Raw genomic sequence first — 72,089 nt, forward strand, 5'->3', positions numbered from 1 at the left:
TACATAGACATCAAAAGAAGAGAATGCACCAGTGTATACCATACACATTAAATAGATGCTTATTTCATTTTAATGCTAGTTTTTAGGAAAGAAAAGCCCACTTAAGGACATCTCACTTTAAAAAAACAACTAATTATTTTTTTTAGTTCTAGTAGTAATGCTCATCTGCTGGCTTATGTATTTTAAGTATTTTTCTTGTGCTTAATACATTTATTTATTTTTCTATTTCAAAGCAGTTTACAAAAGTAGAAGAACTCTTGTTCCAAAAGCAGTAAAAAAAAACAAAAAACAGCAACCCCAAAACAAATGGAAACATATCAGCATAAAAATCCAAGGAGAGAACCATACACAACAAAGAAATGGGGATACTGGTGCCCTTGTAATAATTATATTTGTTCAATAGAGTGTGGTTTTGTCCTGAAATAGTTATGGGAATTGGTGTTGTGCCTGCTCTTTTGTTTGCAGAACTCTTCCTTTACTTCCCCCCTTACTTTTGCAAAATTCTACCTTTACAAGCTTCTTTGGCAAGAGGAGGATAATTTTGCAGAAATTTCTATCTGGGGAGTGGGAAATCAAAGATTCTGTTTACCTTATTACATTTACAAGGTGTCTGAGAGTTCTTCTGTTTGTCTATTTGTTTATTCAGTAATACTTTTAAAACATGCTGCACACACTCACAACAGTACAAGGCTCCCAGCAGACACACTTTTCTCTTGACAGAAGTACCTGGAGTGCCCATCTGATCACCATGTGGATTTGACATTGAGCATTTCAAAGGTTGCCTTGTTTGACTGAGTGGTTCATTTAGTTATTTGATGTATCCTGCCCACCCCAAAATGCCTCACAATATAATTTACAACAAAATAGCTAAAAGTCTATGTGACAGAAAAATTTCAGAAAGCATTAAAAAATCCAATCCAATTAAAGCATTGGACTAGACCCTACATCAGGAGGCATATGTCTGTCACACAGCTATGTCTTTGTGCCTACACTGCCAAATGCTAGCCCTCCAGAACTCACCTTCTAAGCAGCTTCACCCCAACCATCCAAAACAGCCATTTCCCTGTTGTTGGAAAGCAGGGAGATGAATGAGAATGCATCCAGCCATTTTCTTGTAGCTGTAAGTGTTGCCATAGATATCTACAGAGACCTCTGAAGGTGCTCAGGATATCCCTACAGATAACATGCTTGCAGCATGTTAATTTATCAGAAACTAGCAGGAGGCACCCCTGTTCATCTTCCCCCTTTCCAACAACAATGAAATGGCCATGTGAGGTGCAGGAGGCTGTGCAGCTTACAAAGTAGATTTTGGGGGTGAGCTTAATCATTGTTTGGAAGAGAAGTCTGACCTTTTCAAAGAACAACCAAACAAACAAACAAACAAGTTGTGATGGCATTAAATCTAATTTTTTCCTTTGTAATTCATGAACAAGATGCCAGCCATTAATTTTAAAAAATTAGTTTAAAACAATTAAAATGCATGAATCATATCTTGTGTATTTTTTAAAAACTGGATGAGCTTTCCAATAATATAAGACCTTAGGAAGATGTTTCCCAAATTTCGGGCACATTGGTGCATGGCTTTTGTTCCACTCGTCTTTAAATTTTGATTTAAAAAAAGATAATCACTTTTTCATTTCTTGGTAGAACTGGATAAAATTTGCTTGGTTAGCTGCTCTTTAGAAGGCAATTACTGTACGTTCCATGCCACCAAGCTTTAGATGGAGTACAGCAGATTGTGTGCAAAAATAGTTTTTACAGTTGGGAGTTCCTACAAAAGGAAATGTTATGCCACTACATTCTTTGTGGACAATTGCTATGGAAATGCATATACCATAAAAAGAGTATAGTTAAGAAACCTAAAAAAATTCAGAAGGATACATGCAGGTGTTTTGTTTTGTTTTTAAACAGAAAGTGAGTAAAGTGGATGGAGGTTCACCTCTTCTTCTTTTTCATTTTCATTTTATTTTATAGTCTGTATGAAAATAGCATGTGTCATACAGATGTCCTTACATACACTTACAGAAGGACAGGTACACAGGCTATGAAATTAAAATGCAGTTATGCCATAAATATGCATGTGCACGTGTGTGTGTGTGTGCGCGCGCACACACACACACGCACACACACACAGAGTATTATATTTATTTGTTTGGAGTTTTTTCCCCAGAAGTTTCCAAACTTAGCATATACTGCATATTTCAAAGTTTATGAACTGAAAGTTTCAAAGTTTCTCTGTTTAAAATAGTAGTTTTATGTGTTTTCCCTCATCAGTAACTTTTGCCCTCTTGTTGCCTGACTATGCTGTTTTGACAACACTCTGATGTTGCTCTGCTACACATCCAACTTCTTGTATGAAGCCATGTGCTGGGATTTTTCTTTTTCACTAGGAAAAACTGCAGTTGTGCTTTTAATAAATGTTATTTATTTATTTATTTAATTTTTATCCTGCCTTTCTCCCAAAGTGGGACCCAAGGTGGTTAACAACATATATAAAACACATTAAAACAATTAAAATTTACAATTAAAATTGTAAAAAATATATAAAAATTACAGAAATAAAAATTAAAACACATAAAGTTAAAAATAACAATCTAAAACCAACCCCCTCATCCCCCAGTAAAACCAAGTTTGCAAGCTCTTAAAAGGCCTGTTTAAATAAACCTCAGGTATGGGATTTCCTAATCTGTAAGAGACCCCCACAAAAAGGAATGGACATGGATGGAAGAGGAGTGCAGACAGAATTCCAGGAAAGATGTGGAGTGGCAGGTTAGCCGTGGAGAAGGTGCACCTTCTTGATAATATTTCACTGATGAAACAGCATAACATAAAACCAGCCATGCTTTTTCCTCCAGTAATGAATCTGTTAATAACAAACCTGGTTGTCAACAATAGCAATAGCAATAGCAATAGCAAGTACATTTCTATATTGCTTATCAATGCACTTAAGCACTCCTGAAGCAGTTTACAAGGTGTAAGCGAATTGCCTCAACAATCTGGGTACTCATTTTAGCGACCTCAGAAGGATGCAAGCCTGAGTCGAGCTTGAGCCCTTTCTCTGAACTCACAACCTTATGGTTTGTGAGTGAGTGGCTACAGTAAAGGCATTTAACCACTGTGCCACCAGGGCTCCTAGCAAGCAAAAGGGACCAGTGTGAAAGGGCTCTAAGGACTTTATTGCACAATCTTTCTGTGATTGTTTAATGAAAGAAAGTGCATACATACCGGTTTGGGAGCGCATCCTACCACATCCCTTCAATAGCATGACCAGGCTGTGTTGGTCTAACATGCTCTCTTCCATCCACATTAACCTCACCTCCCTGTCCTATGTCCTTCCCAGCGTGCCTTTCATGTTTGAGTGTTTGTGTGTGCTTAGTTTTTGTTCATTTTTAATGCAATTCCATAGTTATGCTAATATGGTTTAACAAAACAAAACAAAAAGAAAAGAAAAGAAAGTAAAACAAATAGTCTGTTCTAAAAAGCAAAGGGGATGGGGGGCAGGGGAGAGGATTGACACAACGACGCCACATAACATCTTAGTACTGTAACTTCCACAGGAATAACTTACCACACCTGAGAGGTAGTGCTATGCCATTGCAAATGGGAGCTTATAGACAGGTTTTCCCTATCAATGGCAAGGTGTGGGATAACCATGCTTGGAGAACAAGGAAGCAACAAGAGGGAGACAATGCTGAGTGATAGGTATCACTAAAAGCACTATTATTCAACATTTATGGCAGTTTAAAAGCTGTGTGTGATACTCTGCATGTTTCCTACCCAACTGACAGAAGTAAATTGCACCAAAAGTGCAACATGATAGAGATAGATGAGGAACATATGGTTCAAGAATGAGGGGGAAGTACAGTACTTTCCCCGCCGCCCCCCCCCCCCCGATGCTTCTCAGTGCCCCATAGGTGGATGGGAGAATTTTGCCCTGCTTCTTGCCCTCCTGGGCTTTTAAGGCCTAGGAAAGGCCTTTTTTTCATCAGGAAGTTATCTAGAGGTTGACTTTCAGTTCACTTCATGGGGATCTATAATGGCTGAATGCCAAAAATGTGGCAAGATTGTTCCCCAAGCTCTCTAGGGGGCATCGTGGAGCAAACAGCTCTTCCTAAAATTTTGGGGGCAATTGAGGACAACAGTGAAGAGGTACCAGGAAGTAGTGAAGCCCGCTAACCCTAGGCAGTTGTCCATCCTGCTATAGTAGCAGAAGCCAAAGTGTGAAACATACAGCACTTTCCAAGCAAATATCCAGTGCTATATTGTTCCAGTACTTAAAATTGGATCTGGTATGTGATATACAGTTGGCCTTCCTTATCCATGGATTCTGCACCCATAGATTCAACCATCCTTAGCTTGAAAATATTCAAAACAAAATGCCAAAAAACAAGCCTTGATTTTGCAATTTTTATAAAAGTTACCATTTTATTATACCATGTACGTAATGGGACTTAAACATCCACAGATTTTGGTATTCAAGGGCCCACTATAATACCAAACCCCAGCAGATACCAAAGTATCCCTTCACTTAAAGCACCGGGATTGGAAAGCCCTGGTAAATTGCATTAACTGTGATGAGAAATTAGTTTTCAGTCACTCTTTCTCTTCCTTTCTCTCCTCTTCTCACCCTGATGCTTTCCTTACATGAAGACCTTGGGGAGAAATCTATTAGATATGTTATGTCTCTGTCCCTACACACCTCAGAGTCTAAACTGCTAATGAAATATCAGGAGCACTTTCTATGGATTTAGGTTTTGTCCACTTTGGAACACTCCTGGTTTGATTCAAACATCTCCCAAAGCTATCCGAATCAGCCTAATTCAGGGTTCATCCAAAACTAAAGCACACCTCTGCTAATCATAAATCCTTCCAAGTCATTGTCCTCATTCACACATTCATTTTAATACACATAGTAGAGGTCTACCTCCTGAAACCTTTTCTTCCAATCCTAGTCTTTACCTCTGTGGAAAGCATCACCTGTGTAACAATGCTGTGGTGACTTAAGGCAAACCTCCAGTATTCAGAGCATTTGCTCTTATTTCACTTCATTCCCAGAACCATTTTACTATCAGTGTGTGAACTCTTTCTTTCTTTAAAAAATATAGGAAGGTTACACAGCATCATAATTTTTCTGTCAGAGTTTGCACCCTTCTACAAGAGAGAGCAGAGGAAATAAACCTCCTACATGATTACAGGCAAAGCATCAAAGAGGAAAGAGCTTGTTTATGAAAGGGGGGGAAATCCAGGTAGCTTGATCAAACCAGCAGATGAATGGAAATGAAAATAAATACTCCTCAAGGATAGAAAAACACAAGCCAATCAGTTATTGAAGTGGCAATCCTGCTACAGCAACAAATCTCCAGGGATGGTGGGAAACAACAAGAAAGCCAACCTTAAGAGGACACTTGATCGTTCAGCTGAATTGTCACTCCATGTTCATGTGGCTGCCTGTGTAGCGGTCTGAGGCAGATAGCCAGAAAAGATTATAGCATACGACAGATTCCAGACTTAATTCTTAAATAACGCCTTGTTAGTGACTGTCACAGTCAATCCCTGAAAACACTATACATTTTCTGCAGAAAGAGCTGCCTTGACAGATCTGTGATGGAGGGTAAGGCACGTACTAGACGAAATCAAGAGTCCTAGGGTGCTTCCAGATGAGGTATTTATATGCCATTGCTCTGCCTTGTTCACAGAATTACACTGGAGGCTCAGATACCATCATCCAATTGTAAATCTCTTATGTTTTCCCACTGCTTTGCTTGCCACAGAAAGCCCATTGAAAAAGGAAAGAGACTGAAGAGCTGTGTGATGCCTTTGGTAGTACATGGAGATGTCCATCTGAAAGCTTCCTTAGCAAGGAAGTCTGCTTACTGCAGATAGGGGCTTAGACATGTGAATGAGCAAACTTATTATGGAATGGAGAGCCAAGATAAAAAAAAAACTAAACTAGTTTAATGAGGTCACCCCACAGTCAGACCAAGGATATATCTACACTGCAGATTTAAAATAGTTTGACATCACTTTAATTATCATGACTAGCCTACAGAATCCTGGTATTTGTATTTGGTGAGGCACCAAAGCAGTCTGACAGAACAGGCTGAATACATCACCAAATGTCAGATCCCAGGATTCTATAGGATACAGTCATGGTAGTTAAAATGGTGTCAAACTGCATTAATTTTGCAGTGTGGATGTGCCCTGGGAATGAGGTAGACCAACACCACTAGTGGGAGGGCACTAAGGAATGACTTTGTTGAGATAGAACAAGGGTGGCAGAGAGTCCATGAAAACCTAAGATAAGAGGAAGGAGGTTTATCAAGAAGAAGTTACCTTTATCCCAGGAGGTGACTTAGAAGTATTTGTGGTCATAGAAGTTTACAAAGAATGAATAGGTGAAGAGGTCACCTAAAGGTCTGATGCCTGGGAGCAAAGTCCTCTACAGGTACATTCTTCTAGCCAGAGTAGGACCCAAAGGCTGAGACAGGGGTGTACTGAAACAATTTTCACTGGGAGGACAGAGAGAATAAGGAGAGGTAGAAGGGTTGGGGCACTGGTCACTATAGGAGAGGTTTCTATGGGAAAAGGTTTTCATAGGTAATGACAAAATACAACCCAATTAATGTTTTTTAATTAGAAGATAAGTTATGAAGCTTGAAAATACAGTATTTTCCAGGTACAAAATAGTTGTATAAGCTAAATAACAGTGTCTAGACAGTAAAAGCATATTATGAGAGTCATCCTGCCATAATCTGATTTGTTAGTCAAGTTTGATGCAGCATGATTCCTCTGCAAACCTATGGAGAAACTGTCCACTTGAAGTTCCTTGAAATACTTTACTTTCAAAAGCCAAAATGGCTCAATTTGTTTTTCTCTGATGAAGCACTGAGTGCCTCTAATAATAATAATAATAATAATAATAATAATAATAATAATAATAATACAAACTTTATTTATATACCGCCTTTCCGGGGTGATCAAAGCGGTTCACAACATGAAATATTCATTACAATACAGAATGAAATACAGTACCAATAAAATAGCATCTTAAAACATCATATCTAATCGTGATCCAGCATCTAGAAGTAACTTTTATGAAGGAGGTAGTTTTCTCAGGAAGAGTCAGGAGGATATGCTAAATGGAAGGGATGTGTTTTCAACGATTTTTTGAAGACGTCCAGGGTGGAACTAAGGCGAATCTCTTCCGGAAGTTTATTCCAGTAGTTTGGAGCAACCGCTGTGAAAGATCTTTGGTGAGTTGATTCAAGTCTCACCTTAGGGTACTCCAATATATACTTCCCCGAAGTTCTGAGGGTGCGAGGCGGATTGTGTAGGGAGAGGCGTTCCCTCAAGTAACTCGGGCCCAAGCCATGTAGGGCTTTATAGGTAATGACCAACACTTTGTAATGAGCCCGGAAGCTAATTGGCAGCAAGTGAAGAGATCTTAAAATGGGTGTTATATAGTCTGACCTTAAAGTTCCGGCGACCAATCTGGCTGCAGCATTTTGAATTAGTTGAAGCTTCCGAACCTGGTACAAAGGTAGCCCCATGTAGAGCGCATTACAGAAATCCAAGCAAGAGGTTATCAGTGCATGTACTACCATTTCAAGGTCCTTTCGGTCCAGACAGGGATGCAGTTGGCGTATCAGCCGAAGCTGGTACCAAGCACTCCTGGCCATCACATCTATTTGAGATGATAACTGTAGAGATGAGTCCAGGAGTACTCCCAAACTGCGTACTTCGTCCTTTAGGAGAAGCATGACCCCATCCAGGACAGGATGGCAAATTTCCCTTTCTGGACTTGGGGAACCTTTGACAAGTACCTCTGTTTTCTCTGGATTCAGCCTGAGTTTGTTTTCCCTCATCCAGCCCATTACTGACTCCAGGCAGGCGTCCAGAGGAGAGATGCCATCCTTAGTCACTGTATCAGTCGGAGACATGGAGAGATAGATCTGGGTGTCATCAGCGTACTGATAACACCGAGCTCCATGGTTCCGGATGATCTCTCCCAGCGGCTTCATGTAAATGTTAAATAGCATGGGGGACAGAATGGCGCCCTGAGGGACGCCAAATTTCAGCTCTCTTTTACGAGAGTAACAGTCCCCCTGCCTCACCATCTGGAACCTTCCTGAGAGGTAGGACCGGAGCCACTGGAGTGCAGTGCCACCAATACCTAACTCTCCCAGGCGTTCCAGAAGGATACCATGGCCGATGGTATTGAAGGCCGCTAAGATGTCCAAGAGCACCAGCAGGGTCACATTTCCCCTGTCGATGCTCAGACGGAGATCATCGACTAAGGCGACCATGGCAGTCTCCACTCCGTATCCCGCTCGGAAGCCAGTTTGAAATGGGTCTAGATAATCAGTTTCATCCAAGACAACTTGGAGTTGGAAGGCTACTGCCCTCTTGATCACCTTGCCCAAGAATGGTAAAAGCGAGACCGGTCTATAGTTGCTCATCTGCAGGGAATCTAGGGAGGGTTTCTTCAAGAGTGGTTTTACTATAGCCTGTTTTAAGGCAGATGGAAATTTTCCCTCTCGAAGGGATGTATTAATTATGAGCTGTAATGAAGATGTTATTATATCCCCTCCCTGAGCGGTCAACCAAGATGGGCAAGGGTCAAGAGGACAGGTCGTCCTTCTCACACAGCCAAGGAGCTTGTCCACGTCCTCGGTACTCACAAACTCAAAGCAATCCAGAATAACCTTGTTTCCAGAGTCACTGAACACCTCTTCTCGTGATTCTGTCAAAAGACCAGCATCAAGATCAGCCCTTATCTGAGAGATTTTATCAGCAAAAAAGTCATCGAAAGAGTCACAGCAGGCTATCGATGGTTCTAATAGAGGGTTCAGGGTGGCTGGCAGTTGTGTTAATTCCCTAACCACCCTGAACAGCTCTGCTGGATGAGACTATGCTGATGCAATCCGTGCAGCACAGAACGAATTCTTTGCTGCATCGATTGCCACTCCGTAGGAACGTAACATGTTCTCATGGAGTGTCTTGTCAGATATGCGCTGATGTTTCCACCGGTAGTGCTCTAGTCGTTGCGCTAATGTGTCAGCGCATATGTCAAAGGTGAGCATGAATTTTCTCACACAAATGTAGGTGCACCAAAGGTGAATCCTGCAGCAAACAAAGTGTGTGTGCATGAAAAGGCTTCCTTGCACATGTACAATATTTTAGTAAGTTTGTCAAGTGTTAGTGTTAGGTGCTGCAAGACCCTACCATATCCTTTCCTTTAGATCTCTAAACTGTATTTCTCAGTATTCAACTGCAAGGCTAGAAATCTGGGGATGGAATGAAGATTTCATGGCGGTGGTGGGGGGAAGAATTCTTATTTGGGGGGCAATATCCTCATTTTCCCTCCTCACTTGCCCCTGCCCATTGCTCCAGTTGCTAGAACATCTCTGAAAAAAAGCAAGTAGCTCTTGACTGCCAAAGCTAACAGTGGTTATTATACCACACATGCTTTCTTACCTCCATTCCAACAAGAATTAAGAGTGCTTTTGTTTGGGAGGTTAGGAGATGACCCCTCTTGTTGGGACTATAAGATTAAATCATAAACTTGTATGACATCAAATGATTATCCAAAGGAAGTCATTCCTACGCTTCCCTGCAGATATAATCACTACATAATTGATGAGGCGCTCAATTGAGTTTTTGCCTTCCATCTCAGCATAAATTATTGATCATGGCAAGCCCATCTTTTACAGATATTATAGACTGCCAAGCCAAAGAGCATAGCCTGTACTATGTCTCATCTCAGATACATGAATGTAAATTTGGTGTCAAGAGTTCATTATTCAGATTTAACAGGAGCATTGAGTGAGAACAGATACCTGTTTGTGTTATAGGAAAGTAATGATAACAATATCAATGTGATTTTGCATCTCTAGTGTTAGAGAGAGAGCCAGTATGGTGTAGTGGTTTGAATGTTGGAATATGACTCGAAACTAGGATTTGAATCCCTGCTTTTGAATCCCTACTTGGCCTTGGGAATCTGTCTGTCTGTCTGTCTGTTTATGTTCTCTTGATGAAAAACATGATTTAAAGGCTTTAGTGAATTATCTAAGTAGATATCTAGGCCTATCACTGTATCACTCACATGGCTTAGTGCTGAAGTAGTTGGCTTTCTAGTGGATAACATGTCTTGAGCATTGTTTATTAGGCAGTACTACAGTACCTGCAGTAGGGCAATGCCATGTTGATGTACAGTTATATGCTATGCAACCAACTTTGTGCAATTTCCTGTTAGACTGTATCAAGAACAAGCAGTCATTCATAGAATATGGCAGTCACATGACATAGTGGGAAATCTTGTGATAATGGTGTCACCCAACTGCCTTTTGAGATTGTTATAGTGTGGCAAGAGAGCCTAAGCCAGTGATGGCGAACCTTTTAGAGACCAAGTGCCCAACTTAATGGCATTCCTGCACCGGGGGTGCAGAGGCGAAGGGCTTCTGGAGTTGGGACTTCCTCGGAGACAGTTAAAGGCATAGAAGTGTTGGGGAAGAGGAGGAACAGGTGTACGTCTCTTCCTCCCCTTCTCCTGCCCTCTCACGCCTTTAACTCTATGTGCCCTCAGAGATGACTTCATATGCCAGAAAGTGCATCCATGCCATAGGTTCGCCACCATGGACCTAAGCACTCATATGCTAGCACAGAAGATAGTAGAGTCCTCCAGTGCATTTCCATGATTTTTTTTTCTATAGAATGAAATGAACCTGGGCATACCTGGCAATGGCTTCTCCTTGACTTCAGAAGAAGCCAGGTCACACAGATCCACTTCAAATCCTGGGCTTATTCAAGATGGACAGTTTATGTGGGATGAGCAGCAGTTGAGTAGAGTGGTAATGGCAATTAAAGTCCAGCTTTAATTGTTCTAGAGATCACCCTTGTAAGTGCTTGGGTGTGCATGTGTCTGCCCGTGTGTGTGTGTGTGTGCATGCATACATTTGCTCTCTTTTTAAAAAAAACAACAACAACAAATATCAATTTCTTAGTTTCATAGATTCAGTAGCATCCAACCACTGAGATCAGATCATACAGTATTTCCCAGGTACAATAACAAGAAAATGACAACCTTATGTATTCCCAAATAGGGAACTGACCAGTTATAGGTAAGAACAGAGCTTGGCAAAATATTTTTTAAAAATGTTAGTTATAGTTCAAAAGTCACCCCAAAATAGGTGCTATTATAGTTAGAAATATAAGAAGAGCCCTGCTGGATCAGGCAGTAATCAAGCATTCTTTCTGACAGTGGACAACTCATTCCTAAAGGAAGCCCACCAGCAAGGCTTGAGAGCATTGCCAGACTCTCTGTCTTATATTCTGATATATAGATGCATTCTGTCTCTGGTACTTTATCGTTGTTGTACTTGTGTGCCTTAAAATAGTTTCCAAGTTACAGTGACTCTAAAGTGACCCTAGGGTTCTTTTTGGCAAGATTTGATCAGAGGAGGTTTGCCATTGCCTTCCTCTGAGACAGAGAGAATGTGACTTGCCCAAGGTTACCTGGTGGGTTTCCATCAGGGATGTAGCCAAGGGGGGGGGGGTTCTTGGGGTCCGGATCCCCCTTCCATTAGAAAAATGAATGGTGCGTGCTGCTGCGCCGCCGCGCCCAAGCCCCATTATGGCACTTAGTCTGGACCCCCCCCCCTTCCTAAAATCCTGGCTACGTCCCTGTTTCCATGGCCAAACCCTGATCTCCAGAGTCATATTCCAACGCTAAAATTGCTACATCATGCTGGCTCTTTTTAAAGTTTTCTGTTTCTTGGGAATGACTAGACTAATGGTGCTTTTAGTTACTTAAAAAAAATCTTACATTTACAAGCCACTGTTGTACAAACCACACTCCTATCATCCCCCTAGAGCAAAAGGCAGAAGCATAACATGCAACACGAACCAGCATACAAACTATGTGATATTCCTCCTGTATCGTTTACCCCCACCACAGAACTATGAAAATAACTAAAAGTTACAGTTAGACTTCAAAGGAGTAAAACTGCAATCATAACATAACATAGTGATATTGTCCCTCAGTGGTGGCTGGTGGTTGTCATGTCAGTGGGATGGCGAATAAAGTATGAACTAAAACCACTCTGGGTTTTAGTTTGTTCTTTATTCAAAGCGCTGAATCCTTTTTGCCATGTATAGCTCTTTTAAATTTTGGACTAAAGTTTGGTGTGGATCTACCACTGATATAAAAGCCACCAATTGCTTGCCATCGTTATTGGAAACAGAAATTAGTTTGCAAGAAACCTGTTAGCTGCAATGAATGCCTTCCCTGCATTGCATTCTTATTGGCTATAGGCCGAGCACCTATTACTAGAATTAAGCAGGGCACATGATGGTGATGATGATGATGATGATGGCAAAGATGACAACAATGATGATTAACTTTATTTATATTAATCTTTTCTTCAAAGCTGGAACTCAAGGCAGTTTACTATATAAAATAAAAACATTACAGTGGGCCCTTGTTATCCGCTGGGGTTTGGTTCCAGGACTCCCCGTGGATAACAAAATCTGTGGATGCTCAAGTCCCTTTAAATATAATGGAAAAGGAAAATGGTGTCTCTAATATAAAATGTAAAATAAAGGTTTGCTATTTGGAATTCATACTTTTTTAAATATCTTCAAGCTGTGGATGTTTGAATCCATGGACAAAAAAATCCGTGGATAAGGAGGGCCGACTGTATAGTTAAAAACATACAGAAGATCAACTCAAAAACCGAATTAAACTGATAACTATATTAAAACAATTTAAAACATGCATCTCAAATGGTAAAAATCAATTAAAACAATACAATTAAAACAATATAGCACCTTCTTAAAAGCCCTTTCCTTAGCAACGAAGAATGGCAACCTGTATTGCAGTTACAGGTCTGTGACTGCTCTGTATTCAGCTATGCTACATATTCATTATTGTGGCACTATTGCTGTGATCATAAGACACCCCCCCCCCTTAAACTTCAGAGAACTGCTCCAAGTGATATATAGAGTCAAGTTGGATGCTTCAAGATGATATGCCTTGCCCCCTCCTACCTCCAAGCCATGGTGCCACAAGGAGAAGCAAGGCTCAGGAGTGGCAGGGGGCTGGCCACATCCTTCTGAAGCACCCCACTTGACAGTGCCACTGACTTCTATTGCTTTTAGCAATTTGTTGTTGTTAGCTGCTCTTGAGTCAGCCTTGACTCACGGCAACCCTGTGGGTGAGATATCTCTAAGACTCCTTGTCCTCCACTGCTCTGCTTAGGTCTTGCAGATTCAGGCTCCTCACCTCCCTAATTGAGTCTAACCATCTGGCATGCAGTCTTTCTCTCTTTCTACTGCCTTCTAGCTTTCTTAGCATTAATGTCTTTTCTAGTGAGTCATGCCTTCTCATTATATGACCAAAGTATGACAGCCTCAATTTAATTATCTTGGCTTCTAGGGGTAATTCAGGCTTGAACTGTTCAAGAGCCCATTTGTTTGGCTGCCCACCATGTTCTCAGCATGCTACTCTAGCACCGCATCTTAAATGAGTTGATTTTCTTTTTATCCACTTTCTTCACTGTCCATCTCTTGTACATGGTGATGGGGGATAGAATGGATTGGACAATTCTAACTTCAGTGATCAGTTGTATATCTTTATTCTTTAGGTTTTTTCTAGGTTTTATGGCAGCCCTTTCCATTCCTAGTCTTCTGATTTCTTGACTAATGTCTCCCTTCTGATCAATGTTTGATCCAAGGGATGGTAACTCTTTAACCATTTTAATTTCCTCATTGTCTAGGTCGAATTTATGTAGATCCTCCATGGCCATGTTTTCTTTATGTTCAGCAACATGCATGCCTTTGCACTTTCTTCCTTGGCCTTCCTAAGTAATTGTACTAAGTCATATGTTTTCTGCTAGTAGTATGGTGCCATTCACATTTGATTTCCTTCCCCCTATCTTTAATCCTCCTTCTTCTGAGTCAAAACCTTCTCTTCATGTGATATTTTCTGCATACTCATTGGAGCAGCTCCCTGGAGTTTAAGATTGGTTCCAGAGGTTGATTCCTTAGCTCGTTTCACATGGCACAGGATCTCAGCTTGGGTGATTAGATGAGAATGCATCATTCATTTGTGCTGGATGGCTGAATTACTGCACCTTCTTTCCTGACAGCTTTGTGTGGCTGTGTGAGCCATAAGAAGGAGACAAACAAAAAGGAGCCACCCTAGAAAGGGCACCATAGCCGCACTGCTGTGGCTTGGCAGCACTCCTTTGGCGTTGCATCGTATGGACGCAGTGCTGAAGGCGTGCCATGACACTGCATGCCATCTGGAGCGGCACATGGTATCATGGTACCTTGGGGGCAGAGTCAGGCCATGTGTCATCTGGATGCAATGCCCTAACTCCACCCCCAGGCTGGCCTTAATGGCTGGTTTGAAGAGGGCCACAATCTATTTGCTAAGAGTGGAGTTGAAGGCTTTCATGGCTGGCATCCATAGTTTTTTGGTTTTCAGGCTATATGGCCATGTTCTAGAAGAGTTTCTTCCTGACGTTTCGCCAGCATCTGTGGCTGGCATCTTCAGAGAATGCTTGCCTGGAAAAGAGTTGGGTATACATATATATATACTGTGTCACCCTGGGAAAGGAGGAGTGATTTCCTCACAATAGGGAAATAGGGAAACTGGTGAGGAAACACAACCTTCAAGTGGTTTACAAACCAACGAAGAAAATCCAGCAAATGTTTAGCTCAGCCAAAGACAAGAGAGACCCTCTTGCTGCTTCTCCCTGGTCCCGAAAAGGGGTGTCCTTGGGGTTTCATGCTCCAGGACACCCCAGGGAGCCGCTGTCGGGAGAGAAAGGGCCCCTTTCCCCTGGCTTCGTTCCCACAGCCGTTCTGTGGCTGTGGGAACAAGGCACTCCCCAGGAAGGAGCTCTGTTTCGGAACGCCTTCTGGCGCCGCAAATAGCACGCCCTATGCAACCTGTAGCGGTGCGATGGCATCAGGCGCATGCCGGTCCATTTGGATGGTATGCCAAGATGGCACCGTCCGTATGTACTAGGGCTGGGGAGCATGCGGTTGCTGCGCACTCCCCAACCCTAGTTTTGCCCCCAGCACGACACTTTTGTGCCGTCTGTACTGGGCCTAAAATGGATTTTGAATATGGGGAAAGTGGGACACTTGCTTTGCTGTATGCCTTGTCTGTTTGATTGGAATACATACACCAGGCACAACACCTCCCAGATAGGGTTGTCATAATTCTCTACTAAAAACTGGGACAAAATGTAGGACAAAATTTATACCAAAATATAGGACAATTGTAGGATAAAATTTAGCCCAAAATGTAGGACATTTAAGAAAAATGGAGGACCTTAAATGTCCTATATTTTGGGCTAAATTTTGTCCCAGTTTTTAGTAGAGAATTATGGCAACCCTACTCCCAGAGCTCTCAGGGATTGCAAGACCCAGGTGTCATGAGGACTATAATTTCTATTTTGTGTAACGCTAAAGAACAGCTTATCTGATATCCCTCAAAGTCAGAGATGCTCATACTTTTAGTTTCCACAACTGACAAGGCCCTGGTACTCTGAAAAGACTTACTTTTGCCTTTCACTTCCTTATTCTTCTGCTCTTTCTGCCCCATTGATAGGTAAGAGGAATCCCTGACACTGTCATTTATCTACTCCCTTGAAGGCACTGATGCAGTGCAGTCCCTTCAACATTTGGAAATCAGGACATGTGTGGCCAAGCAATATTAGATGGTGGTCAACGTGGCAGAAATTATAAATGAGGAAGAACATATAAGCTAGAGAGTCTGCAGCAGTTTGCTTTTGCCTAAGCCTGCTGGAAGGGTGCAATTCCACCCTCTCCTCTTTCTCTGCTGAGTTAATTGAATGCTAACTACTTTTGCATTTTGAACTTCATTTTGTCTTCACTGTCCATAGTGAAGTAAGCTGAGGACAAAGGGGGAAAGTGGGAGGAAGAGAGAATAACTGGAACATTTTAAAAGCAGTTGAAAAAGTGATCTCACAGAGTATTAATCAGGACTGATCTTGTCAGATCAGGACATCTGGAAAGTATGGTGGAATTGAAGTAAATCTGGAGGTACAGGCACTCATTATGACCATCTTTATAGCAATGTCCCTAAAGGTAGTCCAAAAATGCTGCAGTTGCATTGATTCATTTTTGTTCCCTCAGGAACAGGTCAATTTAGAATGAGTCTAAATTGCCCGTTTGTGGCAATAACATACAGGCATGCCTCCATTAATGAAGAAGATGTGTTCCTAAGCATTACTTCTTTAAAAGAACATTTGGTACCAGAGGCACAGAAAACATGAAAAGAATAGGGATAGGTTCCTATACCACCAAAAAAAAAAAAAAAAAAAAAAAAAAAAAAAAAAAAAAAAAAAAAAAGAAAGAAAGAAAGAAAGAAAGAAAAAAGAAGAGCACTTCATGTTTCAGCAAATGTTTAATCAAAAACAGTATCATATGTGAAATGAAATAAACAGGTCTGGTAAACCTTGCATAACTAAATAAGAACATTATAAACCTTCTGGATATCACTTAAAAGTTTCTTCAAAAAATGCATCCAGGGATTCCCCCCCCCCCCCTTAGCTTTAATATGATTTCTACTTTGGTGGCCAAACAGGCAGATTTATGCTGTTTTTAACAAGCTATGGGCAGAGTCATTATTAAGCAAATGTGGAAGATGCAGACCATACTGGGTGGCACCCCAAAGGAGTGTCACCCATTGGGGCAGTACCCACGGACGGATTGGCACACTGGGTCAGTGAGAATGGGCATTGCCTCCATTTTCAGCTTGCCTGGTAGCTGTATCAGACCCCAAAAGGGTCCTCCAGAGGTCTCCCTTGATAGCAGCAGCTGCTGGGGACAGTACCTTTGGGGTCCGGTGCAGCTGCTTAGCCAAATGCTGAATAGGTGCTCTGGAGGTCACATTGCTACCACCTCTTAGAAGGGGTCTGGTCAGGCAGGTGGCCAACCAGGAGGAAGAGCAAAACACACACATACCAGGTGATACTAACCTAAGTGATGCCACTGGCTAAGGGTAGCTGGTGAGAGAAGCTCAATAAGAATCCTAATTTATCAATTGTGCTGTAGACATGTGTGCCTGCTTGCCACAGGACTTTATCAAATGGGGCAAATCAGGGCTTTGTGATTAATATTTTCACATGATGTCGTGATTAAAGATCCATTATACTGGGAATAAGCAGGCAATAAACAGCAACAAATCATTCATGAATGATTTGTTGCTGTTTATTGCCTGCTTATTCCCTGGTTATTCCTGGGATAATGATTCTTTAATCACAATGTGTGTGAAAGTCTTAATCACAATTTGCAATTTTCACAGGATAATCACTTTTTAAACCCCTGATTTTTCCCCAAATTTCCCCGTGTGATAAAGTCCATAGGCAAGGTAATATAGCAGCTGCGTTGAGGATTCCTTACTGAACACACATCAACAGCAAAACAGAGAGAAAGGGGGAAAGATAGTGCTCAATTCTTAAATAGCAGCTGCTATTTAACTTGCCTGTGGCAGGCAGGCACACATGTCTACAACAGAACTGATAAAGTAGAATTCCATTGTATCCCACTCCAAGCTAATAAAACTTTACTGCAGACACTGCTAGACACAAACATGCAAAGTCTCTGTTTTTACAGCGCTTCTTCACTATCTTCCCAATGCTGTTAACCAAAATGCCCACTAGTCAGGGGATGAGAAGAAAAGGGGGCAGGGTTGAGTGAGCTTGTGACTTTGCAAAAAGAAGCTTCTTTATCAGAGGCTATTAACTGCAGCATGCCTATATTTTACATTACCACTAGGATAACTCACAACAATATACTGTTGCTGGGATAATGCAACAGCTGCTAAACTTAGAACAGGAAAGTCTGAGAAGGATGGCAAATGACATTATCATCTCTTCTAATTAAAAGGTCTCCGCAATTCATCCTGTCAAATCACTGACATCTCCTGAGAAGGTGTTCTTGATGATTCTGTATGGCTCTGAGAGTTTGGAATCCACAAGGAGACTGGTTCTCAGAATTTCACTGCCACAACCACCTTATCATTTGCTTTTTCTCTCTGGGCAGATAAGGTGGTCACAACTAAGTGTCATTGTCCTATGAATGCAGCAGTGAGGAGGGGGCTCACAACAGAGCTGGCCTCAAAACAACTTGGAGAAGGGACTGCTGCTGGTTCAGACTTTTTCTGTAAACTCAGGGCTTCTGTGGAAAGAAATGGAAAACTGATTTTGCCATATACAGGAAAGAAACAGATGGAATTTTGGCACTATTAAAAATGTTCCAGCTTGTTGCCATGACAACTAAGGGGAATCATTTTAATTATTATTTTAAGTTCTTCATTGTCTTCCTTAAAGGTAACGATAATGGCACTGAATAAACCAAGCAGGGCCCTGCTGTGCAAATCAGTCCCATGATATATATATATATATATATATATATATATATATATATATATAGTTTTGCATGTTTTGAATATTGATCATCACCAAAAGGACAGACTGATTATGGGTTATTTGGGAACACTGTTTTGGGGAAAAATGATTATCTGACACAGGTATGGCCAACAAAGCTCTGTATTGTATTCAGCCCATAAATATAGCAACACGATGTAAGACAAAGTTTAGGATTAAATACCTAGACATTTGATGGATAAATCCAGCTCTCTAAATTTGCAGGTCAGATTTCCATGGAATTCTGAAGACATCAAAAGATTCAATGTAGAAGTGAAATTTGGAGAAGGTTTGTGTACCTTTAACAGTTGTGTAGACGAAAGAATTCAGCAGATATTATTTCTATGCAACCAGATACCAAGCAAAATCTGCTGAACTTCCTTCTTCTACACAGCCATTGATCGTACAGGAACCCTTTCTAGTTTTCACTTTGCCAATCCTAATTCAAAGGCTAAGCTACTTTCTCTCCACCTCCATGTCCTGAAGACTTCTTTAGACTATTGCACCTGGGTGTAAGATCCTCTAATGATGTCACTAGGGTTTTCTGGCACCTAGAGGCTTCCTGGCATGGGCACCGTATAACATCCATAGTGCTGTATGCCTTAAATATCTATAGCTATTCCTCATTTGTTCTAGAGAATCCAGACCTCTTTTCTTAAGCTATTGAGACACTTTAATCAAGATCTGTTAATGGAATTTCTTCACTTCTATATTAACACAGGAACATAGCACGCATGATAGCTTATTGTTGTATAACTTCAGTAGCCTTATTCTTCTAGCAGTTAAATGAGTATTATGGTCTGAATTTAGGAGCAACGTTTATGTGATTCTTTCCCCCTGAAATACTCATGCCCTAGGAGGCTAAGTAGCACGATGATAAATCCCACTTCTGGCACCCCAGCTTCTTTTCGATGGCTGGAATATGTATGTAATAGGAAATCAGCTACGCAGAAACATTTTTTTAATGACAAGATCTATTTGGGTAAGCACGCAAGTAAAAATGAAAATTGCGATTAACGTCATAAACCTATGCCTCATTATGGACTTCACCATCCTCATGGCCCAGATATTCTATGTATACGAAGGGGAAATGGAGCTTGAGGGTCTCTTATTATTATAAACTTCCTGCTCCTTCCTTAGTTGGCGTAATCAGCCTTTTCAATGTTCATTAAACACATCCTACAAAACAGTGAGGGAAGTCCTTCATTCCTTTATAATGAGCTTGCAACTAACTTGAAACAGATTTTCCTAGATCTCCTTTCCTCGAAGAATTCTTCTATCTCCCCAGCTGCAACATGCAGTGCTGTAGTGGAGGCAAGGCTTGCAGGGTCAACGTGATGGGACTTTTTGATTAGCTGGGACAGTAATACCATCTTAGAGTACCCTGTTTCCTTTAAGATTCACAGCAGCTTGGAAGGAATGGATTTTTCTAGCAATATTTTATCAGCCCTCCCTGTTATAGGTTTGTGGGACCTGGGTTGGATTTGAATGGGCAGATATGATCTCTTGCCTTCACAAAGACTTCCTCATGGTGGACATAAAAATTGCTGAAATTGGTTAGTTGGCTCTGTAACAGTATTTCTTACATTTGTTGGTGAATGGAACTCCTGGAAACGCTAAAAGGGCAGTCAACTTTTACTATGAAAAACACTAAATTGTCTTTTATCAGCATAGCTAGCTATTCTATAACTGTCTGATGATCCCAATAAATTGGGCATTACAGTATGTGCTTTTGTTCTTTGGGTATGTGGCTGTACAAACACACAAGCATATTCATTTAATACAATTTCACACACACACACACACAGAGAGAGAGAGAGAGAGAGAGAGAGAGAGAGAGAGAGAGAGATCGACACCACTATCTTTATTTTGAACAGACTTTGGCAGCATTGCTATATAAGAACTATCATCCTGAGCATCTGTACTTCAGAATGTACTACTAGACCACTGTCACCACTGTTATTCTGGTTGAGGAGAGGCTGCAGGGGCACAAGCCCCCTGGATTTTCCCCAGGGTGCTCAGCTCTTCCCCATACCTGCCAATGCCAAACATATTGACAGGCAGACATGATGAATTAAGTTACAACAGCAGCTGCATCACAGGAATGCCCCCATGACTCTGTCATACTGCAATTGATTCTCTGGGCTTGCATTCCTGTTTGGGAGCATTTGTTTGTGAATTTATAAAGAATTTATTTTTTGGTGTTGCTATGTGCCTTGAAGTCAACTCTGATTTATGACAACCCTATCCTATAGTTTTCTTGCTAGATTTATTCAGAGGAGGTTTGCCATCACTGCCTTCCTCTGAGGCAGTGACTATGTGACTTGCCCAAAGTGACACAGTGGATTTCCATAGCTGAGTGGGGATTCAAACCTAGGACTCTCTGAGTCCTAGTCCAGTGCTCAAACCACTATACCATCCTGGCTCTAAAGACTTTACACCTTCCTTAAAGGATTTGTAGTCTGTGCACAGTGACTTGGATTAAAATCTACATCACCAAGAAGACTGAGCAAGCACCTGGGCCAACACTAGCCCAGCTGGAACTGTGCTGAATCCAAACCTCTCTCATCCATGGGATGTGGGGAATTACTGAAGATTATCTCTGTTGTGTTCCTGAACTTAATGACTTTATCTCTTACTGAATGACTAAGAAGTGGACAGTATAATCATGCTGTCTGATTTTTCACTAGTGCTTCTGAGGAATTAGGCACTCATTTATGAAAGCCTTTACCTTTCTGTGGGAAAAATGCAGATACAAATATAGCTATGCAGCTGGGGTTTTTTTTTAATGCCACAGCCCACAGAATCATTGACTTTTCCTCCCAGATATTATGGACTGTGTTGTTGTAGGGGTTTTTTTTAACTGTTTAATTTTATAGTTGGGAGGGAGGGTTGGGTTGGGGTTTTGTGGAGCTTGTTGTTTTTATTGTTGTATATCGTATTTACTTTGTTGTTACCTGCCTCAATCCTCAATTGGAAGAGGTGGGATATAAATAAATTTTTTTATTTTTATTTATTATTGTTGTGTGCCTGCAAGTCATGTCTGACTTATGCCAACCTTAAAGCAAACCTATCACAGAGTTTTTCTGGGGATGAGAGTGTATGACTCACCCACGGTCACCCAGTGAGTTTCCATGGCTGAGTGGGGAACTGAACCCTGATCTCAAGGGTTGTCGTCCAACATCTCAAAACACTATACCACACTGGCTGTCTGCATAGTCCTGTTTATAAATGCAATTGAGACAAAAATAAACCATAACAAGCTGCTTTTTTGTCTGCTGGGTTTTTGCCTGTTGACATGAGCTTGTTCAGATGGACACGGTGAGCAAATATGAAATCTATGACTATACTGGGGTTTAGAGTACTTGCAACAATAGTTCTCCCTTTGCAGAATCCTTATATTTTGAATTTTGTGTGCAGTCCTCTGTTCTCATCAATTTACCATGGAGAGATTCATTTCTGGAAAACAGCCCATTCACTCATGGAAGGGCACCTATAGCACTTCCATCTTTCTGGATGCTAGACCATCTTTCTGAATGAAGGAGAAACAAGAATTCTGTAACAGAAAAGTCACAATAATTAAAATATTCCTTGTAACATTTTCTGTGTGTTCTTTCCTAATATCAGATTTGTATCCATTTATTCTCTTGGGCTGGGACAGACCAGTTTGTGACCATCTTAAAAGCAAATCTAAAAGAAGGAGAGAGATGGAGACCACTGGCATACCACCATAAACACTGGCCTGCACAGGCCTTTTCTTGGGATTTCACCCCTGGGAAATTGGAATGTCTGTTTCCCTGTCTGGTTTTGCTGGGCAATCTGATCAGGCACAATGAAATACACTCATCTAACCTATTTTACTTCCCACAGCCATCCTGGTTTTGATTGACAGCAAGTTTAAAATCCACTTTTCTTTTGAACTGTTTGTATTTTGCAATATGAGTAACTCCTAATTCACTTACTCAGAACTGAAGGCCTGCAGAGTTTCTAAGTCAAATGTTTTCGACCAGCTCCCTTTTTTTTTAAATTCCATAATGGTCACTGGTAGAGCTTGAGAAGTTACTTTTTTAAAGGAATCACTATGACAGGCTCACTGCAATTTGAGAAATAATGCAAAAGACTGGCACTGGAAATATTTTAGGAATTTAGGAAACAGCCTTTTTGAAGGGGGGGACTGTACAGCTGGTACTGTTGCATTCAGCCCACTCCTCCCCCTCTCATTTGAACAGGCTTCTAATCACAGTAATCCAGATTTTTTCCAAAGGATTCAGCATCTGGCAACTGCCACTGTTTCCCACATGGACTGAATAATGAGAAGGGCTTAACCTGCTGGCAAGCTGGGAACTGAGCAAATATTCAAGTTTTACACATTTCTACTGAGAAGGAATTCCCATTGCATTGAATAAGTAGAGATACATTAAGATTGCAGTCTGAGTAAATTCTCTTGAAAATATCAATCCTTTGGAAAATCTTGAAGCAACTGAAATAACTGGTGCATGAAGTACCATTTAATAAATGAGGATAAAAGCGGGAAAATATACTTTTAGCTAATATCTAGCAGTAAGAGAAATATCTGGAGTTTCTTTCACAATACACAGTTATAGTAGTTCAAACCACTCGAATTTTCACAGCTACATCCTGTGGCATCCTGGGATTTGCAGTTTAGTGAAGAACTAGAGAACTTTCTGATAGAGAATTCTAAATACACCTGGCTTCGTTGGGAAATTCTGGCTGGATGGGAGATTCTGGGAGCTGTAATCTAAAACATAATATTTGCAGTTTCTGCATTGGAATAGGGCATTGTTCCCACTCAGCAATTCTCTCACTCACAAAATGTCACTTGCCCTAGTTTTTATGCCCCTTCCCTGCATCATTTTATGCCCCTCTGTCCTTTTTGTAGAGGGGTCGGTGGAAGAAGTGAAATGGGTTGGAAGAGCAAGCTCTGAGTCTCTGTGCTCCCCATTGAGAAGGGAAGGAGAGAGCAGGATTCCAGAGGACAGAGCACCTGACCTCTCTAATTTTATCTGCGAAGGTGCAGATCTATCTTTTCAAAGCTGTTTTCAAAGTGACTCTGATAAGAATACTGCCTACAGTTAGAACTATAATGATTATTCAAAGCATTAATCAGTGGGAAATTATGCCTGTTACTGATTAGCTAATTACTGCAATCAAATATTCTCTCTGCTCTTTGGAACAGTGGATACAGCATGGGGAGAAGACTGGGGAGGGAACACAAATTGATCCCACCACACTCAAAGTAAGAGAGAGATTAATGGGCTTTGTATCTTGATTTGAGGGGATCCTCAAATAGGGGTACCTAGAAAAGGGGGATATTCCTCAACATCTTTTGAACCTCTTCTCCCTTGCATTATCTCGCATATACCTCCTTGCAGTAAGTCGCAATTACTGAAATGCTGGGATAGAACAGGAGAGTTTTATTAAGTGATGAGCAGCATGCGTGACCCTTGCTAATGGCAGCAAGTTAGATATTTATGAGAGCCAGCTTGGCATAGTGGTTTGAATGTTGGCCCACAACTCTGGAGACCAAGGTTTGATTCCCAGCTCAGTCACAAAACTCACTGGGGGATTTTGAGCAAGTCACATGCTCTCAGCCTCAGTGGAAGGCAATGAATGGCAAACCTCCTCTGAATAAATCTTGCCAATGATACATTTGGCTTAGGGTCACCATAAGTCGGGAATGACTTGAAGGCACACAGCAGATCTGCCATCTTTCCATTGCATACATTAGGAATGCTATTTTGCTCACAGCAGAAAAACCAAATTCATGGCATGAGTTATCCCAGTTATGTAACCTTCATCTACTTCCTTCAGATGGAAAAAGAGTCTTCAGTGAGAAACATCCACAGCTATAGTTATGTCTATGTCCACAATGTAGCTTCATTATCCTCATGTTCAAAGGTCATCACATAAATCATTAGGTTGTATTCTTTACAAAAAAACATGTACTGTAAGTATTATTATCCCCCAAAACTGAGTGGGGGGGGGGAGCTTCCTTAAGGCCATATAATGAGTTTATAGACTTCCTGCTTTATAGCTTCTTCTCCTGGTCATACACCTGCATAGATGCTGTCAAAGGCATCCAGAGAACAAGTAGCTTGAACTTGAGCCTACTGTGAAGTCATTCAAGAGAGATATTTGTCTGACACATGAAAGCATAAATCATAGCTAATAGAGCAGCATGTCCTAAGTTCAGTTATAAATAATGAAGGGGGAAATAGACGTTTTATTGTTATTTTCACCATGATTTCTGACAGATAATGGTTGAATAATTGCATTTTAAATTGGTGTAGATTTTCCACCCAGGAAGAATTTTTCTTTAAAAAAAAAAAGAATGTAAATGCTAATTGCTATTTCAAATTCAGAATGCACTGTCTGGTGAGAAAGAGATTCATATTGCATTCTGGAATTTTAAAAACCCATTTAACATAATATTAGCTTTTTACCAACTTTATTATTTGCTCTTAGAAGTACCATATATACTCAACTGTATGTCGACCTTGTGTATAAGTCAAGGGCAGGTTTTGGGGCCAAAATTATGGCTTTTGATATGACCCACGGATAAGTCGAGGATAAAACTTAAGAGTATGTAACAAAAGATCTCAAGGGTGAAGCAAAGGAAAACAATGCTAAAGAACTTACAAAATTCCAGCGGACATAACTGTTTGTGATCACACTAGTCTGGATGGATGGGGTCAATGCTTCCAGGCCAGATTATGTTCTTGCCTTTCATGAGGGGATGGTTCCCTTTTATATAAGAACATCCAATACACATTTTTTCTGCTATTTTAATATTCCAGGTACAGAATAAATTCCCTATGAATTTCATTCACTGTAAAAAAAAATCAGTAATAAAATATCCAGAGGTTTTAAAAAAAAACATATTCAGAACTGATAGAGGCAAAGAACTTGGCTGCAGAGGATGGGTGGAGGAACTACTGTATATACTCATGTGTAAGTCTAGAGATTTTAGTCAAAATATTGACTCCAAAAACCTGGACTTATTGACCTGGTTTTTGGAGTCAATATTTTGATTAAAATTTCTAGACTTATACATTATTATTATTATTAACCTTTATTTATGAAGCGCTGTAAATTTACACAGCGCTGTAAATAGTAAATACTATACTATATACAGTAGTTCCTCCACCCATCCTCTCCAGCCAAGTTCTGTGCCTCTATCAAGTCTGGATATTTTTTTACTCTGGATATTTTTTAACTGGGTATTTTTTTTACAGTGAGTGACATTCATAGGGAATTTATTCTGCACCTGGAATATTAAAATAAGCAGAAAAAATGTGTATTGGATGCTCCTCAAAGAGTATACAGATGGACTTCAGTGGGCTTTGGATTAGCTGTGTGGTGGTGATTTATGTTGATTTCAGAGCGGTACTAATACAGCACAAATGAATATGCATCTGGGACTTCCTAACATACTATTATTTTACATCAGTATAACATCAGTCTACACTGAATGCATTTTTCTTGATAGCTGTTATTTACCACATCAAGGAATATTTCCATTACAAGAGGGAAGGGAAATACTGGCATAAGGAAGATAAAATTATACTTGAACTTCACTGTTGTTGTTGTGTGCCTTCAAGTTGTTTCTGATTTATGGCAACCATAAGGCAAATGGGGTTTTCTTGGCAAGATTTGTTTGGGGGAGGTTTGCCATTTCCTTCCCCTGAGGATGAGAGCATGTGACTTGCCCCAGGTCACCCAGTGGGTTTCATGGTTTTGCTGGGAATCAAACCCTCGTCTCCAGAATCATAGTCCAACACTCAAGCCACTACCCCATGAAATAGCCAAATGAACTGAAAAGGGACAAAAAGAGCTACATCAGATCATAAAACTGGACCATGCAATGGCATTTACATAGGTTTAATTTAATGCTTCCCTCAAATTTACAATTAATTAATTCAATTGTATTTTATATTCAAAAGAATAAACAAGCAATGCACCTATAACAAAATTAATCTCTAAGGTCTGTGTCAAATCCCTTCCGTAATTGCACAATATTGTAAATGTCATAGCAATTCATTTGTTCATTTTTCCTGAACTTAATTTCCAGTCTTCCAAGAAAAACCATGTACTCTCATCCCTCCACATTTGCAGGTTTGACTTTTGTGGATTTAATTATTCACGGATTTGATTAAATATGTACTCTCTAGGAACAGCACAACTCTATGGTCAACTTAAACAAAAAGTCTCACTGAGGGACCTAGAGATTCCTAGGCCTTTGTAGCTCCTTCACCAATTCTGTGGTCAATGTCTGGCAGATGTTGACTACAGAGTTGCACTGGAGGACTTAGAGATTCCTGGAGAGGTGTACTCTTAGGTAAAAGCATAGTTTTTCTGTCATTTGCTGTTTTTCCACATTCACAGGATCTTGTGCTCCTAACCGCAGTCAATGTGGAAGGACAAGTGTACTACAGTCATCCCTCCATATTTGCGGCTTTGATATTTGCGGATTTGATTATTCACGGATTTCATTAATATGTTCTCTCTAGGACTGTCTAGGTCCTCCAGTACAACTCTGTGGTCAACTTTAACTAAAAGTTGCACTGAAAGACCATTTGTAGCTACTCCAGTGCCATTCTATGGTCAGTGTATGTTGGAGATTGACCACAGAGTGGCACTGGAGGACCTAGAGATTCCTAGAGAGGTGTCCTCTCAGATAAAAACAGTGTTTTTATTATTTGAGGTTTTCCCATATTTACGGGGGTCTTGTTCCCCTAACCCTAGCAAATATGGAGGGACAACTGTACATTCATTTGGATGTTTGAGAAGGTTCCTCTTCACCAGAAAATAAAAGATTTCTCTCTGAATAGTGCTCTGTAGCAAAAGAGTAGAAAAGAGAAGGCTTTATTTAAACTTCCTTTCTTCCTGATGCAAAGCCCATAGTGAAACAGTCCAGAAAGGAATCCCTATACTTTTTTGTTGTTGTTTCAGGAGTAAATATATTTTTCCAACTGCTTCAGGCAATTTCACGATGGTCAGATAATCATTCTCTGCCTGTCATCATGTGCCACTGGAAGCTTGGCAGCTGGACAGCCCAGAATGGAAGCTAGCCCTGTGGCATCCAGACAGCATTTGATTCTGCTAGGCATGCACAGCTTTCTGTATCAGCCTTGCTGAAGTTCCACATTTTCCAAGGTAATGAGCATCATCATTTGGGCTAGGTAAAATCTCAGAAATGTCTGCTTTTGATTGATTTGAGCCCCTCAGGGCAGAGATCTTTGAGGAAGCCATGGGGATTGAAAGATGAGAAAAAGACAAAAGGATGTCTTGCTTTTTGTGTGTTGGTATGCTGGGTTAATGTTTGCTTGCTTACTTGCTTCCATACAAAGAGCTGCACTAACTAAACCTACTCTGTTCTAGGGCCCTTTTACCCTACTCAGTTATAGCACTATGATTCCATTTTAACTGCCATGGCAACATCCTATGGAATCCTAGGGTTTGTACTTTAGAGAAGTAATTAAACTTTTCATAGAGAGAGACCCAGTGCCTCAACAAAGTACAAACCCATAACAGTTAAAGTGGAATCATATTTCTATAACTGTGTAGTATTAAAGAGCCTCTATTCTATTCTGTTCTGTTCCTTTATTTATGCTCCACTTTCCCCTTAAAGCTGCGACTCAGTGTGGTTTACAAGATAAAAATCCACCCCATTGCTTCCATAGGCCATGGTGTTGCTCTTGGTATGAATGGAAGTTAATAATGTTACTTCCATTTCTAGAATCCAATTGAAAAATTGATTTTTGAAGGCTTTTCTGGATTTGGAAGTAGTAGATGACAAGAGGACCCAACCTAAAAGATTTTTGTGGAAATTTTGATGATATGGAGTTGGTTTTGATTGAAAAGTTGGAGGGGGGCTGGGAGATTTCAGGGCTTCCTGGAGGCTTCAGAGAGCAACAAACAGAGTTCCTGGGGCACAGGCAGCTGATAGGCCAAATTTTCTCCACTTAGGAATTAAAGGAAGCAGGAAAACAAATGAAGTGTTGTACATGAACACTTAACTCAGACACAAAGGTTGAATCACATTCTGATTAGATGAAGGTGAATGGGAAAATGAGAGGAATGGAGGAGGAACAAATTCTGTAAGAAGGAAGCCTTGACTTAAATCCTATTTGTAGTCAAACTAGAGTAGTCCCACTGAATCAATTGGATTTACCAATACGCTGATGCACAATTCAACAATTGATTTAGTGGGTCTACTCTAGATGAGACTAATGAACAGGATTCAGGCTGTTGTCTGTAGTAATTAACCCACTTGGAGGATGGGCAAGGAAAACTAAGCAAGACAACACAAGGGTGTCCAGAATTGGCTACTGTATTCAGGGGGAGTGACCAGAATTGGCTACTCAGATAAGTAGTGTGGAAATAGTTTTCTCTCTCTCTCTCTCTCTTTGTTTTTTTACTATAACTGCCAGAAACCCACAGATGACATCACTTCCTAGCATGGAGACTCTGGAAGCTGTTGTCCAAAAAGGAACTTTTCCCAAACTCTGTAAGTAGCATAGTTCTTTATTACAGGAATAAAGGTGGTGGAGTAGAAGAGAAATGGTTGCAGAATAAAACCCGAGGCGCAGGGATTAAAATTCACTTTAACTAGCCACCTTCGCCAGCTAAACTGGAATGCTATTTTGCTCACAGCAGAAAAACCAAATTCATGGCATGAGTTATCCCAGTTATGTAACCTTCATCTACTTCCTTCAGATGGAAAAAGAGTCTTCAGTGAGAAACATCCACAGCTATAGTTATGTCTAGTATTTAATTTTCCAAAGTGAAAAGCACTGAGGATCAAGCATACAATCCACCCACCCTAACCACAGGCTTGGCATCCACAGATATGAGTATCCTGCTCCGCTCACCCGAATAGTGGCACATGTATGTGATCATGATGCCATTAAAACCAATGGAGCCCTGTGGGTTTTGGTATCCCTGGGTGAGTCCAGAATGGAATGCGCATGGATACCAAGGGCTGGCAGTACATGGGAACCAGACAGGCCCACTTAAAAGCCATCTGCTTAATCCCAGGCAAGGTAATACTTATTTAATGATTACAGACAGTTTCTGAAACTGGCCATTGAGGGTGTAGAATTCAAAGATATAGCCATGTTAGTCTGTAGAATCAGTATGTAGAGACATCTTGTAGAATCTTTGAGACTAAATGAAAAAAAGTTGGCAGCATGAGCTGTCATAAACTTAGGTCTACTTCCTCAGATGCTTTTATTGAGGGTGTAGGCAGTGATGTTGACTTGAGTCAGCTGCCTCAGACTCAAGTCAGACTCAAGTCACTTCAGTGATTCTATTGGACTTCACTTGGCAATAAATGATAAATGACTCAAGTTGACTCATGACTTGCATATTTATAGCGACCAACTTGTTGGTGTCATTCACTTTGAGCAGCAGGCAAGATCTGCTTCCAGAGCATGGGACTCATTGGGGGGGGGGGGGGGATAGCAAATGCATTATACAAAGGACTTGAGGTGGAAGATTCCTTCTGAAGCTTTTGAAAAGCTTCAGAAGGCTCCTCTGATGTGCGTTGGTGAAAGGCTGCTGAGCAAACCTCAAGCCCTGCCTCGAGCCCATCACCTAATGCATTTGCTGGTCCCTAGAATCATAGAATCATAGAGTTGGAAGAGACGGCAACGGCCATCCAGTCCAACCCCCTGCCATGCAGGAAATCTAAATCAAAGCATCCCTGACAGATGGCCATCCAGCCTCTGTTTAAAGACCTCTAAGGAAGGAGATTCCACTACACTCTGAGGGAGTTTGTTCCACTGTCGAACAGCCCTTACTGTCAGGAAATTTCTCCTAATGTTGAGGTGGAATCTCTTTTCCTGCAGCTTGCATCCATTGCTCTGGGTCCTAGTCTATGGAGCAGCAGAAAACAAGGTAGCTCCCTCCTCAATGTGATATCCCTGATGAGAAAAACACCCCACCTCCTTTTTTTCTGTTAAATTTGGCTCCCAGACTTGAGACTGAACTTGAGACTTGATTTGAAAGTATCTTGCAAGGACTTGAAACTTGGACTTGAATACCTCACTGTTGCCACAGAAAATAAAGTCAAGGTCAGGGGAGATGGAGGCTCAAATGTTATCGTTAAGTGTGGCAAAATGTTCAGTGGATCAGTCTTAGAATCTCTTGGGATCCAATGGAATTTCCAAGACTGGCAATCATAATTTCCTGGAGCTATGACATAGGATGAGGCAAAGGAACTGCAAGAGAACACAGGGCGATAATCTCTTGCCAACCCATTATTTGAACTGAGTAACAGCATTAACACTATTTTATTTACTTAGGTAACTCACTCTCTTGAGTAATAAGAGAAAATGCTTGAAAAAAAATCTATTTTTGAAATGACAAAATGTATTTTGAGTAGAATTCTTTCTTCCTGCTCCTCTCAGTACTAGACAGCACAATCCACATAGTACTCAGCCACTGCATGTTTGCATGACTCTTCTATTCACTTTCTAAATAATATCACCCAGAAAGCCAATGTATAAACATCCTGAGGTATGAAAACAAAGTCCATGGGAAATTTCATGTGAAAAAACCTCATAATATTTATAGGGACAATGCAAGAAAACTAGAACCATTTTGCAAGTAAATACTAGGTATCTTTTCATATTCACATGCTAAATGCAAGGACAGAAAGAATTCTACTGACATAACTTCCAGTTTTCTTCTCTATTTTGCTCCATTTGATGCTTAATCTGGAAGAGAATTCACAAATGAGGTTTTATAGGTGGTAACTAGAGTAGAAAAGAAACATACCGGATCTTAAACACAAAGACGACAACTATTTCTGAGCTCCAAGCTGAATGAAACATATGGCATCCAGCCCAAATAAATTCTCTAATCTCCTTCTGTTATTCAATCCCCCTTTTTTAGTTTAATGCTTAGATTCTTTTTTAAAAAAGTATTTCTGTTTAATGCTGGGGAGAGTCAGAGCATATCTGATTTCTCTAGGACATAGTAAACAACAGACTTTTGAGTTTGGAACGTCGGTGGGCGGTCAAATAGTATGATTGCCTAAGAGCTTGTCAAAGTATGTCTAATAATGTATACAAAGCTAGAAATACTTTGTGACAGGGAATAAATGAACAGATACAGATTAGAATTAGGAGACCTTTAATTCTCAGGTATACGACTATGTAGGAATCTTTCTTATTGTGCCTTTCAATTACAAATTAATCTCAGCTGTCAATATTTTATTCCTATATTTATTTAATATCCTATCGGTCTCCCAGTATGGGACCTGATGTGGATCACAATACAAGTTAAAACCCAATACAGTTGAAACAGGGACTAATATAAAAAAATTAATGCCATTTAAAAAAACAACCACATTAAAAATATTAATATGAAACAGTTTTTAAAGGCCATTAACAAATAATAAAATTGATTTTAAAATGCAGCAGTATGTTTAAGACATGTTAGAAAACTAGTAATCTGTCTATTAATATATGCAAAGCTAAAAGAAATATTTGCAAATATTTAAAATATACACATTTTTCAAGTTTGCCACTCAGTTTTTTAGGAGAGTGATTTCTATTGGGGCAGAGAACCCAGAAGACACAAAAAAATCCATTATCTACAACCAAAGCCAGTGATATGGCCACATCTGCTCGGACCCATCAGACAATAGCTTACAACCAACGATTTAAAATAGGCATTTTTCCAATTACAGTACCTGCACAGCAAAGTAGAGACAGACACTTATCACATGCATGTTAATTCAGTTTACCTCTGTCCAGTTTAAAATTTAATTTGGGTGGCATCCTTATGACATCAAATAGTTCACTGAATCTGCCACAGTGTGATGCGTGCCAATAATGCCCTCTTAATTCTACACAAGAGGCTCTCTGCAAAAGAATGAACTAATGCAAATCTTAACCCAGAAATGGCAATATTCAGAAAGTAACGGAGAAACACTTCAGTATCACAGGACACTTTATCTCTGGCCTGAAAGGTGGTCATTATTGAACAAAATAACTTCTAATTCTTGACATTCACAGATGTTAATTGGAAACAGTCAAACAAGAATTTATCAAGAGGTCCAGTGAACAAGGCTTGAAGAAGGACAAGGCTTGTTATCACACTGCACATGTTAATCGGTTCACCGGAGCAAGAATACTCATCAAAATGCTTGTGTTACACCCCACCTACTACGAGTGGCCACTGTTAATATAATTATCATTATTTGTACTTTTTACACTTCAATTCCTTTTGACTACATTGATTACATTCTCCCATTCACTCTCCCCATTACCCAAGCATGTATATAATAATCTTCCAACTGAGGTAAAACTTCGTGCATTTGTGGAGTTAGGCTATAGTTCATGGAAGCTTGTGCCATGATAAAATGTCTACGTTGATGCAAGGATTTTTGTTGTTGTTTTCCATTTTGCATGTGGCATTTTACCTCAAAATTTCTTGATATGTTTGGTTTTGGCAGGCTTTGGATGTGAAATTTCATAAGATGCCAGCTGTCAAATACTAATTGCCATTGTACGTCATCTATCAAATGTTACATATATGTCAACTATCAAATGAAATGAAATGTTAAATACTTTGCATGACAACCACTAAATACTGTCAGATATAATATCCTGTTATTTGCTGAGTTGCATCTGGGAAATTAGAAAGAGTTCCTTATTAAGAAGTGCAGCTAAGTGCAGTTCTTATGATGTTTTTAATTTGTTGTTTTAACTATTAGATTGTGCACCATAGGCAGGCTTTTTATATATTCTTGATTTTACTTGGTTTTGTACAGCGCTGTGTAGATTTACGACGCTTTATAAATAAAGATAATAATAATAATAATAATAATAATAATAATAATAGAGACAAGATACTCACAGCGATTGATTTTCTGCAGTGTGCAAGTATAGGGGAGTGCTACATATCCCAGGCCACACTCTGAAGTCAGAGCAAATGACTATAAAGTCAAAGAGTGCCCCATCTGAACTGAGGATATACTCTGGGTGCTTATGGATTTTGTGTAATCTACATCTGTAGCAAATGGAAATGCTGCAGAAATAATCCAAGTTGACACCACTTTAATTTGCCTGGTTTAATACTATGGAATTCTGGGAGTTATAGTTTTGTGAGATATTGAGTCTTCTCTGCCAGATAGCTCTGGTGCCGCAACAAACTACAATCCTAGAACTCCATAGCATTGAGCCATGGCAGTTAAAGTGGTGTCAAATTGGATTGATTCTGCAGTGTGGATGCAGCCTGAATCAATGAAAGCTTTGGAACATACTCAGCCATCAGATTTTGCACTTTTGTATATTTTGAGATGAAGTTTGGTAAGTTCTTTGAGTTGTTTTGGTACATTCTTTGAGCATGCGGTTTATTAAAATGGCACTTTAAGATCAAATAAATTTAAAACTATCATACTCTCCTTACTATTTTTCCCCAAGAGCTATAGAAAATTTCTACCACTCTGTATGATGCTCTATTTCCACCTTGGAACAAATATTTTCTCCTTGCAGCTTTGATAGCTTGGCCAATAATCAGGCACGAATGAACAAACAATGGCTGGCATTCAATATTGCAGTTACAGATTAGTAACCAAGATTTATGAATCTCTAACTGCTCCATATTTAATAAGGCTACATTAATGACCCCAAGCCACCTTAAGAGCCAGCAGCTAGATTGAGCATCTGTTGAAGAGGGTGCACATATTTATTCCACCACCTGCTACCAGCAAGTGAGGCTATGACAATCAGAAGCAGGACCTCTGTTACAATGCCTTGTCACAGCCTTGCTTGCTGGTGGTAGGGGTGGTGGAGGAAATGTCATGAGCAGACCACCTTTACTCAGTCCGGCTGCTGGCTGTTAAGATGGGTTGGCAGGGGTCAAGCCAGGAGAAATTACTTAGTTATGCATGCATTACTAAGTAGCTGATATAGAATCTCAGTGAATATTTATTAAATATGGGCACATAGGGTTTGGTTCCAAGACTCCCCATGGATATCAAAATCCATGGATGCTTAAGTACCATGATATACATGGGATAATAAAATGGTATCCCTGATATAAAATGGCAAAATCAAGGTTTGCTTTTTTGGAATTTATATTTTTATATTATATATAATGTATATTGTTTAATGTTTTCAAACTGTGGATAGTTGAATCCATGAATAAAGAATCAGTGGACACAAAAATACATAAAAATAAACAAGTTATCTCAAAGCATGTTCATAAAACTTGTGGTTACAGTGTAACCTTCTCTGTACTTTATGTTTAACAAATGTCATCAAATTTCTGCCTGCTCTACCCTTTACTCCCAAACCAGCCACATATTTATCTAAGAATTCAGTACTGTACAAACAGAATAGACACTTTGAAAGGGAGTACATTTACACTCAAAATACATATTTTGTAGTATTTTCATGAAGGGCTCTGTGTGTGTGTGTGTGTGTGTGTGTGTGTGTGTATGAATGAGAAGATTAATACAGAAACAGGTTGGCATAAATAAATAAATTTATGAATGAATACATATGAAACATACATCACAAAAAGTAATACAGTGAACAACAAAGAAATAGTTGGCCAATGGATCTGTCACAGAATCTGGTTCCCATAACTGAATTTCTGTTGCAAAGTATGTTGTTCCTAGTGAGCAATCTTTTTAAAGTAGGGCTGTAAGCAAATGCAGGACTGCCACACAAGGCCTGCTGTCAAAGGGAAGGAGTCTTGGAATATGCCCCATCGCCCATATTTTGCAGCTTCGGTTCTTTCCTTGGCAAATATCAATGTGCAAAGCATTCTCTGAATACTGACAGTGTGAAAAACTACTGTGATGTACTATGGAATGTTACCCATCAATACCATTCAGCATCACTGGATGCCAAGTATCAAGTACTCAGCAAGTAGATATTGAAATCAAATACCATTGGGCACGAAACACAAGAGATGTAACACAGTGATCATATCCAAGTATTAGTTGGATGACTGAAGAATACTCAGCAACACAAGGCAGAAATGAAACTTTTTAAACTCATACTTTAGTGAGCTGTAGCAACCTATGCAATTTTAGGAATAGAGCTTTTATCATTAGTCCAGATTATTTTTACTAATTAAAACTTGATACTTGTAAGAGGTAATCTCTCCATGTCTGTTGACTTTCTAATGAATGTTGAAGCTATGAGGGCACCCAGTTATCTCCCTTCTCTGCAGTATGCACTATTGTGGGTAAGACCAAACTTGAAAACAAGTTGTTGACTGATCCGCTAAATTGTTGGTTTGTTATGTTTTTTTCAAGTGATTTCACCCAACTCACTAGATTCCCCAATTAAAAATGACGTTCAAAATGTGCTCTAGTAAATTAGGTTATCAGAATTTGTTAGAGTAGGATTCTCTCCCTCTCCCTGTGTCAGAGTCAATAAAACATGAATGGCAGCTACCTCAGGAGAAGTAACTTTCGACTGGAGGAAATGCATCTATGTGGCTTTATTGTTAGACACATTAGTCAGGGGATAAGGAGACCAAGAAGGAGAAAGAAAAAGAGTGAAAAAAGAAAGATGGAAGGGCAGGAAAATTTTCTGTAGCCCAGGTCAGAGCTGAAGAAGAAACAATTATCAAAGAATAGGAAAGGGGGCTTTTAAAAAAAAGAATCTTGAAATTTACATTAAGTGATTTCTTTGAAGATCAAGGATCTCAAACAGCCAAGGCCCCTTCAGAGAGGCAAGAATTTTATGCCAAAAGGTAGGCCCCCTTGGGCCTTTATGGAAGGACTGAGTTTGAAATATTTCTGGGATGGAGGAGGCATTGTGACTCTCTTTGTAACTTTTCTTCTATTTATTATATTCTAGATGAATTTCTATTGTCTGTTATTATAAAATATACAGTCTTGTATAATATTATTTGAAGTGAGCTGCTATGAATCCCTTTGAAATGTTATTTTGCTCACATAATGCTATGCACTTAGATAAGTTAAAAAAAAAGCTTCCCCACCTCATTTTTCTTTCCCTCTTAGCTTCTCCCTCATTCTTGCTCTATCACTTGCTCAATTCACCCCTTCCAATCTGCCTATTACCCATGCTGTTCTTACCCTTCTTTTTCTTTTACCCATCTCCTTCTAAGTATACAGTTAAGGTAAGAAGAGTGCCAAGATTAATGGGTTTGTTAGATACCTGATCATGTAAACAGCAGACACCACAGACTGAATTTGGGATCCCTGGACCTTGCATGCATAATATGTGCTCCTTTGTTGTTCTTTGTAGGCCACACTTCTTGCTTGGGAGAGGGGAGGCAGAAAAGATTCAGAGAATCAGTTGTGTAGAAAAATGTTCTACATATAAATAATAATAATAAATAAAATTTTTATTTGTATACCGCCCTTCCTTCAGATCAGGGCGGTTTACAGCAGTTTAAAATACAATAATAAACAATAATAACTATACACAATTACAAAAGCATAAAAACAAATGCTCAAAGTCTCTCAAACCAATTTTTTAAATTAAGAATCCTCCAACTTTGATTCACTGATTGATCTTTGTGGGTAACCACTTATGGCTGCGCTTACTGTGGATCAGTATCTTCTATCTGAAATGCACCACTCTTTACTGGCTTTTAATATGCAAAGTCTTTGAAGAGGGAGTGAAGTGTGCATGTTGGTGGTTGTGGAAAGAAAAAAGGTGAAGGCAAACTGAATTGAAGAAGCTGCAAGATGAGATGTTATCTTTTAAGACAGGCTTTCTCAACCTGACAGTTCCTGATGGGTTGGATTCCCACAGTTCCCATGGAACTATTATGTTATTGAGTGGTGTTTTTTTTTTTTTTTTTTACTTCATCCAGTTTAAAAAAAAAATCCAGGCCAAAAAGTGCTAATTTGAAGGAACCAATAACTTCACTTGCTCTAGGGTGAAAAGTGACAACCTACATACAATTCTCCATAAATCCCAAGCTGTGCCCCCAAACCATTTTAATAACAAGAAAACTAATGAGAACTCAGCTAATTAGACTATTTCAACTGTTAGTGTTGGTGACAATCAATTATTTTCAAGATTTTTAATGTTTAAAATTGTCACATTAATTTTCAGACATAATATTCTAAGCTCCGGAGTAGAGATAGATGAGAAATTTATTTCAGTTCATTTTCTATAATTTACCAACATTCAAAAATTTCTTCATATTTAGCATGGAAAGAACTTGGGTTTTCAAAAATTAATCAGTGAGAAACCAAAACTGACAGTAGAGGCCCCAGAACAGTTTTTAAGATGTTTTTAAGGCTCAGCATTGGAAGGCAGGTTGCTATTAATTTTGCCCACTGGCAGGCAGGTTGCTATTAAGTTTGACTACTTGTAGAGGAAGAATAATTATTCTTCTCATACAATATCATTCAAACAGCCTTAAATGTGAAGACTCTTACAAGCACAGTGTGTGTGTAGAAATGCCCTTCATATGTTCACTGCAGCTTGCTCCAAAGTAAATGTGCCTAAGTTACAGTGCAGACAGATGTTATTATTCCTGGGAGGGCTGAATTACATCCTTAGTATTTCTTAATATTATAAAATATAAATATTTCTAAGTGGTAGATTATTTACAGGTCCCACTGATAATGCCCCAGAAAGTCCAGATACATAGGCATCTTGTCCATTTTTGCCAGGCAATTTCAGAAGAGAAGCTCACCCCACACAGCAAAAATGTTGGGGGGAGCTCAGGCTCATGACCTCTGCTATTCCTGGATCTATGACTGACTGTTCTGTCTGTCCAGGACCAGGGCTTTAAGTATCTTTATTATTACGTCTTCTCTAATACAGAAAGCTTGCGAAATTAAAAAAGAAAGACAATTTAACATTAGAAGACATAAGAAAATATGAAGAAAAACTAAAAATATATCCTCAAAATAAGAATGTGTTAAATAAAATCAAACTGTTACAGCAACAATTAAAGTCCAAAATTACTGAAGAAATAGCAGGAGAATTGAAGAAAATAAAACAAGGACATTTCGAATATGCTAACAAAATAGGCAGATGGTTAGCAATGAAAATAAGGAGAGATAAGAAAAGCAAAACAATAGATGAAATTAAATACAAAGATCAATTAGTGCATAATCAAGATACAATTAAAAAAGCGTTTCGTGAATATTATCAGGAACTGTATAAGGAGGAAGAAATTTCCCAAGAAGTAGTAAAAGAAATGAACAAATATTTAGATGGGGAAAAAATAGAAAATATAACAAAAGAACAAAGGGATAAACTAAACGCTTTAATAAGTAAAGAAGAGATTATACATGCAATCAAAAAGCTGAACCAAGGAAAGTCACCTGGTCCGGACGGTTATACCGCCATATATTATAAAACATTCCAAGAAGAACTATTAGACCCATTACATAAATTATTAAACTCTATTGTGGAACAGGGTATACCATCATCTTGGGAAAACGCGACAATTGTATTACTACCTAAGGAGGGTAAAGATAAAACATCAGTAGAAAATTACAGACCAATATCTCTCCTAAACACTGATTATAAAATATATACGATGATTCTAGCAGAGAGATTTAAAGAGATCTTAAACAAAACAATCAAGAAAGAACAGAATGGTTTTCTCCCAGGGAGACAGGCAAAAGAGAATATTAGAACATTGATTAACATTTTGGAACATTACAACTCCAATAGGCAAAAAAAGCTTGCGTTACTCTTTGTCGACGCCGAAAAGGCCTTCGACAACTTAAGATGGGCCTTTATGTTGGAAGTCTTAAGAAGAATGAAAGTGGGAGATACATTTATTGACAACATTAAACAAATATACAGTCAACAATTTGCCCAAATAAGAATTAATGGGAGTAAATCCAAAATTTTCAAAATTAATAAAGGTACCAGACAGGGGTGCCCCCTGTCTCCCCTGCTATTCATAAACACGCTGGAGTTTTTAATGAACTCTATAAGAGATAATGATAAAATCAAAGGTAATAGAATAAAAGGGAAAGGAAGGAAGGTTCTGGCCTTTGCTGATGACATGGTGGCAATATTGGAAGATCCATTAAAAGGTATAAATCATTTAATGTGTGAACTTAAAGAGTTTGGAAAATTTGCAGGGTTTAAAGTAAATAAGGAAAAGACACAACTATTAACAAAAAATATGGGGGGAAAAGGAGAAAAATTATGCCAAAAATCAGGATGTACAATAATAAAGAAAGTCAAATATCTGGGTATTTGGCTCACTAACACCAACCAGAATTTATATGAAAACAACTATAATGAAAAATGGAAAGAAATACATAAGGATTTGTTGAAATGGAATAATTTAAACTTGTCGATATTAGGGAGAATTTCCCTTATAAAAATGGCTATCCTCCCTAAAATCCTGTTTCTGTTTTACAACCTGCCCATTATCATGAAAGAAGAGCCAATTAAAAATTTGACTAACGAGCTGAAAAAATTCATGTGGAAGGGAGGAAAACCAAGAATCAAATGGGAGACTCTAAACAATAGCAGAGAGCGTGGAGGCTATGCGATACCAGATATGAAGTTATATATGTGGGCGGGGAAACTTAATTGGATTCAAGAGTGGATTAAGTTGGAGGATACAGACCTGTTAAATTTGGAGGGGGGGGGAACTAAAGGTGGGATGGCATGCTTATCTATCATACAAAGACCAGGTGACATTGGAAATCATTACATAAGGAAGGCCCTGATTTCAACTTGGGCAAAAATTAGAGATAAATTCTATATTAAGCTACCTTTATGGACTTCGATACAAGAAGCCTTTTTCAGTAATGGAAAAAAAGGATCGAAATGGCTAACATATAAAGAAATTGTAGGTATTGGAAAGAAAGGGAAACAAACATTGAAAGAGAGAGAAGAGTTAATCAAGGAAGGTTACACTCTCAATTGGTTGGAATATTTACAAATTAAAACTAAGTTTAAAGAGGATATCAAGAACAGAGGAATTGAGATAGTTGTAAACGAGCTGGACGATATATGGTGGAAACCACAAAAAAAGAAAATTGCAAAGTTTTACAAAATACTATTAAAAAGAGACTTGGAAAAAGAAACAATAAAAGAAAACATGATAAGATGGGCGTGTGACTTAGGACATCCAATTCTGTATGAGGAATGGTTGAAATCTTGGGGAAAAACAAACAAATTTACTGCCTCACAAACATTAAAAGAAAATCATCTTAAAATATCAAATAGATGGTATTTTACTCCAGCAAAAATTTAAAAAATCTATAAAATACCGAATCTAAAATGTTGGAGATGTGGGGAATGTGAGGGTATGATGTTTCACATGTGGTGGACATGTAAGAAGGTCAAGAAGTTCTGGTCGAAAGTACATACAGAGATTCAAGGAGCTTTCACTCTTCAATTCAATATGTTACCAGAATTCTATCTATTGAATATGCTACCAGCAATGGACAAAAAGTTGGAAAAAAAATATTGGAGAGTTCTCCTATATCTAGTTACAGCTGCAAGACTGGTGATTGCACAAAAGTGGAAGAACAGCAATCCACCACAAATAGAGGAGTGGATGTTAAAATCACAAGAGCTGAGGGAAATGGATAGACTTACAAAATTGATAAACAATAAACCTGGACTGGACTTAAACGAAGCATGGCTACCGATAAGAGGGGTGTGGGAAAAGGTATTTGACATCAAGAAAGATGTTCTATTATAATTTCGGTAAAAGTAAAAAATAGAAAATGTAAATGAAAATGAATGTAGATACATATTGTTTGTTTTTGTATTTTTCCTTTTCCTTTTTCTTTAATTTCTCAATCGATATTTTTATATATGTACAGAAAGCAAAATTTGTTTTCAAGATTATGTTGTAAAATAAAAAATTTTAAAAAATTATTACGTCTCCTTCTCACCCTTGTCACTCAAAGAAATAAAAGTATTCACATTAAGTTTTATCCAAAGCTGATACATACATACATCTATCAGATATCCCATCAAAGGCTAAGAAAAGCTGTAAAATGAGCCCAAAGACAGGCTTGAGAAGCCTTCATGTTCTCATTCAATGTCCTTTTTATCAGTAGTTTGTAATATCACCTTATTTCTTATTCTTGGAAAACTTTCCTCCTTGCCAAGACCTTGCTGCTGCATCTCATACATAGCAAGGCCCTCATCACATCAAGAATTCATAATCATAAAAAAAATCAATAGGAATATGAAATATTTACACTCGAAAGATTGTCAGTAGGAAGGAGTTGCGATCCTTCACAAGAAATGATCCACTTTCAGATGATGTGTGAACGATACGTGCCACAATGTGCTAAAGTGTACACCACGAGGAAGGACCACAACTCAGGCAGAAAAAAAAGCTATGCCACTGTAGCTGATATGTGTTGAATCTTTGTGTAATCAATAAATGCTAGCTGTAACTACTGGACAGAAGGAGTCTGTGTGCCTGGGTTTTTTCCTCTTCCACCCTGTCCTGGAATCTCAGGTTCTGTCCTGGAATTTCAGGTACCTCTATATCACTATTTGATCCTTTATTCGATAGATAATTATCGCCTGATGACTTTGTGAGTTTCTTTTTATGTATCGGTAGCAGAATCCTTCTTGCAAGAGTATGCCTGATTATTGCAAAGAAGGAACATAAGATTGAAAGTGCATACGTATATCCTAAAGAGACACACTACATATGGCTGCATCCACAGTGTCAGTTTTCATAGATGTTCTCCAAGGGAAGAATATGCATATGATAAATCTAATTTCACTTGTGCATCAGTCATGTATGTGACTTGCAGGAATGTTTTTTAAAGAAAGAGTAAAATGAAGCTGCTGGAGGAGGTTGCTCTGGATACTATTTCTGTTCAGCTTGCCAGCATCAGTTTAAGGCAATGGATTCACTAGGCAATAACTTCAGGCCTTCCTGAAGTTTTAGTGGAGGGAGAGAAGAAAAATTACAGAGGTGTAGACATCATTTTAGAATTTGTGTGCGCCCAAGAAGTAAGCAGTGCTTAAAAAAAAAGTCAGCAGGAGACTTCTAATTTTTAAATTATGTAAAAATCCATTTTTATGAAGAGAAGGAAGTAAAGAATGGATTAATTGCTTGTTTTAATTTATTAAATGAAAGGTTTTCTATGTGGGGGAAGATAAATTAATATAGGTTGTACTAAGGAATCAAAAAGCAAGTGTGAGGGAGGAAGAATTGATGTACTGAGATACTATTGTATTCTATCTTTCTCTCTTTTTTTTTCCTACCTTGAATTGCAATTTAAACTGCAGGTTCTCTGGGCTGAAACCTGTCCTCTTATACAATATAAAATACCATGCACATTGATTGTGCTGTATAAATCCTAAAGTGAATCCTACTAGTATTATATTCTACGTTTCAGTGTGGGATATATAAAAGGTAGGTATTTTTCCAAAAACAGAAAGATGGTTCAGCCTTACCATTAAGAGAGCCAGCTCAGCAGATTTGGGGTGTCATGAAAGGGCTGCTGGAGGAGGTTTTCAGTTCATTTCTTTTTGTTGTATTTAACTGGTACAGAAGAGAAGATGGGCTTGTGAGATTTTCTGCCTCAAATACCCAACTTGGTTTGGTTTAGTTACTGTGCAGCTTGACACACACATTCCCACTCTATCATGCCTCAGGCAGCAAAAAGGTATTAGGCAGGCCAGTGCTGGTAGAAGGACAATTCATACTCATGTACAATTCATGTACATGAACAATTACTTTCACTAAGTAGTGAAGCCACAGTAGACCACTCATAGAGCCTCCTAGTGGATCACTGCAGTGGTTTTCCAGTGCTACACTGCCACATGTTATATGGAATACCAAGGATGTCTATGTGATGATAGGAGCAGGCACAAAAACCCTTTCCCATCACATGTCCAGTGAATATATGAGGAATGGGATTGCACCCACACTGCCCCTTGATGCTGACATACTCCCAGTCATGGCTCCAAGAATTCTGTGCATTTGGAATTAGCATGAAAGGATTACTAATGTACTATTACCACCCAGTTGTCATCCTGCCAGCAGGCAAAAGGCTTTTTTTAAAAAAAATGCAGGTGTGCTTTCAGCCACTGACTACTTGCCAAGGAAAGGGTCTTTTAATGGGCAGGTGCAATAACTCTTATTGATGTGTTTTTAAGTGGCTCTTAAATTCAATTTTTCCTTTAACAATATATTTTGTTGAATAGTGTTTTAATATAAATTTTCCCAATTTGGGGAGAAATGTAAGCTATAAATCAAATAAATAAATAAATAAAGATGAAAACTGAGACATGCCTGGCCAAGCAACACCCCAGTAAAGATGGCAAAAGTTATTAATCAGGAATATTATGGGTTACTGTCCTTGAACAAGAGAATTACAAAGGAAGTCATGAAAGCGAAACTGTTGAATTAAATTATAATCACAAATTCAAATCCATTAGCAGAAGTACAGTTAGCCCTCCATATTGATGGGCTAGCAATCTTTAGATTGGAATATCTGCAATGACCCCACCCCATTATTGTCAATGGTGGCACATGAACTCAGCTGTACCAATGCTCATGTCAACGTCTATTAATGATAATGGGACATCTCATGTTTTTTTGGTATCTGTGGGAAATTCCATAACCAAACCCCCACTGATACAGAGGGCCAACAGTATGAACAAAGACAATGCCTTCATGGCACACTACATGTATTAATACAAGATTCCTCACTACTGTGCATATAACAAAAGAAATATTCTCAGAAAAGGTTTTGAACCCAAAGAAATGGACATTTGATAAGCAGATTTATTGGTTTCACACATCAATACTAACTGACCACTATAAAGATCAGAAAGACCTGTGTCATCTCACCCAGGTTCATGAACTGCAGCTTTCTAGATCCTATTATATTTGATCCCACTCCCACTCTCTGGCAAATATGCTTTATAACCTGAAGCCTGGATATCACTCTGTACTGTATCTGAAGAATATGTCCATGAAAACTCAAGCTAAAATAAAAACCAGTTAGTCTTAAAGGTGCTGCTACATTCCTTCTTTTTTCCTCTCCCTCCCTTCTTTTTATAATGAGGAAGAACATGCTCACTAGGGGATGCTGCACTCTTTTGCCTGAGCCTCCTGGGAAGGACAAGACTCTACCCCGCTGCTTCTTTCTCTTCTACAGAGCTGAGTATATAAATTACTTTTGCTCTTTGAAATCAGTTTGCAACAATATAAATTAGTTTAGGACAAAGGGGGAACTGGGTGGAAGAGAAATAAACTGGGACATTTTGAAAGCAGCTGAAAAAATGGGAGGAAAGAGGGTTAACTGGGATTATTCCTGCCAAACTGGGATAGCTGGGTGGTATGCAATACCCATTACAACTTTGTATTGGAAGAATAAGAAATAGGTGGCACCAAACCCTGCTGGACTTTGTTAAGATGTGGATCTCATATCACCTGTTGGGGGCTGGGCAAAGCTAGTGAGTGGGAGGCTTGTAGGATGCCCCCTGTATATTACAGTTTTATCTACAAGTCAGTATAAGGTGGGGGGATGCAATCAGACAGCTGGATTGATTCATGGGCTTTCAAAGTAGAAGCAGTAGGCTAACAAACAAGTTTTTAAAAACTTAAAAATGACTAGGAAGCAACTGATGAAGCATAGCAATTTACTACATTCTGTAACGAAGTGTATATGGTTAATTAAGAGCATCATTTATCTTGATCCCAAATTTGACTATGGCTGGAATCCTGTTGGTGACATAGGCCTGTGTAACCTGGAGTTAGGGCATGTATGTCTTTTTAAGTTCATTGTATCCAGTGCTTCCTATCACCAGTCTCCTTCAGTGAGGAGTGGGGTGCTTTCCTGTCCATTTAGTGGTCTGGATGGGGGGATAGCCATTCAGTGACCAAGGGGGGCCATGGGAAAACCTAGGCAATTTCTGGCTGTATTCAGGTGAGAAGAGCAATTGTCACCTACTGGAGATCCAGAATGGCAACAAATGTTTCCCTCTACCTGCTCAAGAGCACCTGAACATTGTCAAAATACCATGTACCTTCCCCCATCCACAAAATGGCCATGAGTATGTGATCCCCACAAAGAAGCTGCTTTCCATATGGGGACTGGGTCCTTGGATTACAGATCCAAGCATCTACCAGCCATCATGATCCATTAAAGTAATTTTTCCAAGATCAGATTCTCAGTCTTGGAACATGTTCACAACTGAAATGCATGCATATATGCACATAGGTCTATAATCTGAGCAACCAATGGTATACATATTGAACTCCCTCAAGTAGGTCAGACTCATAGGTCTTCAAAGTCCCCTCTGGATTCTGATTGTACAGGTCTATTAACGACCAAATGACCAGAATACACTTGGTTTTGCATAATATGGGGGAGGGGAGGGTTTGCTGGCAGGCAGACAGGAATAGTGAAAGGTTACACCTATACACCCTTCTTGGAGGTAATCAGGTTGATCAATAATATAACAAAGAGAAAAAAAGTAAGAATCCAGGACCAGCATCATGGTAGTGACATATACATGCATAAGTGAAGCATGTGCATGCACAAGTCTCTTTTTGAACAGGGCACACAGGCTATTCTTGTGTTCTTAAACTCTATCTGAAAACGCAGCAGTGTAAAGTCCTAGGAGTGGTTGCTACTGTTCCTCCTTAGCAGAGGGAAGTGAACAGGGGGGGGGGCATGATTCAGACTGTTAATCCATCTGATCTGAGATGAAGAGGGAAGGAAAAGTGGGTGCAGTCTATTGGAGGGCACACACTCATTCTCCCCCAAAGCATGTGAGACCAGCTACCTCTCTATGGTCTGAATTGCCTCCTACCTCCCTCTTTCCCTCTGGAAAGCAACAGTAGCAGGTGACTCTTCTGGGACTTGACAGCTGCTGAGTGATTGGAGGTTGCATGCCAAGCTATGGACACATGTAGGATCTTAGCCCATATACATCAGCACTCTAGGAAAAAGGGGGTGTCAACTAGGGAAGACAGTGTGAGTTACCTTGCTCACTCCCATAGAATGTCTGCCTGCAGAATCTCCCTCTCTTTTCAGAATGAAGACCATCACCACCCAGACATTGACATATTGAGTCAGATACTGGCAATTAATCACTTTTTGATCTGTCCCACTCCCTGATTTTTGGGCACCTTCTAGGAGAAGGAAATATGAAACTCTAGAGTAGCAAAATTATTGCTTAGGGGCTGCCCTGTGTGGGGAGTCACTTTGGAAGGATGTAAGGGCACATCCTCTAGTTGGAATCTGTATCGCTTTGGTAATATTGCCTCTGGATCAAACATGCTGCTGCTGACTGCTAGGTAGGTGAATAGGGGAAAAAAGATAACAACACAGGTGGGTCATCCAACAATTACATGCCACTCTGGCTTGGATCACTGAGACCTGGTTGAATGAAGCTGCCCAGAATAATCTTTCCCAGTTTTGCCCACCTGGGTTCTCTGAACAGTAGCATACTGTACATGACTTGGAAAGAAGAGGCTGAAAAGTGGTATTGTACTAGTCTGTTGTGATGGTGTCCCTCGCTAGATGTCCCACCCCATTAGCTTTTCATGCAGGTGGATTTCAACATCTATCTGAAACTCTTCTGTCAGGATTAGCTCAAAACATGTCCTCCATAACAACCATGCCTCTGTCACAAGTGGTATCAGTCACCACTTAGGCTTTAGGTTACATTCTAGACCTTCTTTTTGGTGCTGAGCAGAATCGTGATGATCTCTGTGTGAAGGAATTCTCAGCAGCCCACTTGTCAAGGATAGTACAGGTGGTGAGGTTTAGACTCAATGGGTCTCAGAGTCTTAGCAGTAGTGGGGGAAAGGGATAACTAGGATGGTTTGCCCAGGAAGTTGATGAGTATGAATGCTTTTCTAATGGCTTTTGTGAAGTTTCCAGTCACCTTGGCAGGTGGTACTGATGAGATCCTGGATGAACTCAAGAATGGGTAAATGTCCAAGACAATGGGTGTGATTTCTCCTAAGTGCCTCCTTTTATGAAATAGAGCCAAGCTAGCACTCTGATCTACTACAGATCTGTTACTGATGAAATTGAGTGGAAAGAGGCTGGAACACTGGTTCTAGAAAGCTCAGAGCAGGTCTGACTGAATGCAATCTAAAGCCCAATGGAAATCTTACTCCATGGTGGTAGCAATGGCAAAGAAAACATTCTTCCATGATACTGCTGAATCTGTACGCACATCCAGCTGAACTCTCACAAGAATTCAGGGGCTGATCCACCAAGCCACTCAGTGGTACTCTGTAAAGAAGTTGCTTGACAAAATTATTCAGATTCTCTCTGACTTGATGCAGCCTGAGGATGTGGATAGGAGAGATGAGATCATGCCCTTCCTGGTTCAAAAAGGTGGTAAGGGCAGACTGATGCAGAGAGAAAGGTGAGTGGCAAATGATGTAGGTTTCTCACTTGTCTAGACAAGACATGTGTCCAAGTCAGTTCAGACTTACAATGGCCATATCACAATGTTTTCTTTGCAATATATATTCAAAGATGGTTTACTGTTGCTTTCCTCTAGGGTTGAAAGTGTGTGACTTGTCCAGTCCACCCAGTGGATTTCCATGGCTGAGCACAAATTCAAACGCTGGTCCCCTAGAGTTCTAGTTCAACATACAGGTCATACATCATCCTGAAGACTACTACTGTGAAACCTTTCCTGAAAGGCCTGCTAACACCCTGGATAATTACCAATCAGTCACCAGTATCCTGTCATACTCAAGGTAATAGACTTTGTGGTGGCCTTCCAGTTTCAGGAGTTCCTGGAGGAGATAGAATCATAGAATCATAGAATCATAGAATCATAGAGTTGGAAGAGACCACTAGGGCCATCCAGTCCAACCCCCTGCCATGCAGGAAATCCAATTCAAAGCATCCCTGACAGATGGCCATCCAGCCTCTGTTTAAAGACCTCCAAGGAAGGAGACTCTATCACCCTCCGAGGGAGTGCATTCCACTGTCGAACAGCCCTTACTGTCAGGAAGTTCCTCCTAATGTTCAGGTGGAATCTCTTTTCCTGTAGCTTGCATCCATTGTTCCGGGTCCTGTTCTCTGGAGCAGCAGAGAACAAGCTTGCTCCCTCTTCAATATGACATCCTTTCAAATATTTAAACAGGGCTATCATATCACCTCTTAACCTTCTTTTCTCCAGGCTAAACATCCCCAGCTCCCTAAGTCGTTCCTCATAGGGCATGGTTTCCAGACCCTTCACCATTTTTGTCGCCCTCCTTTGGACACGCTCCAGTTTCTCAATGTCCTTTCTGAATTGTGGTGCCCAGAACTGGACACAATATTCTAGGTGGGGCCTGACCAAAGCAGAATACAGTGGCACTATTACTTCTCTTGATCTAGACACTATACTTCTATTGATGCAGCCTAAAATAGCATTGGCCTTTTTAGCTGCCGCATCACACTGTTGACTCATGTTCAACTTGTGGTCTACTTGGACTCCTAGATCCCTTTCACACGTAGTTTCATTCAGCCAGGTGTCACCCATCCTATATCTGTGCATTTTATTTTTCCGCCCTAAGTGCAATACCTTACATTTCTCTGTGTTGAATTTCATTTTGTTAGCTTTGGCCCAGCTTTCTAGTCTATTCAGGTCATTTTGAATCTTGATCCTGTCCTCTGGGGTATTAGCTATTCCTCCTAATTTGGTGTCATCTGCAAATTTGATAAGTATGCTCCCAATTCTGTCATCCAGGTCACTGATAAAGATGTTGAATAGCACTGGGCCCAGGACAGAGCCCTGTGGGACCCCACTGGTCACTTCTCTCCAGGATGAAAAGGAGCCATTGTTGACCACCCTTTGGGTTCGGCCGGTCAACCAATTACAGATCCATTTAACAGTTCCTTTGTCTAGCCCACATTTTACAAGCTTGTTTGCAAGAATGTCATGGGAAACCTTGTCAAAGGCCTTACTGAAATCAAGATATACTATATCCACAGCATTCCCTTCATCTACCAAGCTGGTAATTTTATCAAAGAAAGAGATTAGGTTTGTCTGGCATGACTTGTTTCTCTGAAACCCATGTTGACTTTTTGTGATTATGGCATTGCCTTCTAGATGTTCACAGACTCTCTGTTTAATGATCTGCTCCAGAATCTTTCCTAGAACTGATGTCAGACTAACTGGACGATAATTGTTGGGATCCTCTTTTTTCCCCTTTTTGAAGATGGGGACAACGTTTGCCCTCCTCCAGTCAGCTGGGATCTCTCCTGTTCTCCAGGAGCTTTCAAAGATTATTGCCAATGGCTCCGATATTACGTTTGCCAGTTCTTTTAATACCCTTGGATGGAGTTCATCTGGTCCCGGAGACTTAAATTCATTTAGATTAATAAGGTGTTCCTCTACTATCTCTTTACTTATTCTGTGCTGAAATTCCCATATTCTGTCCTCTGCTCCATTATCCTCAGGTTGAGCACCCTTTGCCTTTTCTGAGAAGACTGAGGCAAAGAAGGTGTTGAGTAATTCTGCCTTTTCTCTGTCTTCTGTTAGCATTTTGCCATCTTCTCCACGCAGTGACCCTACCGTTTCCTTCTTCTTCCTTTTGCTGCGGACATATCCAAAAAAGCCCTTTTTATTGTTCTTAACCTCTCTAGCAAGCCTGAGTTCATTCTGCGCTTTAGCTTTTCTGACTTTACCCCTACACATGCCTGCTATTTCTTTGAATTCCTTTTTTGTGATTTCCCCCTTTTTCCATTTCTTATACATGTTCCGTTTCAAACTTAGCTCAGTTGAAAGTTCCTTAGTCATCCATCCTGGTTTCTTGAGACACCTCCCATTTTTCTTTCTCACTGGAACTGTTTGAAATTGTGCCTTCAGTATCTCTCTTTTGAGAAACTCCCATCCATCCTGAACTCCTTTATCTTTTAGTATTTCTGACCATGGAATCGCCCTCAATACTTCTCTAAGTTTACTGAAATTCGCTCTCCTAAAGTCTAGGATGCGTGTCTGACTATGCCTGGCTTCTCCTTTCCACTGTATTACAAACTCCAGGAGAACATGGTCACTTCCACCTAATGATCCCACCACTTGCACCCCATTAACCAAGTCATCCTTGTTGGTTAGGATCAGATCCAAAATAGCTGACCCCCTTGTTGCGTCTTCCACCTTTTGGACCATGAAATTGTCTTCCAGGCAAGTGAGGAATTTGCTAGACCTTGAGGATTTTGCTGAGTTTGACTTCCAGCAAATATCAGGGTAGTTGAAGTCGCCCATCACTACTACATCTCTCCTTTCTGAGTGTGTGGTCATCTGTTCTAGAAAGGCATCATCCAATTCCTCAGTCTGACTTGGGGGTCTGTAGTAGACTCCCACTGTAACATCCTTGTTGTTTCCCTCCCCTTTGATTCTTATCCAGTTGCTCTCCACCTGGCTTCCATGATTGATGTCCAGGATCTCTTCACTGGTGTAAATATCTCTGACATATAGTGCTATTCCTCCTCCTTTCTTGTTTGGCCTATTTCTCTTAAAAAGGTTATACCCCTCTATTTCCACATTCCAATCATGAGACTCATCCCACCAGGTTTCAGTGATGCCTATTATATCATATTTGCTTTGTTGTACTAGGAGTTCAAGTTCATCCTGCTTATTTCCCATGCTCTGTGCATTAGTGTAGAGACATCGCAGACCATGGTTCCCTTTTACTTGCTGCCTGTGCAAGTTTTTTTGCCTCCCACTGTTGGGTCCTTGCACTGTTTGCCTTGTTTCCTCTGTGTCAGTTTGACTATTTTCGCCATCCCTTTCGCCTTCCTTAATATTGTCTCCCTTCCCCTCGGAACTCAGTTTAAAGCTCTCCTGATCAAGTTCTTGAGACTGTTGGCAAAAACATTTCTTCCAACTGGCGTGAGATGCAACCCGTCTGTTGCAAGAAGTCCCTCCTCATGGAACCGCAGCCCATGATCCAAGAATCCAAATCCTTCTCGGCGGCACCATCTGCGAAGCCAGTTGTTCACATCTGCTATTTTCCTCTCCCTTCCTGGACCATGCCCTTCAACTGGCAGAAGAGACGAGATGACAACCTGTACATCCATTCCTTTCAGCTTCCTACCAAGCGCCTCGTAATCCCTTTTGATGTTCTGAATGCTGTGTCTTGCAGTATCATTAGTTCCCACGTGGACCAAAAGGAAGGGGTATTGGTCAGTAGGCTTGACCAGTCTTGTCAGCCTCTCTGTCACATCACGGATCTTTGCACCTGGAAGACAACACACCTCTCGAGACATCTTGTCAAGCCTACAAATCACTGCTTCTGTACCCCTCAGCAAGGAGTCCCCCACTACGACCACACGCCTCCTCCGAGGCTTAGCAGCGACTGTTCCCTCGGGTGGGACTCTCAGGCTCCCCTGCTCCGTCCCTGAAGTCTGTCCATGCTGCTCTTCTTCATCCTCCTTGATAAGGGAAAGAGCTTGGAATCGATTCTCTAGCTGCAAGCTCCCCGAACAATTCCTTCTTGGCTTACTTCTCTTTGTGACATTCCTCCAGCTGTCTGCCTCCTCTGTTTGGCAAGTGACCTCTTCCACCCTAGCATCTTCCTCTGCGTGGTACTCATCCAAGATGGTTAGTTCTATTGAGTCCAGGAAATCCTCTTGTTCCCTAATATGCTGAAGTGTAGCTACTCTGGACTCCAGCTGCTGCACTTTCTCCTCCAAGAGTGTTACCAACTTGCACTTGGTGCATGTGAAGTTCTCCACTTCTGTAGGCAAGAAGAGAAACATCCCACAAGAGTTGCAGGTGACTGCAGCAGATCCCTCGTTGTCCATACTGCAAAGTCTTTAGTAATGAGTATAACAGTCAATCTACTGGGAATACTTCTTTAAAGGAATGTACTGGCTGCTATCTTACACTTAAAGGGAAGGTTCTGTTTCAATATCCGATTCTAACCTGATGCCACTTGAGCAGAGTTGTTGAGTTAAAGAAAATGAAAATTCTCCTCTCTCTGGCCGGACTGTTCTGAAGGCTCTGGAAGTTGGTATATAAAGCTAGTCTGCTAGCTCCGCCCCCTTGTGACTCACAGATGTGACTCACAGAAGCTCCACCCCTTCAGCAACGAAAGATTATCTAGATCAATTTAAGTCTAGCTTCAGGTCTGATTATGAGATGGAATTTGATTTGGTCACCTTGGTGGATGACCTACACCAGGAGATGGACAAGGAAAGTGCATTTGTCTTGGTTCTTCTGGATCTCTTGGGAGATTTAAATATCACCAACTATGGTATCCTTCTAAGCTGCTTCTCTAGGATGGCATGTGGAAGAAGTATTTGTTACAGAAAGGTCTAGTAATTTTAAATTTGCATATGTGTGAATGCAGTATCCCTGTTTTAAAATATTTTAAAACTATTTTAATTCAGTGCTTGACTTTTAATATTATAGGTATTTGATTCAGATGCATATTGGGGTAGGCTTGCATTTGAACTGCATGGGAGGAAGCTCAAGATATATAACAGTGTGAACTCTTGCATTGTCAGTGCGTTAAGAACTATGTAACCTAATATAAACTCTTAAATATTTCCTCCCACCCACATGTATAGATGGAAGCCTTCCATTTTGTGACAGAGCTGTCAATCCAGCACCTTTTCCCTTGCACAAAATTTTCTCAAAAATAATATTCATGAAAGTAGAAACCTCAGTTTAAGTGCTTGCCTAGGGCAAATAGAATGATGCCAAGAGGTAGGCTGGCAAATAATTAAATATGCACTTTTAACTCTTCGGGTGAAAGATGCATTGCTTTCACTTTTTTGTCATTAGCATCATTAAAACTTCTGTTTGAGCTGCAGTTCTGGCACCCGCAAAACTGTAACATGGGCAAGTTGTGCTTGGCAGCATTCTTCCCCCTGGGGCAACTCAAAGTGGATGTTTGAAAAGAACCAAAGATGACTGACAAAAATGTACATTTGTTCATCAGTGTGTCAGTCAGTGCAGATGTTGGTCCAGGGAAAAAAGTGACCATTGTAACAAATTGCCATTGAGGGGCATTTCCTAATGGAGCACTTCTCCTCACAGTAGCAATCAGAAGGCATTGTGCCACCATTGCATCTTTTCTTCTGCACTTTATTGTTGTTGTTGCTGCTGCTGCTGCTGTTGTTAATAAAAGCAAAATCCTTATCAGTTGCTACTCATCTTGGCCAGGTTAGGCACACGCAGCAACTTAATCCAGCAAATCGAAGAGGAAGGTCTTCAGCCCTTTACGAAAGTGGACAAGATCCTCCTCCAACCAGAAGGGCAAAGGAAGTCTATTCCACAAATGTGGAACCAGATCCTGAAAGGGTCACAGCCTTGATAGAGCAATGCACATTTGTGGAACGGACAACAATCCTTTGTCTTGATAGCTTAAATTTCTATATGGTACATACCATGCTGTCTGAGCTGCCAAATACTGGAGAAGGTTAGCATACAGGGCTTTAAAATGAGGTGATAGAAATAGTGTAAGAACAAGTGAGGGTTACAAGTGAACAACAACATCATTTTAAACTGTGGTAAGATTCTGAGAGTGAAGCAGGACAGAGCTAAGAAAAAACAAATACTTTTTTCTCAACTCGTAGAATCTCCCAGTCAGCAGAGCCATTGTTGACTGGAGAATTCTGGGAATTGAGATCAATGAACTTAATGTTGCAAACTCTGAGGCAGGGCAATGATTTAAGTTCCAACTGAAACCCGTATAAGATCCAACCCTGTATCCTCTTGAGGGCCAGCCCAATAATTCTCTTAACAATTGTAAGTTCCACAAGAACACCTAAGCTAAACTGAAATTCACAGCCAACCATCAAGAAACAACAGATCTAATCTATTCCAAATGAAATTATTTGGTCCATTTATTTCAGTAGAGCACACTAATTGTTCTTCTGTATTTGTCCCATCCTGGTTGGTCAGTCACTTTCTCTTGACCGTTCAGAGAAGAAGAGCCTATGATCTTCACAGGCCTACACCTTTTCCAGTGGGAGTCAGGCCCAAGGGTTATGGCAGGCAGAAAAATGAATTGGATGAAGTTAATTCCAGAAATGTATTAAGTCCAGTCACATAAATTTAGAGAATCAAGTAGCAATAGTGACATGTACAAGGACACAAGGAAAGGATTATCAGACTACAGAGAAATGTAGTAACTGTCCAATCCTGACTATGTATGACAGGGACTAGTGATGAGGACAACTACAGAAGGCACCACAGATGCATGACAATGACTTGGTCAATCTGTAAGTTACAGCTGGGTATGGAATTTGGAACAGCTGTAAGCATACATTTTGCTTATTTTTTCTTCTTTCCTCTTTCCTCTCCTTCCTTTTCCTTCATGTGTGTATTTGATCAATGTGCACCAAAGTATGTCCTCCTAAAATGTTAAGCATTCTTACTTATTGGTGGTTTCAGCTGTTGTTCAATGGCAGGCTGAGCAAAGTGCAACCTGTGGGCTGCATGTGGTCCCCGGAGTCTTTTTGTGACCCCAGTGGTAAAAATGAAAAATGTTGTCCACCCAAACGCCCCCAAATGCCCTGTTCAGGGTATGGGAGGATTTTCACCACATGTTGTTCCCCAGAGTCATTTTAGGCCCATGAGAGGCCTTGTCATGGCCAGTCACGAGGAGGATTTGGAGGATGAGGAGGACTTGGCCCCTGAGGTGCAGGGGGAACCTGAGGCTGAGCCAGGCCCCAGCTCTGCCCTGCCAGGCCCAGTTCTGTTCTCCCAGCCAGGCCCTAGCCTTGTTGTATCACCTCCAGTGGACCCTGTGGCTCAGCCACCAGCCTTTACCTAGCAGAGGTTCCAGGCCTGGGAGACATAGAGCAGCAAGATACTGAGGTACCTATGTTCAGTCAAAGAAGACTGAAAGGGTGTGCCTTTGGTGTTCCTGAAGGTTAGCTGAAAAATGCTTATTAATCACCCAGCAGCTGTGATAAGGAGCTGGCCTGATACAAACACCTGGCAGACACCGAGCCTCTTTGTCAGAGTTTATCTACATTCCTTTGGTGAAAGCTGCTCTCTCTGACTCCCTCGGACTTTGTTACTGGACTCCTTGCTTCCTAGACCTCAGATAGACCTAGACCTCTTGACCTTGGACCGGACTCGTTGACCTACTCTCTGGCACTCTTGACCCTGGACTGGACTTGTGGAACTGCCCTCTGGAACCCTGGACCCTGGACTGGCTTTTGCTTTTGCTCTATCGGACACTGGACTGATATTGTGCTTTCAGAACTATATCTTCACTGCTGTAAAGCCTTGCTTTTGTTTACCTTTGCCTGGCACACCCTTTCAGCTGTCCATTGGCAGCTTTCCCAGATAGGCCTTTTTAAAAACAAGACATAGTTTTTGTGTACTTGTGTGTGTGTGTGTTGTGTGCTTCAAATCATTTCCAACTTATGGCAAACCTAAGGTGTTTTCTTGGCAAGTTTCTTCAGAGGGGGTTTACAATTGCCATACTCTGAGGCTGAGATAGTATGACTTGAACAGGGTCACTCAATGGGTTTCATGGCCAAGAGGGCTCATTGCTCATATTTAAAAAGGCCTTCCCAGGCCTACAATGACCTAGGAAGGGGGCAACATGTGATGAAAATGCCCTCCACATACCCTAGAGGGCATATGGTGTATTCAGTGAGGAAGCATAGCCCTAATGTAGCCCCATGGCCTACCACAGTTGCCCACCTGTGTTCTATGGAGAAGGGGGTACTTTAGTGTCTCTTGTAAACAAAACTGAAGTTGGCATTGTGTTTTATTTTTAATCACATTAGTGTTGTGTTTGCTTTGCTATTTTTTTCATATTTGTTTTACTGTTGTGTTCTTGAATTTTTGTGCTGAATTTTTTTTATTTTAATAGATGATGCCTATAGAACCTGATTTCTAGGTACCTTAAACATGCAAGTAATAAATAAAAATAAAACAATAAATCTAGTTTGGCTCTTCGATGAGCTGTGAACAAGAGGAGATAATTCATGTAAGGGCGTTTGCCAAGCACAGTGGGGAGGGCTAGAGCAAGCTAAAGAGCAGTAAAATTACCAGAGTGACTGAGGATTTCCAAAGAAATTAAGGGGACTACTTATATATCACCTCCCCCAAAAAAGGGACAAAAGAGGACTCTGATTTGTATAAAATGGCAAGTGTAGTGTATAAGTAACAAAGCAAAATCAGAAATGATTTTTAAAAATATAATTACAATACATCTGAGCAAGACTGACCAAGTGATTTGTGTGCCTGCTGAGTCTGCTGACCAAGTACAAAGTTAATGGTCAACTTCTAGATGCTTAATGTCCCTCTTTATGTTTTTTTAATCTTTAAATCAACCTTGAACTGAACAGGTCTTCAAACAAATGACACCTGGAAATAATGAACTGACCTCTGAAAGATCTTCAAATAGAGGACTGAGATGTGGCCAATCCAACAGATGAGGGTTGCAGTTGATCTGCAAGGATTAGGCCCTTGGTGGCTGGTGACAGCCATGTTCCACTTTCCCTTTGAGGTAAACAGAAATGAAGCACACTTAAATTTGCAACCAATCCCTTTTCACAGGAAAAATTTATTCTGTACCTTTCTCGCATTGTCTACCATAACATTTCACACCTCTTTAGCTGTATCTACACTGCTGAAATAATCTAGTTTGACACCACTTTAACTGCCATGGTTTAATGGTATGGAATTCTGGAGACTGTAGTTTCCTGTGGCACCAGCGCTCTCTGACAGAAAAGGCTAAATGCCTCACAAAACTACAATTTCCAAAATTTGTCTGTTTTCTGTCTCACTTGAATGCAGATGATTTCAATATCAGTTTTTAAAAATGCTAGTTGTTCTGTTCCTCATTTCAATGATGTCTTGTGACAGGGAGTCCCAAGGGTTAATTATGTATTGTGTAAAAAGAGGATTTCCTTTGATCAAAGCACTTTCCGACTTACTGGATGCCTTTTCGTGCGTGGATTACCAAAAAAAAGAAGATAACTGGGAGCTCTTCGTTTACTTTTCTATACCATTAATTGTGCTCCTTCATCATGTTCAATTTCATTCATCTCCTTTGTAAAGCAAATGGTCCCAGCATTTCACTCTCCCATTACACAATAGGCTTGTGATGTCTTTAATAATTTTTGTCAGCTGTCTCTGGAGCCTCCATAGTTCTAATATATTTTGTGTGAAGCAAAGAAAGCTGCAACTAAGCACACTCCACCAAATGGGAATATAACACTGATTCAACAAAAAGGCATATAATGTTTTAATGTTACCTTTTGTGCTGTTCCTATTTTCCATTCCCCTTGGCAGTTTGTTTGCTTAGGTGTCCACTGGGCCACCCATCTTGACACAATAATTTTAACTGGTCTTTTTTTCTCAGCAATTGTGACCCTGTTTTTTAAAGGGAGGAGGGAGGGAGGAAAAGAGAAATCTAAACACAGAGACAGAAGGAAAAAAAAATCTAAGAATGGTTTAAATGTGCCCATAACTTTATTGATTATAATCTTGGCAGAGATTGGTGCTATATATGGCCAGGATCTAATAATTTTATTTATTTAATTTGACTTGAGTTGAGTTGATTTATATCCTGTCTTTCTCACAAAATGGGATTCAATAATTTAAAATGAATAGAAGTAAAATAGTAATTACAAACGTTAAAAATAATTAATTAATACTATTACATTAAAACATAAGTAAAAAAACACAGCATAGTTAAAACCATTTTAAAAAGTAAAAAAAAATTACAGCATTAAAAACAGCACATCAATTACACACACCTACTACATAAGTAATGGATGAATTCATGATGATCAATGTCTGCCCAGCCAAACACCTGGGACATCCAGCTTTGTGAACCTATGTGTGGCTCTTGCCAATCCCCAGGAGTGGAACAAGCAACTTTATCCTCAAAGTGGGCAAGATCCTGACTGTAGAGATCCTTTAGGAATCCCATTCCCTCGGCCCGTCCCCTTGGAAAGCAAGCATTTCTGCCTGCTCTGCTAGAAATGGATCCTCTCCTGTGGCCACATGGATAAGAATTATGACAAAAGGAAGACATGAATTAATAAGAACCAAACCAAAGTGGGAATTGCCATGGCTGAAGCAAGTTCCCCACATCCATTGGTATGTGTAAATAAAATCCCTCCACCCCCAGCCAAAATTGATGGTGATCTTGAAACATATCATGAAGTGTAGGTGGGTGAGGAAGACCTGTGAAGAGTGCTGCTGGATGAGCATGTAGCTTGGGCCTAAATACTCTCAAGAGAGAGAGAAAACTACCATAGGAAGTTCAGCTCCAGCTTCTTTCCCCTTGGAAGCTGGATGCAAATACCAGTTGGCTAGCTGACACAGCTTTTCAGTGTTCCCTGGAACCACACAGCCAACTGCTCACACCAAATGGCCCTCCAAGAAACCTAGGATAGCACTGTGCCTCACATGTCTCTCTACCACAGAATGCAAACTGTGGCTCAGAAGAACAAAAAGTGCTTTCATAAGAACCAAGAACACACTGTGCTTCTCAAATCAACAGTGACAATTGCTGTGCCATTTTTTCTAACCCCTCAGTGTGCACAACTCAGTCAGTGAGTTAACTAATCATAATTTTATTAATTAAACAATGCCAACTATTAGTATCAATGGTAAAGAATTTCCCAATTATTCACACACACACACACACCCCACACACACACCATTTATAGGTACCATTCTGTTCCTCATCCCACGCATGGACTCCAGTGGGTATACAAGTTATAATAAAGTTACAAACCATAAACACCAGAATTCAACAACAGAACAGTGTAACCGGTTTACAATATAATCATAGGCAATTTAATCATAGGAGCCAGAGCACTGCTTTTTTAAAAAAATTGCAATCCAAATTTAGATCAACAGCTGGAAATGTCCATTTAGCCAGTTAGAGATTCCTTAAATGTAACAGCCCACACTTAAAGTGAAGCACACAAGGAAAGTCACTAGAACTAGTTTTCCGTTACAGTGTCCCGGCTTAATTTAGCTATTGCATTATGCAGAGGACGTAAAGCCATATGTATCAGTGTTGCCTCTTACTGTCCAATGGTGGGGAGGGCTTGGGGCACATCCTCTGGTGCTTCACCAGAGATCTTTGTGGGCCAAATGGGCCACAACCTGGGGGACTCTTTTTCATTGTCACTATGAAAGTACGGAAAGAAAGTGTAGGTCAGGAGAAGAACTAGTAAAGCAATTTGAAAATGTCACTTTATAATTTAAGGAGGGGAGGGCAAACATTATTAAATTGCCTGCAGATTGCTATTACTGTTGCTTTTCTTTGGCTGGATGCTCAGTCTAATTGTTTCACCCTGTTTTTCCCCTTGCAAACTTGCCATACATATTAATATTACATAATGCAAATGATGACAATGCCAAACCATCTGCACCTAATCTTGATTTCCCTTACCTCAACGGTGCATCTTCTCATGCCAAACAGTTTAGGAGCTTACTCCTGGAATTTCCAATGACACTAAAACTATAGCAGTACATCACACACGTTGCTGCTTTGTTTGTATAACAAGCAAGATTGGCAAATGGCTGGGATTATAGATTATCCTTCTCTCTGCAGACCAGTTTGAATATATCTTTCTATGGCAGTCAGGCATATCTGAGCCAGCTCAGGGCATACTTCAGGGACAGTCAAGTGTAGACTTTCAGACATTGTTGAACTGCAGCTGCCAGCAGCACTTGCCAGCATAGCCAATTGGGAGGAATTCTGGGACTTGCTGTTCAACAATATTTGGAGAGCCATGTGATTCTCACTTACGACATATAAGAATTGATAAGGGAGTAATTAAAGAAGGCATGGCCCTACCAAATTTGAAATGATATTATTATGCCTGCTGTTTAGATTGGATTTTTAACTGCATAAAATTGAAAAAGACAACAATGTTACAATTGGAAGGCTTAATAACAGATATGGTTGGCATATGTATCTATTTTATGATAAATTATTATAACTTAAAAGTGCATAAAGATCTTGAACATTATTATGTTAGAAGATTCTTACCAAAGGTATGGATGAACGTGACAATGCAGTCAAAATTATATAGATGTATATCAAAGTGAGTTTCAACTAACCAGGCATTTAAAAGAGGGGGGGGGGAGAGAGAGAGAGAGAAGAGATAGATGTTGGGTGAGAGAAGGGTAGTATATGAGATTCTCTTAAAATTGAACTATATCAGTTAAAAATAAAACCAAGTAGAGTTGATCTCAGAAGGATATACAGTCAGCCCTCCATATCCATGGATATGTTGTCCACGGATTCAAGCATGCATGGCTTGAAAATATTTTTAAAATATATACATTCCAAAAAGTAAACCTTGATTTTGCCATTTTATATAAGGGACACCAGTGTACTATGCCATTGTATTTAATGGGACTTGAGCATCCACAGATTTTGGTATCCATGGTGGGTCCTAGAACCAACAGATACCAAGGGACCACTGTAATTATAATTGGTTTCTCTACCATGAGTTGAAACAGCAATTCATGATTGATATTAAAACATCTGGAATTGGAGAATCCAAATCAAAATGCAAAAAGTATAATAAAATTAGAAAATAAAAATTCTACAGATGCTTGCTAAATTATGAAGTGTAAAATAATAAAAAATGTATGGTGAAGTGAACCCAAGATTTGGTCCAAAATATCCAATTAGAAGAATAGGAAAAAGCATGGTCTAAAAAAATTAAGTACACTTTGAACTATGACTTGAAAGAAAACATATATAAGATGTAATATAGGTGGCATCCCACCCCATTTAAATTGGCCAAAATGAATAAAAATACCAAAAATATATGTTGGAAGTGCAATGAGGAGATAGGCACTTTTTACTATCTTAAGTGGTCATATAACTGGGCCAAAAGGTTTTAGAAATCAATTTATAGCCAGGTTTTTAAAAATGTGAATATTAAAGAGAGGTAGATCCTAAAATATATTCGTTGGACACGATTCAAAGGAAAACTTAGGGGAAAAGTATGGTAAACTTATATTATATGTGACTACAGCTGCCCGAAGGTTATATGCAAGTAAATTGGGGTGGGGGGTGAGTGCCTGCATGTAAAGGAATAGCTTATGAAGTTGTATGACCATACAGCTGTATGACTATTGATAATTTGACTCAAAATAAAATAGATTGATAATTTTAGAATAGAATGGAACCCAATTCAGGTCTTAACCCAGGCTTCAAATGAGGTCTCCAAAATACTCAACCCTATCCCCCAATTAGGCCTAGCACGTTGGAGAGCTCCTTAAGAGCTACCCAAAAGCTGGCACGGATTCACTGCTCCGTCAGCATGGGAGCTACCAGTCATCATTGCTCTTCTCTAAACTCCCTGAGGGAAGCCTTACTTTTTCCAGGTCCCCCCTCCCCTTGTGGTTCCCTTGCTTTCCCCAATATGTTGGCTGAAAGAGGCCAGAAAGAGCCAGGTGCCTGCTGCACCAAGAGGCAATTTGAGAACTGCGGTATTTTGTCTGTTTACTTGAAAGCACAAAAATTGTCACTTGTGTAAGTAATTTGCTGCTAATTATGAGCTTACAGTCGGCAGATAGGAAAATCAGAGCAAATGTGCATTTTCAGAGGAAAAGGAAAATTACTCCAAGTACCATATAATTATGCACTTAGCTTTGCTTTGCTCCTGGATCCTTTCTCATATCTTTCCTGTTAGTGCTTTGATATCAGGGCATCTACCACCACCTATATGCAGCTAAAGGACAAGTGAGAAGTAGTCAGAAAAAGACCACCACCACTACCTTTCTCTTGCTTCCACTTGCTGTGTTGCTACACATGCATGTTCAAATGCAGTGTAAGAGTCATTTCACATATTGAACAATGAGACTCCTATATTACCACCAGGTGCATACTCAGCAGGGAGTTGTAGGCAATGCCATCCCTCTGAGGAGCATTCCTGTAGAATACACGTGTTTCCAAATGCTTATTTGGCACACATTAATCAATTTGGAGTGCACATTTAAAAAAAAAAAACAAGGTGCAAAAATAGCTGTCTTCTTGTCTATGCAGTTGTAGCATGTCTGTATGGAGGAGTGATTTGCTGCCTGCTATCAGTCTCTTCACTTCAGAGCTTGGAAAAAATACTTTTTGAATGATATCTCTACAGTTCCCTAGCCAACATGGCCACTGGCACTTGTTTTCAATTCAGAAGGGGCAGGAGGAATATACATATACATATATATATATATATATATATCACTGAATACTTTAGCACCTCATGAGTTATAAAAACTTTGGGACTTCTTGCCTCCCAAGCCCCTTGCATTTGAAGAGAACTCTCGAGACTCAAGGTGTATGGGAATCTTTCCTGTCACATCCAACTTGAAGCTTAGAATTCATATTTATGGGGCCACCACAAAATAAGCCAAATGAATGTTCACATTACATTTTTTTTTTGCAGGAGACTTACCTAAACATTTTGTTTGTGAAAGGTGCGTCTTGAGAAATATTTTCACCTCCTCTGATTCCTTCATAATGATGAGGGTGGGAGGAGGGCATAGTTGCACAGATGCCTGTTCTGTTCACAGCATCTGAGGCAAACAAGTATAGCAAACTAGCCAAAAATGAAGAGAAAGGGGAGTAAAAAGAGAAGCAGGTAGATGAGCTGTCTTCCTGCCTTGATTTTATTTTGCATTCTGCCTTTCCCCCAACATGGGACCCAAGAGACCCTTGTGGCCTGTGAGGGCTAGTAATGATGGTGATGTCATGGGAATGTGTGGTGAAACTAGCCTCTGTATAAAAAAATCTACTTATGTCAGTTGGGTTTCTTGTTTCCTGTTTGTAAAAATATATAGTATTTATTTTAGTAGAGGGCAATGAATGAGGGCAATGTGAATTCATAGCAGAAACAGGAGTAATTATTTCAGATGCCCTGCCAAGATAGAAAGAAAACTTGCATTGATTGTCTTAGGAAATACATTCAAGGATAGGAAAGGACACAAGCCAGTTAACTTAAATCTACTTTAGAGGAGCCCCTAAGGCTAGCTGTTTATGGGAATAAGCTAGCTGTTCTATTGGGAAGGGGATCCCATATAGCTGCCCTCTTCTCAGACAAAGAGAAGAAAGAATGTGACTGTCTTCCTGGAAGGAGGAGGAATTGATTTCAGCAGGTAAGTAGGAAGGAAGAGGTGCATGGATCCAAGAAAATGCCAAGAGGAACATATCACAGACTATTAATCTGCCTATTACCCCTCACTCTGGTTGCTTAATACTTCTTTAAAAATTCAGCAGTCTTACATGGATGTGCAAAGGAATCGTGTAGCATCTTTGAGACTCGCTATGCAAAAGAGATTGTAGCTTAAGCTTCCATAGACTTGGGCCTGAAACACACAACTAAATAAGGTGGCTTCCAGTCACTTTGGGGGCATGGCGTTTAGATTATGCATGCCCCCAAAGTGGCTGGAAGCCATGCCAAGCCATTCCAAGCTGGGAAAATCCTTTAAAAAGGAGTCAGTGTAGATCAATTCCTGGTCAGTGTCACTTGGGACTGAGGAAGCCTCTTCGGGAGCAGGCCATGCTGTCACTGCAGTCCCAGCCCAATTGAGGTCAGAGCGGACTCTGGCTGCTCCTTCTAGGCCATCTGTTCTGGGCCTTGGTCTAAATCCTCAGCTGCGTGGAGTGAAGGGTTGCCCAGGAAGGACCTTTAAAATCAGACTACATGAATAGCCATAGAAATGCAAAACTTGTTGGTGTGGTGATGAGGTGACCAGTTTCACTTTTAACAATGGTCATTGAGGGCTTGTGCTACATCTGTTTTTGCACAGTTAGTCTCAAAGGTACTACGAGATCTCTTTCCATACTGAAATTCCAGACTAACATGGATATGTCTCTGAATCTTGCATGAGGTTCCTTCTCTAGTGGTTTCTAGTATAGTAACTGATCATGGCAGCCCCCATAGCCATTGCATCCAATAATCATGCCAAACCCTGAAATCAAACCCCCACAGCCACATCTCCAGGAGAAACAGATATAAGTGTTGTTTGAGAGAGCCTCCTCTCTCTATGGAAGTTGTGCTTGCTAGAAAAGAAGCAGTCTATAATCTCAGGGAGAGTGTCCACACATTTTATAACCAGTTATCATCTACATGTAAATAGTGATGGACGTTGGAAAGGAGAAGGCAGAATTAGCACACTCATTTCTACTCACTTCCTCACATGTAGAACTGCATGTGATGAAAATGCCTAAAGAGGGTTACAGATGCTCCGTTGTTCTATTATTTATACTCAAATGAACTGGCACTCCAGTTAGAAATGCTATTATAAAACACAGACATCCAAAATAAATATACCACTAGTAAAATCTCACTGTTAGATTGATGGGGCATCACTGCTATCCTATGCCTAGTTACCTGGGAATGTGCACCAGCAAACACTGTGGTGCTTACTTTTCACTGCATAAATTGTAGTCTTGTAAAATGCACTGGACTTTAACCAAAACAAATCTTCAGCAGACTAAAAAGCAGCATCATGTAGCTTTTAATTAGAAATGCAAACAATCTTGCAAAGAAGTGTTATCATTTAAACTGCTAGCATGAAGTCCACAACCAGGATAAAGGAAAGGAAAACAGAATCTAGTTTGTGCTTAACTATTTTCCTTATTCTTGAATCCTGATCTCTCAGGACAGTAAAACTTAAGTACTGTGGGTCCTTGGTATCTGCTGAGGTTTGATTCCAGGAGCTCTCATGAATACCAAAATCAATGGATGCTCAAGACCTATTAAATATAATGCCATAGTGAAATGGTGTCCCTTATATACAATAGCAAAATCAAGGATTGCTTTTTGGAATATTTTAAAGCTGTGAATGGTTGAATCCATGGATAAAGGATCTGTGGATGGGGAAAGCTGACTATTCATTCACTGACCAAAGCAAGGAGAGTCAGCTATTTATCCTGAGGCAATTTCAGTGGATTTCATCACTCCTGGGGAGGGATTTCTTGGAGCTATGCTCCTCAAGTTTCTCCTTATCTTAGAATCATAGAGTTGGAAGAGACCACAAGGGCCATCCAGTCCAACCCCCTGCCATGCAGGAACTCTCAGTCAAAAGCATCCCCGACAGATGGCCATCCAGCCTCCGTCTCCTTCAACTATATAACTGTCTTTCTGTGTCACCTGGCTGCTTGGTTTTCTTTGTCTTTTTATGGCTCCATCAGAGTAACTACCCTTCCTTCAAGCAAGTACACCACGGATAAACAAGCAGTATCTTTGATACTCTAGGCAGGAAAAGGGAATGCTAGGTCTTCACAGCTTTAAGATGACACTTCATTCAGAGCATGTATGGGAAATTAGATGCTGATATTGCACCTGTATAGGTTTTTTGATATGTTTTTAAGATTTTATATCATGAGAATGTATTTTAACTAACTGTAATTTTAAAATTGTGCTGTATTCCTGCCTTGATCTGCAGGGAGAGGCAGGATATATATAAATAAAAGTATTATTATTATTATACATGACTACCATGACAGCCATGGGCCTGTCGCAATTAGTCTCAGGGTCCGCACATTCGGCTGGTAATGCACTCGATCTTATCTTCTGTACGGATTTGGAAGCTCCGTGGGCAGAGGTTACTCAAATCTCTCCTTTGTCATGGACGGATCATTTTCTGGTCGAGGCAGGTATCAAGGCTTCTACCCGGATCCCTCCCGGGGGTGGCGGACCTATTCGGATGGTCCACCCTCGCAGGCTGATGGAACCTAATAGGTTCCAAGAAGCCCTAGAGGGGTTTATGGTTGGAACTGACGGTGATGCTGTTGATGCCCTGACTAATATCTGGGATACTGATCTCTCCAGGGCTATACACAGCATTGCTCCCAAGCGTCCTTTCAGGCCTGCTCCCAAAAAACAACCTTGGTATACAGAAGATCTCAGGTTGAGGAAGCGGGCTCTGCAACGACTAGAGCGCCGCTGGCGGAAACACCAGCGCTTATCCAACGACACTCCTAGAGTCTCAATTGAAGGCCTACGGAGTGGCGATAGGTGCAGCGAAGCATTCTTTCTTCTCTGCACGTATCGCGTCCGCAGAGTCCCGTCCAGCAGAGCTGTTCAGGGTAGTGAGGGAGCTTACTCGGCTACCCCCTGCCCCGAACCCTATTCTGGAACCATCTAAAGCCTGTTGTGACGAATTTAACAACTTCTTTGCGGATAAAATCTCTCGGATAAGGGCTGATCTTGATGCCAGCATTAGTTCAGAATCTAGAGTAGAGGTGTCCAGAGCTTCCGTGGACTTGGTTAAACTGGATCACTTTGAGTCTGTCTGTACCGAGGATGTGGACAGGATTCTGCGAAGTGTTAGGAAGACGACTTGCTCTCTCGATCCCTGTCCTTCATGGCTGACAGCTCTCAAGGGGGAACGGTTGTGACTAGTATGTTACACCGAATTATCAATACATCTTTCAGGGATGGGCAATTTCCATCTGCATTAAAGACAGCCATAGTAAAACCTCTATTAAAAAAGCCCTCCCTTGACCCCCTAATTCGGAATAATTATCGGCCTGTCTCGCTGCTGCCATTTTTAGGGAAGGTGATCGAGAGGGCAGTCACCTTTCAGCTTCAGGGACTCCTGGATGAAACAGATTATCTCAACCCATTTCAAACCGGCTTCCGGGCGGGCTATGGAGTTGAGACTGCCATGGTCGCCTTAGTTGATGACCTCCGTCTGGGCATGGACAGGGGAAGCGTGTCTCTGTTAGTGCTTTTGGATATCTCAGCGGCCTTCGATACCATCGACCATGGTATCCTTCTGGATCGCCTGAGAGAGTTAGGTATCGGGGGCTCTGCTTTGCAGTGGTTCCGTTCCTACCTCTCGGGCAGATTCCAGATGGTGGAGCTGGGGGACTGTCATTCCGACAAGAGGGCCCTTACATCTGGGGTCCCTCAGGGAGCGATTTTGTCCCCTATGCTATTTAACATTTATATGAAGCCGCTGGGAGAGATCATCCGGAGACATGGGGCGCGGTGTTATCAGTACGCTGATGACACCCAAATAGTCTTCTCTATGTCTCCGACTGATGCAGTAACTAAGGATGGCATCTCTCCTCTCGATGCCTGCTTGGAGTCGGTAATGGGTTGGATGAGGGAAAACAGACTCAGTGTGAATCCAGAGAAAACGGAAGTACTGGCGATAGGTTCTCCTGGTCCAGGTAAGAAAGTTTTTCCACCTGTCCTGAATGGGGTCACGCTCCCTGTGAAGGACTCGGTTCGCAGTTTGGGGGTGCTCCTTGACTCGTCGCTCCACCTTACATCTCAGGTGGATGCGACGGTTAGGAGCACCTGTTATCAGCTTCGGCTGATACGCCAACTGCGACCCTTCTTGGACCGGGGGGACCTTGAAACCGTTGTACATGCTCTGGTAACCTCTCGACTAGATTTCTGTAATGCGCTTTACATGGGGCAACCCTTGTACCAATCTCGGAAGCTTCAGTTAGTGCAGAATATGGCAGCAAGGCTGGTCACTGGTTGTTCCAGGGCCAGCCATATAACACCTGTTCTGAAAGATCTCCATTGGCTGCCTATTCGCTTCCGGGCCGAATACAAGGTGTTGGTTATCACCTATAAAGCCCTATATGGCTTGGGCCCAGGGTACTTGGAGGACCGCCTCTCCCCGTATAGTCCGCCCCGCACTCTTAGATCAGGAGAAAGACATCTGTTGATGGTTCCAGATGTCCGCTACGCTGTCACGAGGAGGGCTTATTCTGTCTCAGCCCCGAGACTCTGGAACGCACTCCCTAATGAGCTCCGCATGTCCACTTCCCTTGATGTTTTCAAGAAAAACTTGAAGACTTACCTTTTTCGTCAGGCATTCCCCCCATGAACGTTGGTGTTATTTTTCTCCCCCTAAATGTGATGTTTTTTCCATCCTGTCAGCCTTGTAATTGTACTGTTGTTTTTATCTTGCTATTTTATTGTATATTGTTTTTAAATTGTTTTTATTATGCTGTAAACCGCTATGATCCATGGAATAGCGGTATATAAATAAACATTATTATTATTATTATTATTATTAGTCTTCTTTCTCATCCACTGCCTGTGTATTGGAAGGCACAATTTCAGAAATGTCTGAAAGAGTGCAAGAGATGATGTCCCCTGAGAACCCACTTGTCCTTTGTTTCTCTCCCACATTACTCTACTATTTCATTAGCACCACTACTGACTAAGGCTGGATCTCTAATGCAGAATGAATGAGGTTTGACACCACTTTTAACTGTGATGGCTCAATGCTAGATAATTCTGGAATTTATCATTTTGTGAGATATCTAGCATCTCTGTTAAAGCACTCTGGTGTCACAAAAAACTACAAATCCCAGGATTCCATAGGGTTGATTTGTCCTTCAGTGGCAGTTAAAATGGTATCAAGCTGCATTAATTCTTCAGTGTGGCAGCAGCCTGAAAAAGAAGAAGAAAGATTTTTCCAGGTTAGTCTTAAAAAGCAAGAGCTTATGTGCTACAGCTCCTTGGGTTTTGTCAGGGTTTGCCAGTTTTTGTCAGGTCTGCATCCGGTTCTTCCATTTTTGGGCTCTTTGCATTGTGACTTTACCCTAGGGTCCATCCAACTTTATGAAGGTGGTTCTGTGGTTTGAAGGATAAATCTCCTTTGCCTGTGATGGTGGTAGGGCTAAGAGAAAGCCTTCCCTGAGGCTTGTAAAATTTGGGTAGGCTCATTTAGGGAGATAAAGTCTTTTGGATAATGTGGATCCAAGTCATAGAATCATAGAGTTGGAAGAGACCGCACGGGCCACCGTCGAGGACTTCAGTGGTCACAATCACTGTTTGGATTTTTCAGTCCTCCACTACCACAATGAAAACAGATACAGTAACACCCCCCCCCCCTTTTACATTTGCCCTGTTTGGAGAAGCCTGTGACTTTCTATACCTTGCTGTAGCAAAGTTATTCCATGCACTTGCCTAGAGTTGTCCATGTGTGAAACTAGTTATGAATTTGGGCAAAATAGTTTTTTTGCTTCCCAGTCTTGAATTACAGAACTCTTTTGTTTGGGAATCCATATGAATAAATTACAACTGATTATAAAAATGTTATTTTCCTTCATTAAAACAGGAGTAAGTATAAGCGGATCACACTCTTCATTGTTGGCCTAATGTGAAGGTAATTTGAATTAAGGTCTCTGAAAGTCAAAAGGCCTAGTGTGGATTTGTCTTGTATGCTACCTAAAAGCCAAGCATTAGCAAGGCTAATCTGTGGCATTACAACTTTATTTTGTCTCAAGTCTCACATAAAGAAGAAACCCAAAACATTTTAGAGAATTAAATCATACAATTACAAGGATAATAGCACAGGGGGAGTGAAACATGAGTCAGAGAGAAAAGAGATAGTCAGCTGAGATTTGAAATGAGATGAGAAGTTGATGAGGCGGAGAGCTACAGGAAGGAAAATGTTAAATACTTAATTAAATTTGCTTCTGATTTCTTAATGGTAAACTGAGGATAGGTTGAGAGACTTTGGAAATGAAAAGATGTATTAGCCCATCTTGCCCATAAGCCTCTTTGCTTAAAATAACTTTTACTTTCATCCCAAGCTCACACCAAATATTTTTAATTATAATTTCTTATTGCTGCCATTCAGAATACTATAACATCATACTGAATTAATTCTCTTCTACAGCTTGATTCTTTCCCTTGTTGCACCATTATATGCACAGCATCAAGTCAAGCACAATGTCACAACTTGTGGTGGTCTCCCATGGTGGCTGCCTGAATCAAGATCTTAGGATGGGGCAAGTGCACATGGCAACAACAGTTTACTGACAATGATCATAATCATCACATAGCACAAAAGCAATTCATCAGGTTGCAGAAAATTATAGAACAGAGAGCAGACAGAGACCTTTAGCAGATTTGGTCTGTTTTTAGCTGGATGCACTGCTCCTGTTTCTTGCCTTTCCTGATTGATTGTATTGCTAACTTTTTTTATGAAAGACTTCTGCTATTTTTTAAAAGTATATGTGTGTTTAGCTACCCTGAGTACTGTGACCAGGGATATAGTGAGGCAGTTTTCACCAGGAGAGGGCAAGGAGGTGGGCAGAAGTATTTGAACATTGGTCACTGTAAAGGAGGTTGCTGTGGGAGGGAAAGTTTTTATAGGTAATAACAAAAATAATCTCCAGTTTTAAAGTAGGCTCCAGAAGAAAAATAAATTTAAAATGCATTATTTCCAACATGCAAAATAGTTGTGTAAATTAAATAACAGTGGCTAGGAAATAACTGCATATTGTGCAAGTCATCCTACTACGTATAATGATTTGAACTGTTAATAAAGTCTAATGAGCTGTGATTTCTCTGCAAACTTGCAGAGAAATTGTCCACTTGAAAGTCCTTCAAATATCTTATTTTCAAAAGCCAAGATTACTAATTTTGCTTTTCTCTGATGGAGTATTGAATGCCTGTATGGTGTCAGCAGATGTATCAAAACTGGGAATAAATGGTCACACACAGCTAGATGCACCAGTGTTGAGTCCTGCAATGTACAAAGTGTACATGAAAGGGCTTCATTGTACGTGTGCAATATTTTAGTGAGAGACAGAGTGTTGTAGTTATTTTGAACTCTAGAGACCATGGAAAACCCACTGGTCAACCTTAGGCAAGTCACACTCTCTGAGCCTCATTGGAAGGCAAAGGCAAACCCACTCTGAACAAATATGGCCAAAACCTCCTTATGATAGGTTGACTTTAAGATCACCATAAATCAGAAATGAACTGATGAGACACAACAATGTTTTACTAAGTTCATAATATGTTTGAGTGTGGGATTTTACAAGATTCTACCATGCCCTTTTCTTTGGAAACCCAGACTGTATTTCTAAATGCTTGGCTGTAATGTTAGAAATCTGGAGAACAAAGGAAAATTTCATGGGCTAGGCAGAATTCTTATGGGGAGGAGATAATGCCCTCAAACCCCTTCCTGCATCACTGCATCCCAGACTGTGAGTACAACATAAAAGTGGGATGTATTTCAGCTTCATAATAGAGAAAGCAGGAAAGAAACATGAATAATGAAGGTGGGTTGAAAATATGTTCATATAAAACACTTCTCTTTACTGAACCAAATTGTGGATCTGTTTTGCCCACCTAATTGCAGCCTCCTGTACTTAAAAGCACTATCCAAGGTCCTGAACCTATTTTGGGGGTGGGAAAGTAGCTTGCGACTACAGGACCTGAGCACAGATTTAGAGGATAGGGGGACTTGGCGAAATCTCATTCACCTGGTTTCCATGGGGTGAGATCAACTCAAAGACAGTTAACAACAAACATTCAGCACCTTGGATAGCTCCTGCAATTGAAGCCTCAGAGTATATGTGGCCTACCACATTTGCAGCTTTTACCTTTACAGATTTGATTAATATGTTCTCTCTAGAAATCTCTAGCAAGACTCTGCCAGAGGTTGACCATAGAGTCACTCTGAAAGACCTAGAGATTCTTAGAGAAAACACTTCTCTAGGTATTTGTAGGTCCTCCAGTCCAATTGTATGCTCAGCTTCTGACATGTGTTAACCATAGAGGTGTGCTGGAAGACCTAGAGATTACTAGAGAGGTGTTCTCTCTGGTAAAACAATAGTGTTTTTTTATTTGCAGTTTTTCCACTTTCATGGGAGTCCTGCACCCTTAACCCCAGCAAATATGAAGGGCCCACTGTATATTCACCAGCCCACTGACATCAGAACCAAACGCTTCCACTGCCAGAAGTCTTCTGCAATCTTAGACTG

Source organism: Sceloporus occidentalis, unplaced genomic scaffold (genome assembly GCF_023333645.1).
Source record: "Sceloporus occidentalis isolate IW3139 unplaced genomic scaffold, rSceOcc1.0.p SCAF_6, whole genome shotgun sequence".
NCBI classification, from domain to species: Eukaryota; Metazoa; Chordata; class Lepidosauria; order Squamata; family Phrynosomatidae; genus Sceloporus; species Sceloporus occidentalis.